Source organism: Lolium perenne, chromosome 1 (genome assembly GCF_019359855.2).
Source record: "Lolium perenne isolate Kyuss_39 chromosome 1, Kyuss_2.0, whole genome shotgun sequence".
Classification (NCBI taxonomy): domain Eukaryota; kingdom Viridiplantae; phylum Streptophyta; class Magnoliopsida; order Poales; family Poaceae; genus Lolium; species Lolium perenne.
The window spans coordinates 239,500,350-239,572,438 of record NC_067244.2 but is presented as its reverse complement, the minus strand read 5'-3'; the positions used below and the strand labels follow the sequence as shown (position 1 = coordinate 239,572,438).

The 72,089-nt window shown below is 45.9% G+C and overlaps 2 protein-coding genes, 1 long non-coding RNA gene and 1 pseudogene across 4 annotated transcripts; 2 read left to right on the top strand and 2 right to left on the bottom strand.

The window, feature by feature from the left end:
• The first annotated feature begins 13,744 nt into the window (after nt 1-13,744).
• Nucleotides 13,745-29,462, top strand: LOC127337165 (berberine bridge enzyme-like Cyn d 4; annotated as a pseudogene).
• A 3,688-nt stretch (nt 29,463-33,150) lies between these two features.
• Nucleotides 33,151-33,750, top strand: LOC127318299 (uncharacterized). Its single transcript, XR_007861785.2, has 3 exons — nt 33,151-33,407; nt 33,488-33,592; nt 33,694-33,750. It is a non-coding gene; the product is annotated as an uncharacterized lncRNA (long non-coding RNA).
• Nucleotides 33,751-54,732: 20,982 nt separating this feature from the next.
• On the bottom strand, nt 54,733-55,644 carry LOC139834948 (uncharacterized). Its single transcript, XM_071824875.1, has 2 exons — nt 55,473-55,644; nt 54,733-55,154 (listed from the first exon to the last, which is right to left on the bottom strand). Exons 1-2 carry the CDS (start codon nt 55,642-55,644, stop codon nt 54,733-54,735), a joined length of 594 nt encoding a protein of 197 aa, XP_071680976.1.
• A 4,888-nt stretch (nt 55,645-60,532) lies between these two features.
• LOC127324560 (protein IQ-DOMAIN 6-like) lies at nt 60,533-63,050 on the bottom strand. 2 transcript variants are annotated; one of them, XM_051352247.2, is made up of 4 exons: nt 62,664-63,050; nt 62,342-62,575; nt 61,330-61,443; nt 60,533-61,249 (listed from the first exon to the last, which is right to left on the bottom strand). In XM_051352247.2, exons 1-4 carry the CDS (start codon nt 62,961-62,963, stop codon nt 60,608-60,610), a joined length of 1,290 nt encoding a protein of 429 aa, XP_051208207.1. In that variant the 5' UTR covers nt 62,964-63,050; the 3' UTR covers nt 60,533-60,607. The 2 variants fall into 2 exon arrangements, with proteins under 2 accessions (XP_051208207.1, XP_051208208.1); XM_051352248.2 differs by having other exon boundaries at nt 62,342-62,557.
• Nucleotides 63,051-72,089: the final 9,039 nt, after the last annotated feature.

Genomic DNA, 72,089 nt, shown 5'->3' with positions numbered 1-72,089 from the left:
AGGGAAGAAAAGATCAAAAATCGCGACAAGTAACAGGAGCAAAAAATCAAGGAAAAACAGCAAGTATAAAAATCGTTACCTTCGACTCTATTAGCATATTCACGGTACCCAATAAATTGGGAACCGATGCGGAGAAGATCCTTGATCATAGGCTGTTCAACGTGAACATAGCAAGAGAAACATCGGCATGAAAAAGAGAAAAGGTGTGAAAAAACAAAATAAGGAAAATATCAATGGTAAGGAAATCGGTAATCGTTAACTGCTCGGTTGGCTTGGGAGTAGCGATTAATCGGAATTCGGACGATTAACTGATTTAATCGGTCGGCTATTAATCGGTGTCACCTACAGAAATTAGCACGTAAAAATAGTTTATATAAGAAAAATAATAGTATATGAGCCTCTATATGTCTGGCCCTACTTCTTTAGAGCCTAAAATCCCAGAAAAACATCTATGCTTCTCCTCCGTGACCTAATATTCAAGGTCACGAGCGAATCAAGATCCACTAGTCGAAGCCGCGTTCCTTCCTTCCACTTCTTATCCTCTCACCTCTGAAGTTTATCTTCACCCACCACCTACCTAGCTAGGGTACGACCCCTCTTACACCTCAACGACCTAACCTATCGAAGGCGCCCTTGAGCTCCTGCATGAGCTACTCAAGGTAGTCGAGCTCATGTATCTAAGCAACTGAGAGTAACTGGTCTGGGAGGGCAAGGAACTAGTTGGCGACAGCGCAATTCGAGCCGTTGGAGGCTGCAATCAAGCGGGAGTTTTGCAAAACCTACTTTATTGCGGAGGGGTAGCGCATGTACTTGCTATATGCATTGAAAAGTTTATAACTTTTTTGACCAAGTGAAGTAGTTAATCGGGAACATACCTAGTAATCGGACTTTCGGTACGATTAATCAGGTTAAAGGATTAACACAAGAGATTAATGGTAATCGACACGGTCAGGGCCCTAGTAGCGATTAATCGGCCTAGTAATCGCTGAATCGGCCTAGTTTTTGAACAGTGGAAAATATAGATGTCGACAAACTTACATCGTCTAGGAGCAGAGTCGACGAACTGCCCAACTGAGGGGCAGTTTCAACAATCTTTTCAACCCTTGTCCTTTTTGGTGAAGGAGCAAGGGGGCTTGATGGTGGAGTAGTGGTGACGACGTTTTGTTGAGGAGGCGACGTTTCTTCCCCTTCAACTAGCGTGTCTGAGGCAAGTACAGTACGTGACGTGCTTGTCCGAGGAGCCACGTCAGTAATTGGTACTTCTTCCTCGTCATCACTGTTGGTCAAAAAATCGGCAGCATAAAAAGCAAGACAGGATAAAAATTTCGAGTACAAAAATAGGGAGAAATAAAGGTGACTTACGAGCTGACGAGGGATTCAACATAAGGATCGTAAGCTGCCTTCGGATGAGAAGGAACAACTTCTTCAGCCTTAGAGGTGCCAGAATCCTCGGCATCAGTCCTTTTCCTTTTGTTCCTTGGAGAAACAGCAGGAGGAAGGGATTGCGTCGACTCACTGGCTTCAGACTCAACTTCTTTTTCATGAGAAGCCGCAGATTTGTGAGAACCCGCGACTTCACTTTCAGGAACAGAAGAACCTTGAGTATCTTCGGCAACGATGGCCTGTTCTTCGACTTCTCCACCCTCCGGAAGAGGAGGAAGGGAAGTCATAGTAGGATGGTTCTGAAAAAATAGTGACCAAAGAAAAATTAAAGAGATGACAATACAATGAGATGCAGAGAAAGTGCGGAATAAGATAAAAATCGAGAAGACAAAATACCTCGGGAAGTGGATTGGCGGAGCTGTATGGTTCCACGCGACAAGAGGAAGGAACTGGGTCCTTGCCCAGGCGAGAGAGTCTTCGAACCAACTTCTCCAGGTCCTTGGTGGAAAGATCACCGGAGATTCTGTTGGCGTCATTTTTACCAGAATACGTCCAAAGGGGATTTTTGCGAGCCTGAAGAGGCTGCACTCTAATCCTAAGGAAGTAGGCAGTGATTTGAACACCGGACAGCTCTTTGCCTCGAGTGTTTTGAAGCTGGCGGATACGAGACATCAGTGCCTCTGTCGCTTTTTTCTCTTCCTCGGAAGCTTCGGCGTCCCAGGAGCGGCGGCGTTGAATTCGGGCACTTCCGTCGAAAGGAACTATGTTGTGCTCAACGGAGTTGGCGCTTTCTTCGTGGATGTAGAGCCACTTTTTGCGCCATCCTTGGACAGAATCAGGAAACTTGACGTCGAAATAGTCGACATCAGTACGAACACAGATAACAACGCCACCTATGTTATAAGTGACGTTGTGGGAGCCATTGCGGCGGAGGCAGAAAATGCGCTTCCACAGAGCCCAATTGGGAGGGATTCCGAGGAAACATTCGCAAAGCGTGATGAAAATAGAAATGTGAAGGATGGAATTGGGGGTCAGCTGGTGCAGTTGAATCCCATAAACGAAAAGAAGGCCGCGGAGGAAATCGTGGATTGGGGTCGAAAGGCCACGGATTAGATGATCGACAAAACTAACCCGGTACTCCATTGGAGGCTTGGGGTAGCTTTCTTCGCTGGGAAAGCGGATGGCATCCTCCTTCTTCATGAGGCCGAGCCTCTTCAGCATGTTGGTGTCTTGGTTGGAGATTTTGGATCTCTCCCACTCAAGATCCTCGGCGGCCATCTTGGATTCCGGAGTGCTGTGGCGAGTCGGGCCGCACGCGCGGTGGCATCAACGGCAATGGGCAAAGCAATGTATGAGTGTGCGGAAGATCAGAGAGAGTTGGGCGCAGGGGAAGTTTTGCGAAGAGGAACAGATGAGCGGCGCAAGCGAGGGGATGAACGGAGGTTGAAGAAAGGTTTATATAAGAATTGGGTGAAGTAGTGTGCCGTTGGATGAAGAAATCGTGTGGTGAGAATAGATCTTCTAGATACAAGGGCAAAAAAGTATTTTTACTGAGATAGGCGTTACCGTACGTGCGCCAGAAAAAGCGGAGGACGTGTGTCCCCCACTTGCACGACGTGTCAACGTGGTGGAAGCAATGGACCCACAGGGCAGGAAAATCACGACTATTCGAGAAGGATGAAGTAAATTTGGAAGCATGTCGACAAGAAAAATAAAAGAAGATTGCCGACAGAAAGAATTATTCAATACTTCGGGAGCCTTTGATCAAAAACAAGTTTTTGCCCAAATGCTCGGGGGCTACTTCGACAAAAAGTAAGATTTCGACTATGGTAATATAGAAATTGCGGGAGCCTACAACCAAGCACAAGTTCTTGGCTGTAGCCTCGGGGACTACTCCCATCGGGAGCGCTGTTCGCGCACCCGAGAGATAAAAAAAAGAGAGAAGAAGAAAGAGATCATATTGGGAAGTAATGGCAATATAGCGACAAGGTGGATTAAAATGTTGAGCCTACAACCAAGCACAAGTTCTTGGTTGTAGCCTCGGGGGCTACTCCCATCGGAAACGCTATTCGCGTGCCCGATGAAATTATCAAATAAAAAATAGAAAAGTAAGAGAGTATATTTCGAGTTATAATTAACTCTACATATACTCCCATCGGGAGAGCAATATAAGTCATGCTTGACTCGATAAAATGTGCCATTCCAACAGCCGGAAAAGCACTCGACAATATATTCTCAGAACGCCGAAGTTGCGATCAATTTCTGAATGCCGCAAATTTGCGAAGGTAAGACCCCAGATCCGTTCTGCTGGGCGTGGCATCGCCAAAGACTGCGCTCTGCTACTTTTATCCGTATCAACAGATACGAAGAAAAATCCTAACGGACGCGTTAGGTACCCGATAAATTTGACTGGGACTCGACAGAATGGTAAGACCTTAAGCGGCACCTGTCGACGTTTACACCAGTATCCCGAGATCATGTCCAGGGACGTGATTTTGAAGTAGGTTTTTGCGGATTGCCACTAGAGCAGTTAACTAGTACCTGATCCGTCAGATGAACTAGCCCCAACTACCAGTATCCCTGTACAATATAGAATTTTATGTGAAGAAATATAAAAAGTTAAAGTTTTCGAGTAAAAATAAACAGTGGAGATTTTCCCTGACTCTACGATCCAAGCAAAATCTCGGGGGCTACTGACATAGGCACCCCAAATGGGCCTGCCGAATATAATACCCGGAGTCTACTGAAGGCCCACTACCCGAAGAATAAGAAGATTCGAGAGCCCAAGATGTATTTAAGGAAAAGATGAGTTGTAATAGGAAGTGTTATTTGTAATCTGGCGGGATGAGTTAGAAACCGTCCCGGACTCTATAAACTTGTATAGCACGAATCCCTCGGCTCCACCTCCTATATAAAGGGGGAGTCGAGGGACGAAGAATCAATCGAATCATTGTCTGCAAACTCTAGTTTTCATAATCGTCGAGTACTTTTCGGCTGAAACCTTCTAGATCTACTTACCCTCTACTTCTAACTAAACCCTAGCCTACAATCCATAGGCATTGACAAGTTGATACCTTGTCAATATTACAACCATCATATCACACAAATGGCACGGCGTGCCGCCGTGCCCATCCATTGCTAGTGAAACATTATACTTGTACCCACTTTTTGATTCTCTACATTTGTTGTCGTACTATCTATGGCTTTAATTGTGGCAATAATTTACATGTCACTTCTCATGAAAAACTATCTATGGCTTTAATTGTGGCAACAATTTACATGTCACTTCTCATGAAAATTCACGACTTTATGTTGATCCGATTTAGGCTTTATATCATTTGAAGCTTCTAGACAATTTTATGGAAATATAACTTACTTACTACATATTTTGATACACATAATCAATAGCCAAATGTTCCATTTCTTGTGACACATTTCATCTTTTTGCCTTTGGCCCAATGTCTTCAGTTATGGAACATTGTCACTAAGGTCTCATTGACGATAGATCAACCAGACATAGATATTTGGCTTTGCTCTGCTAGTGAAGAGTTCTCGATTAGCTTTGCGTACTAGTTGCTCTGGTCATGAGCACCCACTTCTCTTACACCAAACCGATCTTAAAATCCAAGGCTTCTATGAAGTGCGGATTCTTCATGTGGCTCGTTACCCACAAACATCGCCTCACAACAGATAACTTATAGCGTAGAGGGTGGCCTCCCAACACCATATGTCCGCTAGCTCTGCCAGGTCGCAAATGAGGATTTCAAACACCTCTTCATCCAATGCCATTTTGCTCAACAAGTTTGACATCGGTTCTGTTCCTGGACAAGAGTTGCCTTTCTCATTCCTACCGACGCCTTCAAATGCACGAATGACTGGTGGTTAATGGCAAGGAAAATAGCCCCAAAATATCTATGCTCTGCATCCACACAATAATATCAGCACTACAAAATTGCATCTCGGTTCAACAGTTAAAATCTAAAATATGATGCTCACGGCGATCCCAAAGTAGTTCCTCGGATTGTGTGTGGCCTAAACAATCTACAGCAGAAATCCTTTAGGTCTAAAATTTACATTCTATAATAAAGTTAATAGAAAGCCGTATGTGAGGCTGAGGCTCTCCCCTTATCGAGTCCTAACTTCAAATATGCGGGTTGATCAGAATTCAGGATATTCAGGAACTGCAGCACTGCATCCCCTCCCTGCCAAGCACAATTGCAAATAAATCAACGTGCTGAAACTATAATAACTGCACTGATATGTGAATATTAGCAAACAGCGAGTTCATTCATTACTGGTTCTCATAAAAAAGAACAGGCAACCACATTCATCATGCTTGTGAATTATGATACTCCATGGTCTCCGATTTCCCCAAAGGGCCAGCACACGATGCCGATTTGAGTTACAGCGCTATCTAAGCATCCATGAGATACTATGGAATTATCAGGAGAATATGTGGGCCGACCAGGATTCAGGACATTCTGGGAACCGCAACATTGCATCCTCTCCCAGTCTCCCCGAGGCACTAACACAGTAATTTTTTTTGAATGCAAAACACAGTAAAATCAACTTGCTGGAACTAAACTAAGCTGTGAATGGTTAGCCCGTACTCGTGAGGAAACATCAAACCTTAATTAGGTAACCTAGAGGAAACAGCGGCTCGATTTGCTCGAGGTTACTGGTCCGAGACACACCACCGACTCTGGCATCCAACAAGTTCACCTCACAACGTTGAGGATTTGAGGCAGAGACATGGGATCGGGATGCTTACCCGTACGGGGTCGTGCCGGTGCTGGCGGGCGGCGTTGCAGGGGGCGCGCGGGGAGTGGGGGAAGCGAGCGGAGGTAGACGAGAAGAGGGCCGAAGCGGAAGGCGACGACGGGGAGAGGAGGTGGGGAGCGCGCCTGCTGCGGCTGGCCGGAGCCGGGAGGAAGCCAGCGGCGGTAGCGGGCCCGTGGGATGGTACCGAAGGGGAGGCGTGGGAAGCCATGCGGAGGGGAGTTCAGTCCACGCTTTTCCCCCCACCTCAGAGCATGTCTAACAGGCCCCGTATTTTTTCGCCGCGTAAAACGCGAGTAGAGGACCCTGTATCCGGTTTTCACCGGCCGAAAACTCGGACGAGCTAGCAGAACCTGTATCCCCACCCCGTAAAACAGAATATCTGTTTTACGGGGTGGGGATACAGGTTCTGCTAGCTCGTCCGAGTTTCCGGCCCCTCAAAACAGGGTTTTAGACAACAATTTGCACAACAATTTCACATCAAACATAGCACATCCAAAATATGTGATGCATAATTCATAGTTTTAACATCACAACGCGATCATAGGCAATGTTCAAGCCACGGAAGTTCCCAAATGTGATCAACCATCAACGGATCCATCGCCACCGGCGCCACCGCTCGGTTGAGACTCACCTTGAGCACGAGCTTGACGCGCAGCCTTCTTCCTTGCAATGATGTCCGCCTTGGTCTCTCTCCACCACGCCAGCTGATCCTCGTCCATGCCGTCGGTGCGCATCATCATGATTTCCCTCTCCTCGGCCAAGAGCTCCTTCATGGCATTGGCTTCTTTGGCTGCGATCATCTTCATGTCAAGCTCGGCCTTCAACTTGGCATCTTCCCTCCTTGCTTGCACCTTGGCAAGCTTCACCTCACTCTTCTTGTCGGTGATGAGGAGCTTGGTCTCCAACGTCTTCATCGTCAATGCCTCCTTGGACTTCATGAGTTGATCCAACTTCTCCCGGAAGCTAGCTGCTTCAAGTTCTACCTTGACCCTCTCCTTGGCCTTCTTGTTGCCCTCGAGCTTGCCGGTGTTTCTCCCACTCATGTCCTCCGCTTCATCATCCATGGTGAGAAGTGCCTCCTTCTTGCACTTTGGCTCGTTGTCCTGCAACTTCCACTTAGGAAGATGTTGAAGGATGGAAAAGCAATGTTGAAATTGAAATTCCTTATTCTTCGAGCCGGCCATGTCCTTGTACCGTTGTTGAGCATACTTGGGCTGCACAACAATAGTATGAGGAGATGTTTCCACATCATCAACACATAATATGGATAGCTTGTGATGTTTCCACATCATCAACACAAGGAAAACTTACATAGTCCTCCGGCACGCATCCACTAGGGGGGTTGTCGGCCACTTGATCCATGGCAGCACTCCAACGAGAACAAGCCGGCTTGATGATGTTCCATCGGCCTTCAAGGGAGCGGTAGGATCTGTCCGCCATGCTCTTCGTGCGAGGCTTCAGCTGGTGGTACAGATCCTCAATGCGCTCCCAATAGCGCTTGCCGCCTTGGTCCACTCCGGTGCACGCATCCATCCCCACCTTGCTCCAAGCACGGACCAAGATGGCATCTTCGATCTCGCTGTAGTTCGCCGTGCGTGGCTTCGGCGTCGACGTAGAACCGGCGGCAGCCGGATCAACCTCAACAACCTCCTCCTCGTCACCCTCATCCTCCTCCTCCTCATCAATCTCTTCGACGTTGCACTCGGCATCGAATGCATCGATACCGGTGTCCAAATTCACCGCGGAACCGTTGAGCATGTCCAAGTAGGATGTTGTGGACTCAACATCGAACACCTTGTCTACGTCCATGGTGGATGGCGGCGGCGCGGGCGGCGCATCGGACGGAACGGAGGGAGGAGAGGGCGTGGCCTTGGAGGGCAGTGGAGGCGCGAGGCCGATGCGGCTGATTGCCTTTGTCCGCACTTTGGCCGGCGCGGCGCCCCTCGGCCCGACCTCCTTGGTCTTCATCCGGCCCGCCTTCTTGGCAGCCGGCGGGGCTTCGCCCGGTGAAGCGGCGGCCGGCGAAGCTGCCGCCGCCGCAGGAGCTTCGAAGAATTGCTTCAGAATCCTCTTCCTCTTTGATGGGATGGTGGCGGAGATCATGGCCGACAACACGCCGGCGTTCGGCGCAGCTCCGACGGGGACATCGACCACCGCGGCCGGAGGAGATGCATCGCCGGCGGTAGGCGGCTCTTGCGGACGATCCATGGCAGCGGGATCCGGCAGGGAAGGGCGCGGGGGAGGAGATCGGTCGGCGGCGGCGGCGGTTGGCTTCAGCGAAATGCTTCGCGCGCAGTGGAGTGGGCGATACTGGTTTCGCCCACTATCCCCGCTCCCACCCCGCACAAGTAGGGGGTGACGACCCGCCCCGTAATCCAAAACAGCAAAAAACGATGCGGGGGCCGTTTTTACGGGGCGTGCTAGACAGCCGGTAGAGCCGAAACCCTCAAATCGGCAGTTATTATACGGGTTTGCCCCTTTTACGGGGTCTGTTAGACCTGCTCTCAGCCACCCATCGCCATAGGCTGCTTGCAGGTAGCGAGCGAGTGAAGGGAGATGCCACCAGGGCCGTGCACGTGTTATCCTATGGCTGAGGTACATGTTCATGTTACAGGCTTTGAAGTTTTTTTTTTAGTTTTCCCTTGTTAGAAAATAAAAAAGCCCGCGGCAATTTTATTTTTAGCATCAACTCTTCTTGACTACATGCTTCATGATCATAGCATCAAGGTTTGTAGATTGTTGTTATCGTGCTTCCCGCACGATTTTTAGCATCAGCTCGGACAGGGAAAAACACTAATCGCAATGCTCATCGTCGACGGATCGATCGAATACCGAAGCTGCACTCTGGAATGGCACTCTTGGTAGGGATGAATACAGACGCGGAGCTTACTGGTGCATCTAGACGGTGCCATTCAGGTCCCGAGTGAAGGTGCCATTCCTGATGTCTCTCAATCCTAGCAATGCCCTAAATCCCCTCGTAGGTACACCATGGATAACCTATCGGAAGTAGTGGTGATCCTCTTGTATAGTTGCATAACATGGGAGTGATGCTCTGCGGTTGGCTTATATCGTCTTCTCCTGCTAGAGTGGTGCATGAAACTTCAATCTTGTGCCCACTTTTTAATTATGTGCATTTGTTATCGTACTATGTGTGGTTTTAATTGTGATAGTAATTTATGGTTCACTTCCCATGGAAATGCCAGACCTTTATGTTGAGCTAATTTAGGTCTTCTATCATTTTGAAACTTTTGGGCCATTTTAGGTGGAAAATACTTGTTTGTGTATTATGATATACATAATCAATGGCCAAATGTTTTAGTATTTGTTGCGACATGGTTCATTTATCAATGGTCTCCCACAGACTTCAAATGCACCAACAATTTTATTTAAAAAAAACTCATGTATCTAAACACCTTTTAGTGTATATATGTTAGAAATATAAGAAATTTTTATACTGATCTAGGGCTTGCCTTTGGCCGACAACACATGCATTTGCATTGTTGTGTGAGCTGCCTATCAGCTTGGTGGGTTGCTATGATCCTAACCTATTGTAGATTAGATCACCCAAGTGATGTTTATCACCATGGAGCTATTATTTTTTAGTGCCACTTTCTTTTGCTTGTTGTCATCTTTGTTCTTGTAGGACTAGAAAAAGAGAAGAAATGAAGAATAGTAGCTAGGTTTAGTTTAGGATTTTCGTTTTATTTCTTAGTTTAATTCTTGTAATATTTAATCTTTTAATGTGATGAATTTTGTAAAGACAGTGTAGTGTTGTTTCTAATTAATAAACTTTTATTGTTCTCTATTCTTGTATTGTTATTTGTTTTATTTGGTTGACATGCAATTTATAAATTTAGAATTTGGAATCCAAGTTTTCTTTTTTATTTGAAATTCAAATTTGAGTTGAATTCAAATTGTTTCCTTCAAAACACGTGAATAAAGGTCATGTCGAAACACATCACATTCCATTAATGACTAAACCCTAGTCATCAAGACATGAGAACATACTAATCACAATACAGTATGTATGGTCTCATCTTCAACAGATCAGATTCCAAAGCTACACATACAGGACATACACCTTAGGAATGCATATGGGCACGAAGCTTGGTACTGCATCTAAACTGTAGTATTGCAGTTGCTTGCAAATATGTCGTTCCTGCTGCCTCTAAATCCTAGCAATGCCCTAAACATCTCCGTACGAGTATGCATACGAACGAGGGTTGCTCCATCAGCAAGCCTAGGCAGCTGCCCAGGCTGGAGGGGTGCTAGGTTTTCCCATTGATACGAGTAAATGTAGATAGTATCAAATAGAAATAGTAGTGATCCTCTCATGTGGTCGGCATAACATGGGTTCATATTCTTCTGGTGGCTTTATATTGTATTCTCTCGAGAGAGAGGTACATGAAACATTATGCTTGTACCCACTTTTTGATTCTCTACATTTGTTGTCGTACTATATATCTATGGCTTTAATTGTGGCAACAATTTACATGTCACTTCTCATGAAAAATTCACGACTTTATGTTGATCCGATTTAGGCTTTATATCCTTTGAAGCTTCTAGACAATTTTATGCAAATATAACTTACTTACTACATATTTTGATACACATAATCAATAGCCAAATGTTCCATTTCTTGTGACACATTTCATCTTTTTGCCTATTGTGTACTAGTTGCTCTCATCGTGAGCACCCACTTCTCTTACACCAAACCGATCTTGAAGTCCAAGGCTTCCATGAAGTGCAGATTCTTCATGTGGCGCTATCCACAAAATTAGCCTCACAATAGATAACTTATAGCGCGGAGGGTGGCCACACAACACCATATGTCCGCTAGCTCTGCCAGGTCGCAAATGAGGATTTCACACACCTATTCGTCCAATGCCATTTCGCTCAACAAGTTTGACATCGGTCTTGTTCCTGGACAAGAGTTGCCTTTCCCATTCCTACTGACGCCTTCAAATGCACGGATGACTGGTGGTTAATGGCAAGGAAAAGAGCCCCAAAATATCTACGCTCTGCATCCACACAGTAATATCAGCACTACAAAATTGCATCTTGGTTCAACAGTTAAAATCTAAAACATGATGCTCACGGCGATCCCAAAGTAGTTCCTCGGATTGTGCGTGGCCTCAAAAATCTACAGCAGAAATCCTTTAGGTCTAAAACTTACATTCTATAATAAAGTTAATAAAAAGCCGTATGCATCAATTGATGCTGAGGCCGAGGCTTTCCCCTTATCGAGTCCTAACCTCAAATATGCGGGTTGATCATAATTTAGGATATTCAGGGAACTATAACAATTGCCCTCAAATATGCATCCCCTCTCTACCAAGCACAATTGCAAATAAATCAACGTGCTGAAACTATAATAATTGCACTGATATGTGAATATTAGCAAACAACGAGTTTTTTGAGGCTGAATCAGTGGGTTTCCCCACTGAGTTGTATTTATTAATTTTTCAGTAAAAGAGTATGTACAATAAGAAAAAGGAGTTGCTTGAGATTAGCAAACAACCTCTGTCTACAGGCTCCAAGCCTAAAATAAAAGAAAGTAAAAAGGTTGGATGTTACCGAAATCTCTCAACCCAATTTCTGAATCCACCATAGGACTTCTTGGTGGCTTTATGCAAAAGGAGAGACAACTCATCCTTCAGCTTCTTCCTGCATCTGTATAGGCTTGGAGGAATACCCTTGAAAATATAGTCATGCGCGTAGTCCAAATCGACCAGGCAGTGAGTATGATGATCTCCATGAAGAAAGGTTCCTTAATCGAGGTCTTCAGACTCTGGATGAAGCTCTGAATATCATGATACTGAGGTGAAACCCAGGTAGGGCATAGGTACTGCCAACATATATGTGCAAAGGGGCAGAGAAAGAAGAGATGATTCCTTGTTTCCAGATCCCCATCAGCACACAATATGCAAGAATAGTCATCCATGAAGTAATTCTTTCGCTGCAACATTGCTTTGGTGTTTAGTCTATTGTGCAAGAGGAGCCAGAAATACACTTTATGTTTCTGTTGGCAGCAACTTTGCCAAACCCATTGGAAGGCTGGCAGTGTTCCTCCTGAATTCCTTTGCGATTTATACACCGAAGAGACCTTGAGAGTGTCAGTTCTTCCAGAAATAGCCCAAGAATCAACATCTTGAGTTGGGGCTAGACTTGCTAGTAAGGCTTGGAACAAGTGAAACTGAACCACAGCTTCTTCTGACAGTGGCAAATGGAATAGGTCTGCAGCATCTGGTGAGATGAGGGCTTGCTTAAGAGAGATTATTTCACTGATGCAGTAAGAATACAAATGTGGCCAAGTATCCTTCAATGGCTGCTGAAACCAGGCATCTTGCCAAAGAAGAATGGAGTTTCCTTGATGAAAAATACAAGAAGCAAGCTCCTTATATGATGGAAGAGTGGCCAAACAATCTCTCCACCAAAAAAATACCTCTCTTATTCTTGCAGTACAGTAGTGTAGTACATTTTCCAAGCCATTGTGACCCAAGGAATAGCAGCTTTATTATAGAATTTGTGCAAGTGCTTCATGAGTAGGCAATTATTCTGGACTGTAAGATTCAGTACTCCTAGACCTCCTTGATCTTTAGGCCTACATACAAGGTCCCAAGCTGCTAATGGGAGATTATTTTTTTGCAAGTCCTTGTCTCTCCATAGACAGTGTCTTCTATATTTATCCACTTCATGTATTACCCACTGGTACACTTTCAGGGAACAAAGGAAAAACATTGGCAGTGATGAAAGAACTGAATTCACCATTCGTAGCTTACTGCCATAATTAAGGTACATGGTGCAGGATGGCAATCTTCTTTGGACAGTTTGTATTAGTGGAAGAAAAAATTATTTTCTTGGCTTGGTGGTACTCAGCGAGTTCATTCGTTACTAGTTCTCATGAAAGATACCTCCAGTAAGGGAAAATGAACAGGCAACCACATTCATCATGCTTGTGAATTATGATACTCCATGGTCTCCAATTTCCCCAAAGTGCCAGCACACGATGCCGATTTGAGTTACATCGCTATCTAAGCATCCATGAAATACTATGGAATTATCAGGAGAATATTTGGGCCGACCAGGATTCAGGACGTTCTGGGAACCGCAAAACACAGTAAAATCAACTTGCTGGAACTAAACTAAGCTGTGAATGGTTAGCCCGTACTCGTGAGGAAACATCAAACCTTCTAAATTAGGTAACCTAGAGGAAACAGTGGCTCGATTTGCTCGAGGTTACTGGTCCGAGACACACCACCGACTCTGGCATCCAACAAGTTCACCTCACGGCCTACAGTAGGTGTTTATGGAAGTCTTTCCTTCTGAATCTAGCGGCAATTTTCTTTAAATATTAATTTATCAAAATCCACACGGTAGAAATGAACTACTCCCTCCCATCTAAAGTAGAATTATTACTGTACGTAAGTGTTGCCTACAAATATGTCTAGAATCATTAAATTGTAACAAATAATTTAAAACAGAGGGAGTATATATACCTCTGTTCTAAAACAAACTTGTCACAACTTTATCTAGATAGATATACGGTAAAGATAATTTTCTTTGCAACAGAGCCCAAATGGTGATGGATTGTATGGATTCTTCTTCCTCTGTCGATGCGTCATGGACCAAGAAAGTGGAACATGCTAATCACAGTACAGTATGTATGATCTCGTCTTCAACGGGTCACATTTCAGAGCTACACGGAGCGATGGTACGCCGTAGGGATGCATATGGGCACGGAGCCCACCAGTGCATCTAAACTGTAGCATTGCGGTTCCGTGGAAGTGTGTCGTTCCTAATGCCTCAAAATCCCAGCACGCCCTGAATCTCTTGGTACGTACTATAAATCTCTTCGTATGTGCTCTAAATCTCTCCATGCATGTATACGGATACAGATAATCATAAATAGTGTCTACCGATCCGAAATAGTGGTGATCCCCCATATAGTGGACTAAACATGGGATCAATGTTCTTTGGCTGGCTTTATATTGTCTTCTCTTTGAGAGTGGTGCATGAAACATTAATCTTCACTAGTAGAAAACCTCTCATCCATCTAAGCCTTTAGTACCGGTTCCCTTACGAACCGGTACTAAAGGGGGCATTAATACCGGTTCCGTGCGTGGGACATCAATACCGGTTCGTTATGGACCTTTAATACCGGTTCGTAACACGAACCGGTATTAAAGGGTTTGGGCCCGATTTCCAGGCGGTGGTGGGGCCAGGGTTGCACCTTTAGTACCGGTTCGTGTAAGGAACCGGTACTAAAGGGTCTGTGCCCTATATGAGCGCGCGGCAGCGCCCGAGCTCCCTGCATATCTCATTCTCACTTCTCCTCTCACATTTCCAAATATTTTGCACCTCTCACACTCCAATAATCTTTATTTTTCTCCACCATTTTAACAAGATTAACGGCATACATCTATCCAAGGGTTAGCAATATCATCCTTCCTTCCGGCGTTCCTAATTTAGCTCAGTTCTTTGGTAGTTTTAACTCGTACTATTTTTGTAGTGCAAGCAAGGTGTTCGATGAAATGCCTAAGTTAGTGATTTTATTTTTTTATATGCAATTTGAGCTGAAATTATGGTATGTTTTGTAGGTTTTAATTAGTATCATCCCCGTCCTTACATTGTCGATCGCCAGCGTCGTCCCCTAGCCGGCACGGTACCACCTCGGTGAGCCCCTCTTCTTTTATAAAAAACAATTAGTTTTATGTGATGAACTTGAATATTAATTAAGTTGGTCACTCATATATCCATGATGTTGTGTATTTAATGATTTTTGATATACATATAAAATGCAGATGAGTCGACAATGGATGTACGGTGACCGGTGCCATCCCGAGTTCATTACTGGCATGCATTATTTTCTCAACGTGGCTGAGGCAAACAGGCGGTCGAATGGTTTCATGTATTGTCCATGTAGTTCCTGTAAGAATATGAAGGATTACTCTACCTCGAAGACCCTTCACGTCCACCTGCTGGAGAACGGTTTCATGCCCAGCTATAATTGTTGGACCAAGCACGGAGAAAGAGGGGTTATATTGGAAGACAACGAAGAAGAAGAGGATAGTGACAACTATCCCTTATTCACTGAAGACGGTGGTAGTAGAATGGGGGAAGACGAAGCTGAAGAAGAGCCCATTTTCGATGAGCCGATTTTTGATGACCCGGATGACGATTTGGGTCGGGCCATTCTTGATGCGAAGATGAACTGCAGAAATGAAAAGGAGAGGTTGAAGTTGGAGAAAATGTTAGAGGATCACAACAAACTGTTGTACCCAAATTGCGAAAATGGTCAGAAAAAGCTGGGTACCACGCTGGAATTGCTGCAGTGGAAGGCAGAGATTGGTACTTCTGACAAGGGATTTGAAAAGTTGCTGAAAATAATAAAGAAGATGCTTCCAGGGGAGAACGTGTTGCCCTCTAGCACGTACGAAGCAAAGAAGGTTGTCTGCCCTCTAGGATTAGAGGTGCAGAAGATACATGCATGCATCAATGACTGCATCCTCTACCGCGGGGAGTACGAGAATTTGAATGCATGCCCGGTATGTAGTGCATTGAGGTATAAGATCAGGCGAGATGACCCTGGCGATGTTGAGGGTGAGTCCACCCCCAGGAAGAGGGTTCCTGCGAAGGTGATGTGGTATGCTCCTATAATACCACGGTTGAAACGTTTGTTCCAGAACAAAGAGCATGCCAAGTTGTTGCGATGGCACAAAGAGGACCGTAAGAAAGATGTGATGCTGAGACACCCCGCTGACGGGTCGCAGTGGAGAAAAATCGACAGAGAGTTCAAGTCATTTTCAGATGACGCAAGGAACTTAAGATTTGGTCTAAGTACAGATGGCTTTAATCCTTTCAGGGAGCAGAGCTCCAGTCATAGAACCTGGCCAGTGACTCTATGTATCTATAACCTTCCTCCTTGGTTGTGCATGAAGCGGAAGTTCATTATGATGCCAGTGCTCATCCAGGGCTCGAAGCAACCCGGCAACGACATTGATGTGTACCTGAGGCCCTTGGTTGAAGAACTTTTAGAGTTGTGGCGTGACGAAGGTGTACCTGTGTGGGATGAGCACGAACAAAAGGAATTTAACCTACGAGCGTTGTTATTTGTAACCATCAATGATTGGCCTGCTCTTGGTAACATTTCAGGGCAGTCAAACAAGGGATACAATGCATGCACACACTGTTTAGGTGAGACTGACAGTAATTATTTAGGAAACAAGAATGTGTACCTGGGGCATCGTCGATTTCTTCCAAAACAACATCACGTAAGAAAGAGAGGAAAGCATTTCGGAGGTGAGGCAGATAACCGAACGAAGCCTACCCGCCCTACTGGGGAAGTTATATATGATATGGTCAAGGATTTAAAAGTGATCTTTGGAAAGGGTCCCGGCGGACAATCTGTTCCGCATGATGTTGACGGACACGTACCCATGTGGAAGAAGAAGTCAATATTTTGGGAGCTACCCTACTGGAAATTCTTAGAGGTTCACTCTGCAATCGACGTGATGCACGTGACGAAAAATCTTTGCGTGAACCTGCTAAACTTCTTGGGCGTGTATGGGAAGACAAAAGATACACCGGATGCACGGCAGGACCAGCAAAGTATCCACGAAGGAAACAACCTGAATCCAGAGAAGTATCAAGGTCCCACAGCTACGCTCTTACCAAAGAGGAGAAGGAGATCTTTTTTGAAATCCTGAGTAGCATCAAGGTCCCGTCTGGCTTCTCGTCGAATATAAAGGGAATAATAAACATGTCGGAGAAAAAGTTTCAAAACCTAAAGTCTCATGACTGCCACGTGATTATGACACAATTACTTCCGGTTGCATTGAGGGGGCTTCTGCCGGAAAATGTTCGAGTACCCATTGTGAAGCTATGTGCGTTCCTCAATGCAATTTCTCAGAAGGTGATCAATCCACTTACTCTACAAAATTTACAGAAGGATGTGGTCCAACGTCTAGTCAGCTTCGAGTTTGTGTTCCCACCATCCTTCTTCAATATTATGACACATCTCCTAGTTCACCTGGTCGAAGAGATTGGCGTTCTCGGTCCTGTATTTCTACACAACATGTTCCCCTTTGAGAGATTCATGGGAGTCTTAAAGAAGTACGTTCATAACCGTGCTAGGCCGTAAGGAAGCATCTCCAAGGGCTATGGAACAGAGGAGGTCATTGAGTTTTGTGTTGACTTTATTCCTGACCTTAAGCCGATCGGTGTTCTGAATCGCGCTATGAGGGGAGACTGCGTGGAAAAGGCACGCTAGGAAAGAAATCAGCAACGTGTATGGACGGACATTCTTTCACTCAAGCACACTACACAGTTCTACATAATTCCATCTTGGTGGCTCCGTACAAAGAGGAACACAAGGAGATCTTACGCTCTAAATACCCGGAGCAACGTGAAGATTGGATTGATGGAGAACACATGAAGACTTTCGGCGGTTGGTTGCAAACACGTCTCATGAATGTCACCGATGACGAGCAGCTGTACTTGTTGGCCAAGCAACCATCTTCAACTATATCGACTTTTCAAGGGTACGAGATTAATGGGAACACATTTTACACTTTCGCCCAAGACAAAAAGAGCACCAACCAAAATAGTGGTGTCCGCTTTGATGCAGAAGATGGCAATGGGAACAAGGTCACATATTATGGGTACATAGAGGAGATATGGGAACTTGACGATGGACCTAATTTCAAGGTCCCTTTGTTCCGGTGCAAATGGTTCAACCTGAAAGACGGGGTACAGTGTAGACCCGCGATACGGAATGACTACGGTGGATTTCAAGAATCTAGGGTACGACACCGAACCATTCGTCCTAGCCGGTGAAGTGGCTCAGGTTTTTTATGTGAAGGATATGTCTAGCAAACCGAAAAAAAGAAAAAGAAAGGCAAGAGGACACATCATACGATGAGCCAAAGCGGCACATAGTTCTTTCGGGAAAAAGAAACATCGTGGGAGTAGAGGACAAGACAGGACATGTCGAAGATTATAATAAGTTTGACGATATTCCACCCTTCAAGGTAAAAATTGACCCAAGCATCATCTTAAACAATGAAGATTATCCATGGTTGCGTCGCAGTAAGAAGAAAGGGAAACGGGCGAAGAAAACTCAGAAGACTAGCTAGCTACATATAGGGATCATAACTTGTGTATCTCAATATGGAAATCACTTTTGTGTAATGATGTTACTGTATGTAAGATATTAACAATGGAGATGGTTGGCTTGTTTTACTAGTTAATTAGCTTTCACGGGCTTGCAGGGAAATTTTTCCGAGGCGGAACTTCCGAATATGCCATATATAGGGCATGTGCACCAAGGGCATATTCGAGAAGTTCCGCCACGGGAGATTTCCCAACCCTTTCCTCCATCCATGGTGATGAAACTCTCCATCCATGTTGGCTTGTTGAGCTGCTTCCCATGGTGTATCGATGCTCCTTTTATAGGCAGAGCGTCCTTATCCCGCCGACAGCTTTAGTACCGGTTGCACCCACCAACCGGTACTAAAGGTTACCCACACGTCCTTATCCCACCGACAGGGCGTCGTGCGCTACATACTTTATCTCATCAAGCAGGGCGTCCTTATCCTGCCGACAGCTTTAGTACCGGTTGCACCCACCAACCGGTACTAAAGGTTACCCACGCGTCCTTATCCCACCGACAGGGCGTCGTGCGCTACATACTTTATCTCTTCGAGCAGGGCGTCCTTATCCTGCCGACAGCTTTAGTATCGATTGCAGACACCAACCGGTACTAAAGGTTTGCCTCTGTCTTCCCGCCTATTTTCTTCCCGCGCTTTCCACCGGTTCCCGCCTCTGTCTGCCCGCCTATTTTCTTCCCGCGCTTTCCACCGGTTCCCGCCTCCGTCCTCCCGCCATTTTTTCACTATATATATGTTGCCTTGGCCACCATTTACATATCACATCTAGACTCATATCTGCAAACCTCATCACCAGGTCACATGGCTTCCATCGTATCTCTAACCCTCCGGGAGGCGGAGGCGCTTTGCGCGTCGAACTACCCCTGCCCGCCGGGCTACCGCGTCCCTACCGGCTGGTTGCTGAGCATCGGAGGCGTACCGGTCCCTCCTGTCCCTCTAGGTGTGGCGCGCGAGATGGCCATCACGAACCACTACTACTTCGAGCTCACGCCAGAGCAGCGGAGGAATCCCCAGTGGCATCCCGACTACAGCCCGACTTGGGAAATCTTCTTCATCAATCGGCGTGAGAGGGCGCTTGCCAGGCACGAGGAGGGTGGCCCGCCTCCTCCGAACTTCAACGAGGCCGGCCGTCGGCTGTGGTGACGCGGCCGGACTCTCCAGGGCGTCATGGCCTACCGTGGCCCCCGCCTGCGCTACCCTCAGTCCCAGCCCACGCGTGCTCACCCGCCGACGTTCGAGTACCGCGACCCCGATGCCAGCGACGATGATGACGGCGACTACGACGACTACAGTGGCGACTACTACAGGGCTAGGCACGAGTATGACTGAATGACTCCAACAGTAGAATTTGGCCATGTATCTTTAATTTTCAGTTAAGCTATGTACTTTTAATTCAAGTTCACTCGTAATAAAATTTTATTCCCGCCCTTTCTTTCCCGCCTTTTTTCTCCCACGCGCGGCGTAGTGGCGGGAAAGTTTCCCGCGCGACGTCGTACGTGGCGGGAAACTTTCCCGCGCGGACGGTGTCGTGGCGGGAGTTAAGAAAACAAATAGAAAAGAAATATAAAAGAAAAGGAAAGAAAAGAAATAGAAAATAAAAAGAAAAGCAATAGAAAATAATAAAAATAAAAGAAATAGAAAATAAAAGAAAAAGAAACAGAAAAGTAAAAAAGAAACAGAAACAGAAAAGTAAAAAAGAAACAGAAAAGAAAAAAAGAAATAGAAAAAAGGAAAGAAATGAAATGAAATAGAAAAGAAAAAGAAAAAGAAAAAGAAAAAGAAAAGCAATAGAAAACGATAAAAAGAAAAAAAATAGAAAATAAAAGAAAAAGAAACAGAAAAGTAAAAAGAAACAGAAAAGAAAAAAAATAGAAAAGAAAAGGAAAGAAAAGAAATAGAAAAGAAATAGAAAAGCAATAGAAAATAATAAAAAGAAAAGAAATAGAAAATAAAAGAAAAAGAAACAAAAAGTAAAAATGAAACGAGAAAAAGTAAAAAAGAAACAGAAAAGTAAAAAAGAAACAGAAAAGATAAAAAGAAAAAGAAAAACTAAAAAGATTTGGTACGGTTGGTGCCACCAACCGGTACGAAAGGTCTTTCGTACCGGTTGGTGCCACCAACCGGTACCAAAGGCTCTCTCCCCTGTGTTATCACTTAGGCTCGTGGCAAAACTTTGCCAAATTCAACAGCTCCTCCGCGCGCAGACAGGCCCGAGCTCGCCATCGCCCGCGTCGTCGCCCGCAGCTACTGCCGTAGCCGCCGCCGTCGCCATCGCCGAAGCTCCACGCGCCGCCGCCGTCGTCGTTGCCCGCAGCAGAGTGCCACCGTCGCGCGCAGCAACAGGCCGGGTCGCCGTCGTCGCCGCGCGTCGCCCGCCGCTCTCCACCTCTCCCCGCGCCGGCAACCGAGGTGAGCACCCCCTCCTCTCCCTCCTCGCATCGCCTCCCTCGCGTCGCCTCCCTGGCCGCCGCGCTCGCCGGGAGGAGCCCGCGCGCGCGTCGATTGCCGCGCCGCGCGGTCGCCGCTGGCCTCCCCTCACGCACGCCCGCAGCGTGCTCGACGAAAGGCCGCGCCGCCGCCTCTCTTACAGGTCGGTGCGGCCCGGCGCGGCGTTCGCCGTGGTCGACCTCGCCCGCCTTCGCTCCGTGCGGGTCACCCGGGGACCGCCCGCCACCGCGTGGGTGGACTCCGGTGCGACGCTCGGGGAGTGATACTTCTCCGACGTATCGATAATTTCTTATGTTCCATGCCACATTATTGATGTTATCTACATGTTTTATGCACACTTTATGTCATATTCGTGCATTTTCTGGAACTAACCTATTAACAAGATGCCGAAGTGCCGATTCTTTGTTTTCTGCTGTTTTTGGTTTCAGAAATCCTAGTAAGGAAATATTCTCGGAATTGGACGAAATCAAAGCCCAGGGGCCTATTTTCTCACGAAGCTTCCAGAAGTCCGAAGGAGAGACGAAGAGGGGCCACGGAGGGGCCACACTATAGGGCGGCGCGGCCCCCCCCTTGGCCGCGCGGCCCTGTGGTGTGGGGCCCCCGTGCCGCCTCTTGACCTGCCCTTTCGCCTATAAAAAGTCTCCGTGACGAAAACCCCGCATCTGAGAACCACGATACGGAAAACCTTCCCGGAGACGCCGCCGCCGCCGATCCCATCTCGGGGGATCCAGAGATCGCCTCCGGCACCCTGCCGGAGAGGGGAATCATCTCCCGGAGGACTCTACGCCGCCATGGTCGCCTCCGGTGTGATGTGTGAGTAGTCTACCCCTGGACTATGGGTCCATAGCAGTAGCTAGATGGTTGTCTTCTCCCCATTGTGCTATCATTGTCGGATCTTGTGAGCTGCCTAACATGATCAAGATCATCTATCTGTAATTCTATATGTTGCGTTTGTTGGGATCTGATGAATAGAGAATACTTGTTATGTTGATTATCAAAGCTATGCTTATGTGTTGTTTATGATCTTGCATGCTCTCCGTTATTAGTAGATGCTCTGGCCAAGTTGATGCTAGTAACTCCAAGAGGGAGTATTTATGCTCGATAGTGGGTTCATGCCTCTGTGAATGCGGAGGAGTGACAAGAACCACTAAGGTTATGGATGTGCGTTGCCACTAGGGATAAAACATTAGTGCTATGTTCAAGGATGTAGTCACTAGTTACATTACGCGCAATACTTAATGCAATTGTCTGTTGTTAGCAACTTAATACCGGAGGGGGTTCGGATGATAACCTGAAGGTGGACTTTTTAGGCATAGATGCAGTTGGATGACGGTCTATGTACTTTGTCGTAATGCCCAATTAAATCTCACTATACTCATCATGATATGTATGTGCATGGTCATGCTCTCTTTATTTGTCAATTGCCCAACTGTAATTTGTTCACCCAACATGTTGTTCGTCTTATGGGAGAGACACCTCTAGTGAACTGTGGACCCCGGTCCAATTCTCTTTACTTGAAATACAATCTCTTTGCACATCGTTCTCTCTGTTTCTGCAAACAATCTTCTTCCACACAATACGGTTAATCCTTTGTTACAGAAATCCGGTGAGATTGACAACCTCACTATTTCGTTGGGGCAAAGTACTTTGGTTGTGTTGTGCAGGTTCCACGTTGGCGCCGGAATCTCTGGTGTTGCGCCGCACTACATCCCGCCGCCATCAACCTTCAACGTGCTTCTTGGCTCCTCCTGGTTCGATAAACCTTGGTTTCTTTCTCGAGGGAAAACTTGCTGCTGTGCGCATCATACCTTCCTCTTTGGGGTTGCCCAACGAACGTGTGAAATACACGCCATCAAGCATATTTTCTCGGCGCCGTTGCCGGGGAGATCAAGACACGCTGCAAGGGGAGTCTCCACTTCTCAATCTCTTTACTTTGTTTTTGTCTTGCTTAGTTTTATTTACTACTTTGTTTGCTGCACTAAATCAAAATACAAAAAAATTAGTTGCTAGTTTTACTTTACTTGCTATCTTGTTTGCTATATCAAAAACACAAAAAAATTAGTTTACTTGCATTTACTTTATCTAGTTTGCTTTATTTACTGTTGCTAAAATGGCCAACGCTGAAAACACTAAGTTGTGTGACTTCACAACCACAAATAATAATGATTTCTTATGCACACCTATTGCTCCACCTGCTACTACAGCAGAATTCTTTGAAATTAAACCTGCTTTACTGAATCTTGTTATGCGAGAGCAATTTTCTCGTGTTAGTTCGATGATGCTGCTGCCCATCTTAATAATTTTGTTGAATTATGTGAAATGCAAAAGTATAAAGATGTAGATGGTGACATTATAAAATTAAAATTGTTCCCTTTCTCATTAAGAGGAAGAGCTAAAGATTGGTTGCTATCTCTGCCTAAGAATAGTATCGATTCATGGACTAAATGCAAGGATGCTTTTATTGGTAGATATTATCCCCCTGCTAAAATTATATCTTTGAGGAGTAGCATAATGAATTTTAAACAATTAGATACTGAACATGTTGCTCAAGCTTGGGAAAGAATGAAATCTCTGGTTAAAAATTGCCCAACCCATGGACTGACTACTTGGATGATCATCCAAACCTTCTATGCAGGACTAAATTTTTCTTCACGGAATTTATTGGATTCAGCTGCTGGAGGTACCTTTATGTCCATCACTCTTGGTGAAGCAACAAAGCTTCTTGATAATATGATGATCAACTACTCTGAATGGCACACGGAAAGAGCTCCACAAGGTAAGAAGGTAAATTCTGTCGAAGAAACCTCTTCCTTGAGTGATAAGATCGATGCTATTATGTCTATGCTTGTGAATGATAGGACTAATATTGATCCTAATAATGTTCCATTAGCTTCATTGGTTGCACAAGAAGAACATGTTGATGTAAACTTCATTAAAAATAATAATTTCAACAACAATGCTTACCGGAACAATTCTAGTAACAACTATAGGCCATATCATTATAATAATGGCAACGGCTATGGTAATTCTTATGGGAATTCTTACAACAATAATAGGAGTTCACCCCCTGGACTTGAAGCCATGCTTAACGAAATTTATTAGTACACAAACTGCTTTTAACAAATCTGTTGAAGAAAAGCTTGGGAAAATTGATATACTTGCTTCTAAAGTTGATAGTCTTGCTGCTGATGTTGATCTTTTGAAATCGAAAGTTATGACTAATGAGAATCATCATAATAAAATTACTACTACAGCAAATGCCATTCAAGTTAGAATTAATGAGAATATAAGATTAATGGCTGAACTGCGTGCTAGGTGGGATAGAGAAGAAAATGAAAAACTAGCTAAAGAGAAGAATATAGCTAAAGTTTGGACTATTACCACCACTAGTAATGCTAATGCTACACATGTTGCTGCACCTCCTACTCATACTAATAAAAGAATTGGTGTTAGCAATGTTTCCACTTCGAATGCAAAGCGCGAAAAACTGCCTGAAACTGCTAAAACTCATTAAACTGCCTCGTGATAAAGCTGCTGAAATTTTTTCCAACATTGGGGATGATGATCCCATTGCTTTAGATTATAATGGTTTGAATTTTGATGATTGCCACATCTCTGAAGTTATAAAGTTCTTGCAAAAAGTCCTAATGCTAGTACTATAAATTTGGCTTTCACGCATCATATTACAAATGCTCTCATAAAAGCTAGAGAAGAGAAACTAGAGCGTGAAGCCTCTATTCCTAAAAAGTTAGAGGATGGTTGGGAGCCCATCATTAAGATGAAGATTAAAGATTTTGATTGTAATGCTTTATGTGATCTTGGTGCAAGTATCTCTGTTATGCCTAAGAAAATTTATAATATGCTTGACTTGCCACCGCTGAAAAATTGTTATTTGGATGTTAATCTTGCTGATCATTCTACAAAGAAACCTTTGGGTAAAGTTGATAATGTTCGCATTACCATTAACAATAACCTGGTTCCCGTTGATTTTGTTGTCTTGGATATTGAATACAATGCATCTTGCCCCATTATATTGGGAAGACCTTTTCTTCGAACTGTTGGTGCTATCATTGATATGAAGGAAGGTAATATAAAATATTAATTTCCTCTCAAGAAAGGTATGGAACACTTCCCTAGAAAGAGAATGAAGGTACCTTTTGATTCTATTATGAGAACAAATTATGATGTTGACACTTCATCTCTTGATAATACTTGATACACACTTTCTGCGCCTAGCTGAAAGGCGTTAAAGAAAAGCGCTTATGGGAGACAACCCATGTTTTTACCTACAGTACTTTGTTTTTATTTTGTGTCTTGGAAGTTGTTTACTACTGTAGCAACCTCTCCTTATCTTAGTTTTGTGTTTTGTTGTGCCAAGTTAAGCCGTTGATAGAAAAGTAAGTACTAGATTTGGATTACTGCACAGTTCCAGATTTCTTTGCTGCCACGAATCTGGGTGCACCTCCCTGTAGGTAACTCAGAAAATTAAGCCAATTTACGTGCATGATCCTCAGATATGTACGCAACTTTCATTCAATTTGAGCATTTTCATTTGAGCAAGTCTGGTGCCATTTTAAAATTCGTCAATACGAACTGTTCTGTTTTGACAGATTCTGCCTTTTATTTCGCATTGCCTCTTTCGCTATGTTGGATGAATTTATTTGATCCACTAATGTCCAGTAGCATTATGCAATGTTCAGAAGTGTTAAGAATGATTGTGTCACCTCTGAATATGTCAATTTATAATGTGCACTAACCCTCTAATGAGTTGTTTCGAGTTTGGTGTGGAGGAAGTTTTCAAGGATCAAGAGAGGAGTATGATGCAACATGATCAAGGAGAGTGAAAGCTCTAAGCTTGGGGATGCACCCGGTGGTTCACCCCTGCATATATCAAGAAGACTCAAGCGTCTAAGCTTGGGGATGCCCAAGGCATCCCCTTCTTCATCGACAACATTATCGTGTTCCTCCTGAAACTATATTTTTATTCCATCACATCTTATGTGCTTTTTCTTGGAGCGTCGGTTTGTTTTTTGTTTTGTTTGAATAAAATGGATCCTAGCATTCACTTTATGGGAGAGATACACGCTCCGCTGTAGCATATGGACAAGTATGTCCTTGGTTTCTACTCATAGTATTCATGGCGAAGTTTCTCCTTCGTTAAATTGTTATATGGTTGGAATTGGAAAATGATACATGTAGTAATTGCTATAAATGTCTTGGGTAATGTGATACTTGGCAATTGTTGTGCTCATGATTAAGCTCTTGCATCATATGCTTTGCACCCATTAATGAAGAAATACATAGAGCATGCTAAAATTTGGTTTGCATATTTGGTTTCTCTAAGGTCTAGATAATTTCTAGTATCGAGTTTGAACAACAAGGAAGACGGTGTAGAGTCTTATAATGTTTTCAATATATCTTTTATGTGAGTTTTGCTGCACCGGTTCATCCTTGTGTTTGTTTCAAATAAGCCTTGCTAGCCTAAACCTTGTATCGAGAGGGAATACTTCTCATGCATCCAAAATACTTGAGCCAACCACTATGCCATTTGTGTCCACTATACCTACCTACTACATGGTATTTTCCGCCATTCCAAAGTAAATTGCTTGAGTGCTACCTTTAAACAATTCAAAATTTATCACCTCTGATTTGTGTCAATGTTTTATAGCTCATGAGGAAGTATGTGGTGTTTATCTTTCAATCTTGTTGGGCAACTTTCACCAATGGACTAGTGGCTTCATCCGCTTATCCAATAATTTTGCAAAAAGAGCTGGCAATGGGATTCCCAGTCCCAAATTAATTAACAAAAATAGACACTCCTCCATGGTATGTGATTGTTGGACGGCACCCGAAGGATTCGGTTAGCCATGGCTTGTGTAAGCAAAGGTTGGGAGGAGTGTCATCATAATAAAACTAAAATAAAAAGGCACTCCTTCATGGTATGAGATTGTTGGCGGTGCACCCGAGGATTCGGTTAGCCATGGTTTGTGAAAGAAAGGTTGGAAGGAGTGCCACCCAAAATAAAATAAAATGGGAGCCGCTCTTTGAAGGTTTGTCCGGCAAGGGGTTAGAGTACCCGCTACCATTCGTTGACAACAACATACACCTCTCAAAACTTTATTTTTATGCTCTCTTTATGTTTTCAAAATCAAAGCTCTAGCACAAATATAGCAATCGATGCTTTTCCTCTATGGAGGACCATTCTTTTACTTTCAATGTTGAGTCAGTTCACCTATTTCTCTCCACCTCAAGAAGCAAACACTTGTGTGAACTATGCATTGATTCCTACATACTTGCTTATTGCACTTATTATATTACTCTATGTTGACAATATCCATGAGATATACATGTTACAAGTTGAAAGCAACCGCTGAAACTTAATCTTCTTTTGTGTTGCTTCAATACCTTTACTTTGAATTATTGCTTTATGAGTTAACTCTTATGCAAGACTTATTGATGCTTGTCTTGAAGTGCTACTCATGAAAAGTCTTCGCTATATGATTCACTTGTTTACTCATGTCATATACATTGTTTTGATCGCTGCATTCACTACATATGCTTTACAAATAGTATGATCAAGATTATGATGGCATGTCACTCCGTGAAATTATCTCGTGTTATCGTTTTACACCGCTCGGGACGAGCAGAACTAAGCTTGGGGATGCTGATACGTCTCCGACGTATCGATAATTTCTTATGTTCCATGCCACATTATTGATGTTATCTACATGTTTTATGCACACTTTATGTCATATTCGTGCATTTTCTGGAACTAACCTATTAACAAGATGCCGAAGTGCCGATTCTTTGTTTCTGCTGTTTTGGTTTCAGAAATCCTAGTAAGGAAATATTCTCGAATTGGACGAAATCAAAGCCCGGGGGCCTATTTTCTCACGAAGCTTCCGTAAGTCCGAAGGAGAGACGAAGAGGGGCCACGGAGGGGCCACACTATAGGGCGGCGCGGCCCCCCCCTTGGCCGCGCGGCCCTGTGGTGTGGGGCCCCCGTGCCGCCTCTTGACCTGCCCTTTCGCCTATAAAAAGTCTCCGCGACGAAAACCCCAGTACCGAGAACCACGATACGGAAAACCTTCCAGAGACGCCGCCGCTGCCGATCCCATCTCGGGGGATCCAGGAGATCGCCTCCGGCACCCTGCCGGAGAGGGGAATCATCTCCCGGAGGACTCTACGCCGCCATGGTCGCCTCCGGTGTGATGTGTGAGTAGTCTACCCCTGGACTATGGGTCCATAGCAGTAGCTAGATGGTTGTCTTCTCCCCATTGTGCTATCATTGTCGGATCTTGTGAGCTGCCTAACATGATCAAGATCATCTATCTGTAATTCTATATGTTGCGTTTGTTGGGATCCGATGAATAGAGAATACTTGTTATGTTGATTATCAAAGCTATGCTTATGTGTTGTTTATGATCTTGCATGCTCTCCGTTATTAGTAGATGCTCTGGCCAAGTTGATGCTAGTAACTCCAAGAGGGAGTATTTATGCTCGATAGTGGGTTCATGCCTCATGAATCTGGAGGAGTGACAAGAACCACTAAGGTTATGGATGTCTTTGTTGCCACTAGGGATAAAACATTAGTGCTATGTTCAAGGATGTAGTCACTAGTTACATTACGCGCAATACTTAATGCAATTGTCTGTTGTTAGCAACTTAATACTGGAGGGGGTTCGGATGATAACCTGAAGGTGGACTTTTTAGGCATAGATGCAGTTGGATGACGGTCTATGTACTTTGTCGTAATGCCCAATTAAATCTCACTATACTCATCATGATATGTATGTGCATGGTCATGCTCTCTTTATTTGTCAATTGCCCAACTGTAATTTGTTCACCCAACATGCTGTTCGTCTTATGGGAGAGACACCTCTAGTGAACTGTGGACCCCGGTCCAATTCTCTTTACTGAAATACAATCTACTGCAATACTGTTCTACTGTTTTCTGCAAACAATCATCTTCCACACAATACGGTTAATCCTTTGTTACAGCAAGCCGGTGAGATTGACAACCTCACTGTTTCGTTGGGGCAAAGTACTTTGGTTGTGTTGTGCAGGTTCCACGTTGGCGCCGGAATCTCTGGTGTTGCGCCGCACTACATCCCGCCGCCATCAACCTTCAACGTGCTTCTTGGCTCCTCCTGGTTCGATAAACCTTGGTTTCTTTCTGAGGGAAAACTTGCTGCTGTGCGCATCATACCTTCCTCTTGGGGTTGCCCAACGAACGTGTGAAATACACGCCATCAGGGAGCTCTCTACCACGCCGTCGGGAGGGCCAGCGGCCGTCTCGCGTTCCCGGCGGGCCTGTGCCCGACGGTGGGCGTTGGCGGGCACCTCAGCGGAGGCGGCTTCGGCATGCTCCTTCGCAAGCACGGCCTCGCCGCCGACCACGTCGTGGATGCCGTGCTGGTAGATGCCAAGGGGCGGCTCCTGGACAGGACCTCCATGGGGCGCGACGTCTTCTGGGCCCGTGGCGGCGGCGGTGGAGGGAGCTTCGGCATCGTGCTGTCGTGGAAGGTGAAGCTCGTGCCTGTGCCGCCGACGGTTACGGTGTTCACCGTTGCCAAGTCCGTCGAGGAGGGCGCCGTAGACATCCTTGCCAAGTGGACAGGTGGCCAGCTTCCAGTCCTGTGCACAGGCACCTGCGACGTGGGCTGGCTGGGACGATGACGACGGTGTTGGCGGGGCGGCAGAGTTGGTTGCGGAGGCGCTGCATGACTGACGAGAATGAAGCGCACATGCGCGCGCTCGCGTGTTTGTTGCCGGCGTGTTCATTATGATGCAGGCGCTACGAGTGTACGAGTGTCGCGGTAGGCGGTGATGATGGCGTCGCGGCGCGTGATGGCGTCGCGGTAGGCGGTGTTCTCGTTCTTAGTTTGCTACATTTTTAGCAGGAATTTGACGTTATCTTAAGCCCCTTAATTAATTTCAAGTCATTGTTCAAGATTTCTATGGTTTCGGCACTCTATGTTCAAGATTTGCTACATTAATTAGGCGGTGTTCCGGCACTCTATGGTTTCGCTATTAATCGGTATACATAGAGAGAAGAGCGAGAGGAGGAGCGCCGAGTGTTAGGGTTAGGGTCCGTAGCGGTGCCGAGTCCGTGGCGGTGCCGCCGCGACATAGAGAGAAGAGCGAGAGGAGGAGCGCCGAGTGTTAGGGTTAGGGTCTGTAGCGGTGCCGAGTCTGTGGCGGTGCCGCCGCGACATAGAGAGAAGAGCGAGAGGAGGAGTGCCGAGTGTTAGGGTTAGGGTCTGTAGCGGTGCCGAGTCCGTGGCGGTGCCGCCGCGACATAGAGAGAAGAGCGAGAGGAGGAGGGGGAACACCGTGTCCGTGGCCGTGGCGGTCCGTTAGGGTTTTTTTGCTTTCTTCATTTCAATTGTTATCCATCTAGCAATCTGTTATATGATCATGACATGATGAATGAAATACAATTGCTTTCTTCATTTTGCAGTGACATTGAGGTATGGAGGACGGCACCTTCGTCCGAGATGAGGAGGGGGAAGAAGCGGTGCAGAAATTGATCTATGAGAGTGCCCGTGGTCCGGAACCCGACGATGGAGATGACAACGAGTACCAAGACTTTCTGAATGATTTTGGCGAGGGACTTGAGTCTGAACAAGTTAGAAAAGACAATGAAGTGTCCATCACAAACTCCAGCGAGGTGTATATCTATGTATCAATTAGTCTGTGTTCATCCCTAGATGCATTCATTTATTTGTATTGCACTTATTAACGAATAATTTTTTCTTTTAGCCTTCTGGATCATCGAGCAAGTCTGTTAGAACAAAACGAGGCCCGACGCGGGTGCTAAAGGGCGAGGGCAGGTTAGCCCTCATGGCATTCAAGGATAATGGTGAACCAGTGCATCCCAAGGAGTTTTGCCGCAAATTTACAAGTCAATCCGGAGTTATTGTTAGGGACCATGTACCGATCAGCATTCAAGAGTGGCATAAGCCGAAGAACCCGGAGAGTGGTGCTAGTTATGTCAACGACACGATGAAAAATTTTCTTTGGGACACGCTACTGACAAAGTTCAGCCTACCGGAAGACATGACGGAAGGCCAGAAGAATAAAGTCAAGGAATGGACATTGAAGAAGATGGCCATACAATTCCGTAGCTTCAAGAAAAATTTATGGGACAAATATAAGAATGAAGATCCAGTATTCGATGATAATCTAGTGAAGATAAAAGATCACTGGGCCGCATTTAAGGACTATAAGAAATCGTCTACTTTTGTGTCCCGATCGAAGAAAAATACCGAAAATGCTGCAAAGAAGAAACTTCCGCATCATTTGGGGTCAGGTGGCTACAAGAGTGCCATTCCGAAGTGGACAGCGTTTGAGAATAAACTGATGGATCATGGAATCACTCCACAGACATGGGACTGGCCCAAACGGTCCAAGTTATGGTTGTTCGCTCATGGGGCAGGGTTGGACCCAAAGACAGGGGCTGATCGTTGCGAAGGGAAAATGGAAGGAAAAAATTGAGGCAATTGTACCGAAGCTTGTAGATGCAATTGAAAAGGTCGAAAGGGAGAGTACATTCCCGATCGAGAGAATGACAAGCCGACACTCGCTGGGAACCCTGAACATGTTGGACGGGTACGAGCTCGCCCGTGTCTCACCATGAAGGAAGCGTGGCCGGACAGCGCCGACACTTATAGAAGCCGTTCGCGAAAGAAGAAGAAGGACGCCGACATTGTAACGGAATTGTTAACTAGGGTGGAGGCTCTTGAGAGAAATCGAGGGCACCCGATCAGCCGCTGTTTCTACGGGATCCACAAGTCGATGCTGCCCCATCTCAGCGAAGAAGCGGTGTCGGTTCCTCGCATCTTGACGGATGTGGAGGAAGCTACCCCGTGGATTATGTCACGGAGAAGACAGATTGCGAGCTACATATGTTATTCAGGACCGCGTCCGTTAAGGTGGCGATCGGCTATGTGTACCCAAGTGAAGATGGAGCAATGCACCATCATATGCCCATTCCACCTGGCCGTGTTCGTGTCGGGGTGGATGAAGTTGTTCCGGGTTTTGAAACAGTGGAGCTTGATATTCCTAGAGGTGAAGATGAGAGGACACCGGGCCGATGTCAAGCACGGTTTCGCCCTATGGCCGAAGAAGTACGTCGTCCTTTTGCAAAGGCCACCGACTCCTACACATGAGCAGCAAATGCCATCGACTCCTCCTGGTGGCAGTCCTGGTGAGCAGCCAAGTCCACACCTACGAGAGGGACCCCGAGCGTGAGTCCACCATCTCGAGATCCTCCGCGACGTAAGACGGCGTCCGTTAAGCGGAACGGTACGCCGCCTAGGAAGAAAGCTAGAAAGGAGAAACAACCGCCGCCACCGAGAAGTTACCTTGGGAAAAAACTCCAGAGGAAAACGCGGAGGCCGTTCAGGCCGAGTTGAAGAAATGGTTTGCACCGAAAGTGCCAGAGATACCTTTCGAGAAGACACTAGATCCGGTGAAAGTTGTGCGTACCGTTGACAATCTATATGACCATGTACCATCGCCGCCATCTGACTATGCGCGTTCTATTGAAAGGTCGTATGACAAGATGATCGAGGCGACAAAACCCGTTCAATCGGGTATCAGGGAGATAAAAGGGATACACAGTGTCTACCAGCTCGGACAACAACCCGTTCAATCGGTCGCCCCTCTCAAGGTGTTTGACGGGAAGACCGTTCAAAGTTCTCGACAAGACGCAACTGATTACGCCTTCGCTGAACGAGCATATCAGTTTGTTCAAGGGAAAGATTTGGTCGAGAATCTCAGGAAGGTACCAACATGTATGCGTAACTTGCATTCGTGGTACCTTAAGGCCTCAAAGGAAGGGATCGAGACTATCATGGTGCGAGTTAGGGAAGAGCACTACTTCCGGGAGTCTTGTGTGAACGTTGACTTCGCCGAACTCTTTCAGTTATACAATCTCCGGGCCCTCGACAAATCAATCATCAGTTGCTATTGTCTGTAAGTGATTTATTTATTTAATTTGAGAAGTCTTTAGCTCAGCTCGTTCATTGTCTGCAGATTATAATCTTTTGTGCGCTATATTATGCAGATCGAAGATGCTCGAATGCAAAAGGGACGATATCACAGACATTGGGTTCATTGACCCGCACACAATGCATGTTAAAACCATAGAGAATCCCCTCTATAACAAGGATACACCGCAGACTTTGCTAAGGTTTTTGAAGCGACAATGTGACAAAAAGCTAATAATTTGGCCTTACAACTTCGAGTGAGTCTTACTGTCTTATAACACATTATATTTTGCTCACCGTATGTCAAAATTTTAACTAATGACTTATATATATGACACTACATATTGAAACGTGCGTAGGTTTCACTTTATTCTTCTCGTCATCAATTTGGAAATTGGAGAAGTTGAAGTCTTTGACTCACTAAGCAAAAAATCGGAACTATACGTGTCTTGTTTTTTAATGCTCAGAAGGTAATTTTAATTCTTATCGGTTTGTTTCGTTAATTTCCTGCTTTGAACTAATTGATGACTCTTTTATGCATTTTCTTTTGTCGAGCAGCGTATGGCAAACTTTCATCAAGGAAGATACGTCCCGTGAATGGACACCGAAGCTGCGATGGCGTGCGAAAGTAAGTAGTACTACCTAGGTCCACACACCTTTTAATTATCATACTTGACTATTGTTTGATTGAATTATATTCTTGTAAAGAAATGCCCGCAACAACCTCCGGGGACCGATCTCTGTGGATTCTTCGTTTGCGAGTACATCCGCAGAATTGTCAGCGAGAGAACGAATAATGAAAGAAATAAAGAGGTACAAAAACAATCTTCACAAATTTATTTTGTTATCATAAGTTGTGCTGAGTTTCAGTAATAGTTGTTTCATGTATTCATTTGTATCTTATTCTTTTATAGTTGGCAAGAAAGCGGAACAAGCTCTCAATCGATGACCGCTTCATAGCAATAGGCGAGGAATTGGCAGGATTTTTCCTTCGGGACGTCATACCACCACTCGCAGAGTACCACTATGAATGAAGATGTACATGTTACATATATAGTTGACTCGAAGAGTACCACTATGCTACACGTAATAGACATATATAGAGTACGCCTCGGAGAGTACCACTATGCATGAAGATCGATCTTCATGCATAGTGCTACTTAATTTGCGATCTTATGCAATAACATGTGTGTTATATTATATGCACCAACTTGCTATGCATCATCTTGATCTTCATGTACTACCTAAACCCAAACGCGTTTCTGGTGCATCGAAGCGATATGAAACAAACCGATATCCCTAAACCCCTCCAAAAACCCTAAAAAACCAATTCTCTACCGCGGCAGAGATTTGGGCAAATTCCCTGCCGCGGGTGGGAACCTTTGGTACTGGTTCGTATTACCAACCGGTACCAAAGATCCTTGGCCCTGAGCTCTCCTGGTGGCCCACGTGGAGGGCCATTTATACCGGTTCGTAAGCAACCGGTACGAAAGGGGGGGGGGCTTTAGTGCCGGATAATTAATACCGGTTGCTCAACCGGTACTAATGCCCCTCTGGAACCGGTACTGATGAGAGATTTTCTACTAGTGCTTGTACCCACTTTTTGATTCTCCACATTTGTTGACATGCTATGTGAGACTTCCATTTTGGTCAAAATTTACAGTTCACTTCTCGTGAAAAAATCAGGATTTTATATATGTTGAGCCGATTTAGGTTTATATCATTTTGAAGCTTCTAGGCAATTTAGTTGGAAATAAGTTGTTCATTTGTGGAGAAATGGAAACCCAATCCCCCGCATCACCCGTTGCCCGATCTATTGATCATAGAAGTCTGATTCCCGCAATGCTCGCCTTCATCTCACTGGTCACCACCAAACAATGGATCGATAACAAAAAGGACAATTCCCATTCATATAGCTATCTTCTGCTCGATCTGTGGACCAGCACTTCACCGAGCACCACAAGGTGCCCTGTCGACGAGCGCTTCACCTATGCAGCACCGTCGGCCTCGGCTAGCAGCAAATCCACATAGCACTCGCAGCAGCACCGCTTGCCACCTGTAGTAATGCCGCCCAATAGCTGGCTGCACCGCCGCCGAGCGCTCGCAGCAATGCCACCCAATCGCCATCAGAAACTCCGCGTTATTGATGGCAACAACGCCGATTCGTGCTTGCAGCACCGCCATCGGGTGCCCGCAACAATGAACCTCGCGTTTGCAACACTTCCATCGGGCGCCGGCCAATCGCTGGCAACACCATCGTCGAGCACCGGTAGAAACACTGCCTCGCGCTGGCGGCAACGCCACTCGTGCTGGTAGCACCGCCGCTTGGAGCTGGCAGCACCCCTGGCAATGGTTGGTAGCAATTTATCTTGTCGTTGGTAGCACCGCCCCCCGGGGGTCGTAGCATCATATCTTGGATACGGCAACACCACCGTCCATGGATAGAGGCAATTTCTCAGGACGACGGCAGCACCTCTCACCTCTCTTCCCCTTGAAGCCCCATAGCCCGTCCTTGGAAGCAACATCGTACTGATGGGATGTGGTAGCACCATGCCTCAATGCCCGCAGCAACACGTCTCAACTCTGGTAGCATCGACGTCCTCCCGCCACCATTCCCATGAAGCTCCCCAGCCTCTGCCTTGGCAACCTCAGAGCATCATGATTCCAGCTTGCACGACAGGTGACCACCGCACACAGCACGGCCGACCACCTGCGTGCGCTGGTACTTACAGGAATGCATGGCCCCGTGCTCGAAGTGGCCCCGACTACCCCACTACAGAGTCTGTCGTCGCCGCCGATGGTGCCTACGGGGGAGAGGTTGGGGGCAACGAGATGCGAGATGGGACAACGGGACAACAACTTTGCGGTGCCGCTCCGGCAAGAGAGGAACTGCAACGACGCATCGAGCGATCGAGAAACGGGGTTGTGCGTTGGTAGCAAAGAAGCTATGGAGGAGAATTTCCTGGTGTGCATGAACGAGAGAAGAAATCGGAGAGAGGAAGCAAGCCGTGGAGATGCATGGGAATAGAAGAAGAGAAATAAGGTGGGCCCCTTGAGGACGCGCGAAGCTTGACAGAAGCAGAGGATCGCTAAACCTTGATCCCTCAGGTGAAGAGAAGTGTTTTTTATCCAATGATGTTGATGTTGCATCCTGATCTAGACCATTTACATTATATTCAACGTGGCACTAGTAACATAGCTTGCACTTAGACTAGTCACAATGCATAGTATTATATAAAAGTATCATGTGTATGATACTACTACATGTTACTATGTCTACAATGCATGCTATCATGTACTAGTATCATAATCTTCTTATATTAATTGATTTGTAGAATCTCAATGCAGATCTATGTACAAGATGTATTTGACATTAAATTTTCTAGTACTACGTGCTATGATACGGTATCCACCTAGTATGATAGTTCTACAATCCTTTGTGAGAAAGAAACAAGACATTACTACCTCTGGTCTCAATTAATTCACGCATGCGCATGCCTAAGGCTGGTTATACTGCATAATATCATATACTACTATCATGCATATGATACTTGTCTATGATACTATCTCTATAGTGGGTGGTATTATAGAGTAGTATCATAAACTTTGAAATTTATTGTTTTGTAGAATCTCAATGTAAATCTATGTACAAGATTTATTTGGCATTTAATTTCTCGTAACGTGGTTATGATACGGTATCCACCTATGTTACTCTAATCTTATCTCTCCTCTTTAATTGCATGCCACATCATTATTTTTGTAGACCTAGAATGCATGATACTACCTATGATACAAGCACTATGGCCAGCCTTGCATGTGCAAGCTCCCTCCCCGTCTTTAAATTCGACCCGAAGAGAGTACACACGAGTGGATATCGTTTGATGCTTTAATTGCACTGCAAGGGCTTGATTGGTAGTGGAATATTTGTGGGGATTACTAGGAATAATGCTCATGGAGATTGGGTGAAAACACCCAATCCCCACTAATTCTCACAAAACCCTGTTCCATATAATCCTTAATCCCCAGTTTTTAAAAAATGCCATTAGGTTGATAGGGATTGGTGTGCGACGGAAATGGCAACTGAAGCGCAAACAGCAAGTCCTAAACAGCAAAGTACAAATTTGCAGTGCGCAAGTATAAGCCAGCAACTATTTTTTTTCTCAAACATAATGTCTATCTCTCAATTCTCGTTGCCCTCTTGGAGTTGGCTGGTCTGAGAGATGGATGCAGCGAGCGAGATCAAGAACTGCGACACATGGTGAGATGCACACACGATGCAGACTTGCGCCCTTGATCAAGAACTGCGACCACGAGCAGCGCCAGCCCCTATAGGTGTTGGGCAGGACACGGGACTCAAGGGTGGAAAACGCGAGTTGCGCCGGCCGGACGGAGGACTGGCGCTGCGGCTGGCCACAAGGGGCGTCAGTAGGCCCCGGAATCGAGCGGCGGCTACCCGGGGAGCCGAGCGTCGCCTCAATCGGCGGCGGGGCGGAGAGACTCGAGCAGCATCTGTGGCCTCCAGAATCTAGCAGCAGCATGCAGAGCGTCGTTTCTAGCAGCGGCCGGCCGGAGAGAATCGAGTAGCGACGAAGGCGCCACGTCGACCTCCAGTGGCGTCGGGTCAAGGGAATTGGGGATTGATGCTCCTCCGCCCCTCACGCAACTCTCGCCCCTCGCCGCCGCTTCGCTCCACTCTCCGCAGTTCCGTTCGCCGCCGGTCGTGTGGAGCACTGGATAGGATTTGGACGGGGACGGGGATAATAAGCCAGGTTGGGGTCGTGGATTGTGTCTAAGGCAAAATTGGGCCGGGGACGGGGTTTTCCGGGGATGAGCGGGGATAGTTTTGGCCCAAAAATCTAGTATCAAATGGGCTACCGGGGAAAACTGGGGATCCGGCCGGGATAATACACTCGCCAATCGCTGCAAATACTCTCGTGCCAAACGAGGCCTTTGGGTTGAAGCTATTTATTATCGGTTCCAACCTGATGCTACGAGGATTTTGTTTTATTAGTGGACGCAATTTCCTAGTTAGTGCTGCGGGTTGTGTCATAGCCATCACGAGTTCATGGTTCATATGTAGTTGTTGTAAATTTAATGTTTGTTTTATAGCCCTCTCGTGCATTGGCTAACCTTTAGCCCCACGCCCCCTTGTACTTCTTGTACGCCTTCTTTTCTTTGTTATAATAAAACGGAATTGCTAGAAATCAGGCGTCTGAGATTTATTAAATCTCAGTCACCTGATCCTATGTGTGCAATCTTGCTGCGACAGCCATCCTTTTTCTCCATAGGTGTTGCAGGCTGTTTTTTTTCCCGTGGGATTTGCTTTGCGTCTTGCCGTGTCTTTGTAGCATGTGGCGTTCAGTAAATCTTTTTTTTTTTTTTGCTTTTTTTACTTTCTTTTGTGCTTTGTTATTGTTTTTTTGCAAAAAAGAAATTGCAACTGCGAAAAATATCCTAGGCTATTGGATTACGTTTTTATTCGTGCCACTTTAGATATGCATTGGCTGAGATTTTTCTCAGTTATATGTGGGTCGCAATTTTTCTAGTTGCACGTGGGACGAAAGTGAGACTTTTCCAGTTACGTGTGGGGTCGTAACCGAGTTTTTTTTTTCAGTTGCATGTGGGTTGCAACTGAGATTTGTTTTTCCAGTTGCATGTGGGTCGTAACTAAGATTTCTTTTCCAGTTCCATGGGTCACAACTGAGATTTTCCCAGTTGCACGTGAGTCACAATTGAGATTTTTTTTTTCAGTTTCATGTGGGTCGCAACTGAGATTATTTCCCGGTTTCATGTGGGTTGCAACTAAGATTTTCCCACTTGCACGTCGCCACTGAGATTTTTTTCCCGGTTTCATGTGGGTCGCAACTAAAATTTCCCAATTGCATATGGCTTGGAATTGAGATTTTCCAGTTGCATGTGGGTCGCAACTTTAGATTTATTTTTTCACTTGCATGTGTGTCGCAAGTGAGATTTCCCCGGTTGCATCTGGATCGCAACTAAGATTTTTTCAGTTGTACGTGGGTTGCAATTGATTATTTTGCCCATTGCATGTGGATTGGAACTGAGATTTTCCCAGTTGCATGTGAGCTATAACTGATATATTCTTGTTACATAAGTGTGCAACGGGTATTTTTTCAGTTGCACGTAAGTTGCAACTAAGATTTTCCCAATTCGTGTGGATTGCAACTTAGAGTTTTTTCAATTAGTTTTGTGTTGTAAGCATTTTTTTTAGTTATTACGAGTGAGCCTTTTTCCATAGCTTTTCAAATGAAAGATGAGAGTACAAAGGTTTATGTGAGATAGTAATCATGAACCTCGTGTTGCGGTCAGAAACCCACTGGCGAGCAGCGACGGGCAACACAGTAGAGCCGGGAACAACTTAGGGCTGCGGCTGGCCCTGGTCCCTCCGAGCGACGGCCCGCAAAGCCTCTGGTACACACGTCCGATGCTGGTGCAAGGGCGTGCCACCTGACCTATACCTGGTCAGGAAGGTGATGGAGATGCCTCGCTTAGTTTCCTGCATGGCATACACGTAAACATTAAATACGAGCCTCGATCGGCTCTCAGGTTATCCTGTGAATCGGCTCAAGGAGCCGATCCACCCATGATTCGTACGAGGTGCACGAATATATGGTGGTCCTGCTTGATCAAGATAAAGCTAAAACGATCTACGACAATTTGGGGTTTTCACCGCATAATCGGATCATCCTACTCACGATTGGGTCTCGCGGCCACGTACGGTGATCGTAAGCCGATCCTAGATAGGGCCTAAAAACCAACACGAGGTTGATCCTCGGAACATCCTGTCTAGGACTAGCAAACGCCACCCTACGCGCCGCTGGATCCTCCAACCCTTTGTAAGGCCTAACTATTGCAGATATTAAACTAATCCTTGAAGAACAAGGAGCAACCGTAACGGATCGGATCTACTAAATAATGATCAAGCGGGGTGCCGCCCCTACACCTAAGATAGATGTAAGGGCGGCCAGATGCGTAAGGGTTGCACTACATTAGCATATGATACGAAGAACAATGCTAACCCTAACACATCTAAGATAACTACGTTGCTCGCCATCAAAAAGGCTTCAGTACGAGCAACGCATGAACAACAAGAAGCTTATGTTGCCTAGATCGCAAGATGCGATCTAGGCAGCATGATGCTTACCGGTAGAAACCCTCGAGACGAAGGAGTTGGCGATGCGCCGAGATTGATTTGTGGTTGAACGTTGGTTGTTGTTTATTTCATAAACCCTAGATACATATTTATAGTCCAGGGGACTTTCTAATTCAGGCGTGCACCTAACCGTGCACGGGTCAAACTCTATTTTCTAATCTAAGATGCGATCTACTATATTACAGATACAAGGGCAAACTAGCCCAAAACTTTACATATAAGGCCGATTCACGTATTTCTTCCGTATATAATCTTCAAGTCCATCTTGATCACGGCCCACCTCTGACTCGGTCAAATTCTGGTGATAACACATGCCCCCCTGGTTTTGGAATTGATAATTCCAAAATCACTCTGTTTTTCCTTCGTCGGGTCATGTCGTAGCAGAGCAGAACCGTCGCAGTATTCTTCATCATGATGATCTGCCTTCTCAACCTCTCTGCACGATTTGACAACTTTGGCTCCACCTCCTCGAAAACTGCTCGAGCAATAAATTTCCATCCCCCTTTATTTACAGCATCGAACAGTTCACCTCTTCATCCCTCTGCTCCAGACTAGCCGTCAGCCAAAAAAACCCTCTCCTTCCATAGCCATGTCGTCCTCTTCCTCCTCTTCCGTTTCTCTCCAATCCTCTTCCTCAAGCGAATCGATCCCAGAGCACGACCAGATGGAGGCGTACAACCGGCGTGCTCCCAGGCATTGGGACAAGCGGGAGTGGGACTTCGATTTCGTGCCAGAGGGCGAGGACCTCGTCTGGTCAGATGGGGCCATGCCCCTAACTGACGGGGAAGATGACCTCCGGTTCCTGGTTGACGGAGCACTGGAGGCGGAGAGCGACGACGACGACCCTCCCTTCCGGGGTAAATTCACCTCCGTCACCAAAGAAGAAGAAGAAGAGGATGACGAAGACGAAGACATCTCCTCCGACATGAAGAAGGAACAGGAGGATGACACCTCCTCCGACGAACCGCCGCCAAAACGCATCCGGGGTTGGGCTTGGTCAGACGAGGACGATGATGATGACGAGGAAGAAGCCTCTGCTGAAGGTCACAGTAGCAGCAACGAGGAACTCGTCGACAGCAGCAATGACGGCAGCTACCCTAGCGACGGCGAAAACAGCAACAGCCCTTAGAGTAGGGATCTACTAGCATAGGGTTAGCAGTAGTAATCTGTTCCCTTTTGTCGAACAATCGGCTTCTCTTTGTAAGAAATCTTATTATTAATGAAAACCTCCTTTGATTTTGCCGATGTCCTTTGAGCCAATTTAGCCGATTTCCCCTCATACTGATCTTGCCGATTTGTCCCCTTAGCCAATGCTTCATGAGCCGATAGCAACGCATCGGTCCTTTAAAATCCATCCTTCGATTCTTCAACTGATGATTTTAAGATCTGGTGGATAATGTGGAATCTTCAAGAGAGCCCTTAAATTTCTCCCACCAGTTTCAGCGATCCTCTTCTGCCTGCACTCATCATTTTGTGAAGAAGGTTGTGACGAAGGATCAGCCGATGGTACCCCAATCGGCTCCTAAACAAAGCATCTACCAGGCCTGCTGCCCCCCGAGCCTTACTCAAGGCGAGAATGTCGGTGAGGATGCACCAAAGCCGATCACCTTTCTTCCCTCGAAAGCCGATATATCTCTTCTGACAGCACTGCTGAACTAGCACCAAGGGCTGAAAATCCTCGACAAGAAGGTTTAGGCACCAGAATCGGCTCAAGGCAGCTGAGGAAGCTCTCATTGTTTTACTCCCTCGAGGAAGCAGAAGGCCCCACAGCTGAAGATCCGTGCTTTGAACACGTAGCCAGTAGATCCTGCTTAGTTATACTAGAGTCGATGGCTGTGCGTCGGCTTTGTCTCTTAGTTCTAAAGTCGATGTCCGCATCGGCTGTATGTCATGAAATTTTTTTTTTACTGGCCGATTTTTCTAATCGGCCCCCCAATGCTTCACTGCACACATGTTCATCTGATTATGTGCCCCCCGAGCCGGAGCTGACAGGTAACTGCAGATATCGGCTCTGTAGTCTAGCCAAGGCATTGTATTTGAACATCGGCTCTGGTAGGACCAATGTTGATTCTTCTTAACTCATCAGCCGACGTAAAACCGCTGCCAAGTAGATTGATGCTGAGCACAAGCAGAACATGTGGTGAGGATAATTTTGGCCGATTGCTGGAATCGGCCTCCATATTGATTGAGGCGCTCAATGAAGGTTCTGTAATGTTCCTTCATATACCTTTGGGGGCCGATCCCAAGGATCGGCCTCGCCACATTTGCTCATCGGTTTGCTCTTGCTACTCGGTCAGGCCAGTGGATAAGACCAGCCTAACCTCATCCTTTGTCATGTCGATGCGCTCGTCGTCGTCCACCTTGAGTGCATCGTTTAATCCTGGAGCACTAAACTCCGTGGGAAAGATGAGCACTACGTTTGTGCCAGCCGATGTTTCATCATCGGCTTTCCTTTGCTTGGGGCGCCACTCCATTTTCCATGGTCGACCCTCTTCATCCAGGGTTCGCTGAATTTTCGCGGCCAGATCAGGCCGCGCCTTTCTTAGCGTGTGCAGGTATAACCTTTCGGCTTCCTCCAAGCCACGCAGTCGCTGAACCCTACGCTTTTGGGAACGGCTGAGTCCATCAGGGCACCACCTTGGCCGGTGGTACCTGTCTTCTTCTTCTTGTTCCTCGTCCTCCAAATCCTCAAGATCTTCCATCCGAGGGGACTCAGCGCGTTTGCTTCGAGGCGGGAGAGGCCCTAAGCGTTGGAACACGGACACGTTGGCTGCCTCCTTCTTCTTCTGGTTACATTCTGGGCAATTACCGATTGTAGGCAATCGGCTCATTCCTGAATCCCAGCAGTGTCTGAAGAAGGGACAGTCCCAGTGCCTATCCTCGTCGTCTCGCTCCCTTGACTTTTCCTTGGCACGGCGCTCGTACTCCTCCTCATCGCGATCATGCCGACGATGTCTTCTGGCTTCTCTGGCCAGACGATCTCTTTCATCATCATCGCTGGGTCGTCGGCGTTGGTCATACTGACTCACATACTTGTTGAGGAGGTGATCAGAGAGAGGTCGTTGATATCTTATGTTCTTCACTTCTCCCTCTGTGACGTAGCGCTTGCCATCGTGACGGAGCCGATCGCGTGGAGCGGCCTCTTCTGTGTCCTTGCTACGAGAGCAGCTGCCCTCGTCTCCATCCTTGCCAGCGTGGTGTCCAAGTCCTACCATGTTGATGCTGAACGAGGATCCTGGCTGGCAACCTTCAGGGTAAGTGCACTCCACCATGTTAACGGCGGGGAAGGGGTGGGTGTCGACCTTCATGGCGTACTGGTTAAAAATCAGACGTCCTTGTTCTATCGCCATTTGGATCTGCTGACGCCACACCCTGCAGTCGTTGGTGGCATGGGAGACCGAGTTATGCCATTTGCAGTATGGCTTTCCATTCAGCTCCTGTACCGTGGGGATTTTGAGGCCTTCGGGTATCTTCAACTGCTTCTCCTTGAGTAGGAGGTCGAAGATTTGCTCAGTTTTGGTCACGTCAAAATCAAACCCTCTGGGCGGGCCTGGTGGCTTAACCCACTTGCAGGACACGGGGGTTGCCCCCCGAGTCCATTCAGCCACTGCTACTTCTTGATCTCCCGCCGAGCCTTCGTCTTCATCGGCTTCAACCAGGACTACCGCACGCTTGAATTTGTCCTGGTACAAGTCCGGATGGCGTTGTTCATATGCTGACAGTTTCTGAACCATGTGCGCCAGTGAAGGGTAGTCTGCTTGAGAGGCCATGTCCTTGAGTGGCGATGCAAGGCCCACTACTGCCAACTCGACTGCTTCCTTTTCAGTTACACGAGCCGAATAACATCGGTTCCTTAGATTTCTGAAGCGCTGGATGTATTCTGCCACGGTTTCTCCACGCTTCTGACGTATCTGTGCCAGATCGGCAATGCCAGCCTCGGAAGCTTCTGAGTGAAACTGCATGTGGAACTGTTCTTCCAACTGCTTCCAAGTCCGGATCGAGTCCGGTGGCAACGAAGTGTACCACCCGAAAGCCGATCCCGTGAGGGACTGTGCGAAGAACCTCACGCGTAGTGGATCCGACGCTGAGGCCGTTCCTAGCTGTGCCAAATATCGGCTCACATGCTCGATGGAGCTGGAACCATCTGATCCACTGAATTTAGAGAAGTCAGGGAGCCGATACTTGGGTGGTAGCGGGATCAACTCGTATTCATCGGGGTACGGCTTGGAATAGCCGATTGTCCTCCTTTACGGCACCATGCCGAACTGGTCCCTCAGGATCGTGCTGATCTGATCCACGGTGCTGGCTGTAGGAGTCGAACCCTGAAGATTCGCCGGGGTGGCGTACTTAGCCAGCCATGCTTGCTTTTCCACCTCTGAGCCAACTGCAGGAGCTGAGCTCTGGAGGTTCGTCGGAGTGGCATACTTAGCTAGCCACGTCTGCTTCTCGAGGTGCAGCCGGCGACGTTCCTCCCGCTTTCCCGAAGTCCCCGATGTTGCGGCCTGGTTTGTGAGCGCCCGATTACGCGATCGGCACGTATGTGCACATGTACCCGTGAGGGATCTCCTTAGGCGCCTCATGCAAGAACTGGCAGTCACTAGGGTCACCACCGATCTTGTAGACGACGAATGCCGGTGAATTCGGCACTTCTGGTGCTGCCAACGCAAATGGCAGCGGTGGACGGGACTGGAGTGGCATCTCTCCTTGGTGTGTCCCGAGAGCTGGTCCTGACGGAGAGTACTGGTGCCTCATGATCTCCTGGATCACCCGGAGAGCGACACGCTCCGAAGTGTTCACCAGGTTCTCAGAGTGGCGGTGCAGCGAGTGAGCCACCATGTAGTTGATCTCCTGACGTAGGGACCTGGTGCGTTCTTCTGACGGGGCAGAGAGGTCTATCCCATCGAGTGCACCATCAGGCGAGAACCCCTTCCACCTGATGCCATGTGAACGGGTTCTGTGAAAAGAGCCGATGAGGTCGGCTTCGAGGATCGCTTTGACCTCGTCATACTTCTTCTTGAGCTCGTCGGTCAGATCCTCGTACGTGACTGGAGTGCCGTCCGCCATCTCAGATGTAGATGGCGAGGTGGTTGATGTCGAAGCTTGTCCCACCGGGCGTGCCAGAATGTGTTGCGGTCAGAAACCCACTGGCGAGCAGCGACGGGCAACACAGTAGAGCCGGGAACAACTTAGGGCTGCGGCTGGCCCTGGTCCCTCCGAGCGACGGCCCGCAAAGCCTCTGGTACACACGTCCGATGCTGGTGCAAGGGCGTGCCACCTGACCTATACCTGGTCAGGAAGGTGATGGAGATGCCTCGCTTAGTTTCCTGCATGGCATACACGTAAACATTAAATACGAGCCTCGATCGGCTCTCAGGTTATCCTGTGAATCGGCTCAAGGAGCCGATCCACCCATGATTCGTACGAGGTGCACGAATATATGGTGGTCCTGCTTGATCAAGATAAAGCTAAAACGATCTACGACGATTTGGGGTTTTCACCGCATAATCGGATCATCCTACTCACGATTGGGCCTCGCGGCCACGTACGGTGATCGTAAGCCGATCCTAGATAGGGCCTAAAAACCAACACGAGGTTGATCCTCGGAACATCCTGTCTAGGACTAGCAAACGCCACCCTACGCGCCGCTGGATCCTCCAACCCTTTGTAAGGCCTAACTATTGCAGATATTAAACTAATCCTTGAAGAACAAGGAGCAACCGTAACGGATCGGATCTACTAAATAATGATCAAGCGGGGTGCCGCCCCTACACCTAAGATAGATGTAAGGGCGGCCAGATGCGTAAGGGTTGCACTACATTAGCATATGATACGAAGAACAATGCTAACCCTAACACATCTAAGATAACTACGTTGCTCGCCATCAAAAAGGCTTCAGTACGAGCAACGCATGAACAACAAGAAGCTTATGCTGCCTAGATCGCAAGATGCGATCTAGGCAGCATGATGCTTACCGGTAGAAACCCTCGAGACGAAGGAGTTGGCGATGCGCCGAGATTGATTTGTGGTTGAACGTTGGTTGTTGTTTATTTCATAAACCCTAGATACATATTTATAGTCCAGGGGACTTTCTAATTCAGGCGTGCACCTAACCGTGCACGGGTCAAACTCTATTTTCTAATCTAAGATGTGATCTACTATATTACAGATACAAGGGCAAACTAGCCCAAAACTTTACATATAAGGCCGATTCACGTATTTCTTCCGTATATAATCTTCAAGTCCATCTTGATCACGGCCCACCTCTGACTCGGTCAAATTCTGGTGATAACACCTCGCGCATTAAAAAATATGACTGCTTCCGTGGCTTTCTAGTGCTTAGTCTTTAGGATTGTTCTATGTCAAGAAGTCCTGACAGTTGGACTTCAAAATAACAAACAAAGGCAGCCTGACGTTAGGTGACTAAATCTCAGTCGCCTGATTGCTAGGTGTGCCCATAATAAAAAATCATTCACCACCCATTCTTTTCTCATGTGGCAAAGTGGACGCAGCAATGGGTTAGGGAGGCGAGGAGGGCGCCTGGCAGGGCGGGGAGGAAGGCAGCAGCGGCGATGGGCACGTGGGAAGGGATCGTTGGGGAGGCAGGTAGCGAGCAAGGGAGATGCCACGAGGGCCGTGAACGTGCTATATGTGTCCTATATGTCCTATGGTTGAGGTAGGTGTTCATGTTACGGGCTTGTTACAATTTGCCATCATGATTCTAGCGTCATCCTTATTTTTCGAAACATCAAAATCCACGAACTAGCTGTAATACTCGGACAAACCATGGCGGATGGCACGAATTATTCGTCCTCCATCCATGTAGCAGGTGTTTCAGCTGCATAGTGTACGGGCATGGAGTGTTGATCTGCAACCTGCAGCAGTATATCGAAGGGCAGCATACGGGAGCGGAGTTTACTCGAGTATCTCAACCGTATGATTGAAGCTCCGAGGGAAGGTGACATTCCTGATACCTCTAAATCCTAGCCTGCTCTAAATACCTTCTTATGTGCATATGTACATAGGTAAACACACAAAGTATCGATCGGAAATAGTGGGGAGCCTCTCCTATGGTGGTCATAATAACATGCGACTAACATTCTTCGGCTGGCTTTATATTCTCTTCTCTCGCCGAGAGTGGTGTGTGAAAGTTTAATCTTGTAACCACTTTTCGATTCTCTGCAATCTTTTGTCGTACTATGTGCAGTAATTGTTGCAATGTTCTTTTCTCGTGAAAATTCAGGTCTTGGCAAGGAATACATTTTTTCAACCAAGAAATGTATTCCATTATCTAAAGAGTATATCTTTATCGCATGACTTTATGTCGACCAGATTTACCATTTATATCATTTTGAACCTCCTAGAAACTGTTTGGTGGGAATTGACTTGTTTATGTGTTCTGAAATACATGATCAATGCTCAAATTATTTTTTCTTGCGGCACATTTCACAGTTTCAATGGTTTGCAACATCTTTTAAATATACCCATAAATTAAAAATAGAAGAAATTATATTATAATTATTTTTTGTGAAACACAGTACAAAGCTAGCTCTCATAAATACGCACAAACACTCATCCCTACAAACGCACGCACATACATTCTACCCATATGAGCACCCTAGAGAGACCTAGTTCAAGAAACTCATGTCCAACGGGTTTTGAGATTGATGAAATCACCACATGCGTCTTGTTATTGACAGGAACATCGCATCTCACTGAAAAATATTTCACCTCTATGAGATGTCAAAGTGTCAAACCTGAATGTTTAAACTCTGGTGGGCCAGGTTTTTCCATTGCCCTCCTAACCATCCACAAGAGGTTGGTTAAACTTATCTTGGATGTTCAGTTTTGTATATCAACTTGTAATTTTTTAGCATCTCCATCAAGTTGCAGAAGAGATTTATCATTTGTATTTTTTTGGAGACGCTAGTGGCATAATTTGCTTACGGAAGAGTAGTTTTGTGGTACATCGAATATGTTGGACCGTTTATTTCCAGTGATCTAACGGATCAGCACTACCGGAAAAAAAGGCATTACCGTGCGGCGCGTCGTTGCCGTGCGCATGCGCACGGCGAAGAAGTCTTTACCGTGTGATGGCACAAAACCGCACGGCAAAGAATGGCGGCATGGCAAAGAATGAAGAAAAATGCACCAAAGACCTCTGAACGGCAAAGACCCCTCGGGGCGCACGGTAAAGAAAATATTGACGGTAAAGCCGTATCAAGGTGCACGGCAAAGCCGCCGAATACGGCAAAGCACAAAACGCATCACTGTGCACGCCTTTGCCTAGTGTAAGTGCACGACAAAGATGTAAAAACTGGATTTCTTCTCAGCTCAAAAGGCGTGGCATGATATGGTTATCAACAAATGAACACTTAGCCGAGTGGCAAGGTTGCACGCTTTCTCTACTCTTTGTCCTAGGTTCGAATCCCAGACTGATCAGTTTGGGGCCTTTTTTTAGATAAAACATGTTTGACACACGTCAAAGAAATGAGCTTTGCCGTGCCGCGTCGCACGAGTCGCACGGCAAAGAAGTCTTTGCCGTCAGTGGCATTGTCGTGCGGCGTCGCACGACAAAGCCTTTTGTGGTGATCCTGCATATCACTGCATGTTGTAGTATACTAGTATGCCAGTCGTTGATATAACATTCACGAAGTACCAGTCCGCAAATATTACATCCCTCAGAGTAGTACAACAGAACATAGCTGGTCCATAACTCATTCATTTATTATTACAAACCATATGTATACATCATCTCGGAGTTCCTCCTGGGTCTGGAGAGGAATACTCCTGGGTTCCAGGCGAACCCAACTTAGCTTACAATATAAAAGTCTCAGCAGGTTATACATTTGTTCTCAACAAGCAGTTAAGTACTAGGTGTTTGTACTGCTCGGTTACTACTACTACTCTACGGTTCTAGTCTTGTGCTTCTTCGGAACCGTCTCCGGCTCCGTAGACTATGAGGTAGTCAACTCCTTCTATACCTCCGGAGAGGTCTGGTTCTTCATAGCAGATGTCCTCTGCTCCTTCTGGGTTGTCGTTGTCCTCCTCAAGACGATTCAGACAATCTAAGCAGGGGATTTTAAGAGTGGTATGAGTACGAGTGTACTCAACAAGTTCATATTAGGAAAGAGGTGTTTAATGCACTATCTACGATACCAGACCAGAAAGTCTGATACCCATGCAGGTTTTGATAACCATTTCTTCAAAAGGTTGCTTTTATTAATAAGAACTATGTCCGTCAGCCTTCACCGGTTTACTAGAACTTCATGGAGTTCCTTTCCGGCAGCGTTCGCAGTTCCAAAACCCGGAACAAGGAGTGATTGGTCACGATTTATTACACTCTGCAGAGGTGTGTTGCTTTACCCATAAGAGATCTTAACCTTGGTGCCAACCGGGCAGCTTTCCCGTCCACACTTCCAATGGTGTGAGGCCCAGTATAAGGTCATAGCCAATTATATTCCTCCGCTACCTCGCACACCCACCCTTTGTTGCATACCCCGACCCCGGGTCCTCGCCGGTGCTCTTATACCAATTAAGGACGGCCCCCGACCACGACGACAGTCTGGGATCGAACCAAACTCCTTCGCCGGTAGATGCAACCCATCATAGACCGCAATACCGTGGGGACTTTATTGGGACCCCCACCCTACAACTTGCTCCTCGGGCTACAAGTGTACTACGGACAATGCCGTGGGGACTTAAGGCTTCCCCAGCCTACCGCTTGTCCCCTTGGAATACAAGTGTCTACGGTAAAGCGCATTCGTTGATGTACAAGAGGTGAAAATACAATTGACTATTCCGTCCCACTCCAGATCTTATGGTTAACACGGGTATTATGGCACAAGAATCACTGGACGACATTTGTTGTTTAATCCTAGATGGATATAAATCCTTGCAATGGAACCTCCACCATATCAACACAATCCATGGTTCCATTGCCCACCACATAGTCATATTCATAGTTATGAAAATAGTGGTTTTGCTTTTTATGCAATAGTGATAAACATAGTACTTTGCAAGTAATTTGGTAAAAATACTCAAATGACATGAGCAAGTGATGAACTTGCCTGGCAACTGCGATGTAATGCAGTTAGATGTTTTGGATTGACCCTGATCCTCTGTTTCTGAAAGAAGCATCATTGTCCGATAAGGGCAATGGTTAAAGAAGCAATTATGCATGCTTTTGGATTTTAGGGTTTGGTTCCCCCTTCCCGATGCTTTATTATTTCATGTTGGAAGTAATTACTAAGAATAATTTAGGGATACTCTATTTAGGGTAAAATACTACCTTGAAATGTTGTCAAGGTGTTTTTTTAAAGTCCAAAAGTATTTATGGACTTGTTTTTATCATTAAAAATACAAGGTTTTATTTTTAATGATTAATTCCTTGCGTTTGAATATGCCTTATTTAAATTGTCTAAAAAATTCCATTTCATATTTTATTATGATGGAGAATTTTATGCTGAGTGATTTTCATATTTTTATTTATTTTTTAGAGCTATATTTATTTTATGAAAATTCAGTGAAGTTTCACTTAATTTGGTATTTTTGAAAAGTCAAAAATACCCCTCGGGCCCACCTGTCAGGCGGCCGAACTGGTTAGGTTGGACCAGCCCGTTGGGCTCGGTCCAACCGACCCAGTCGCGTCGTCTTCCTCGTCTCGTCCTAACCCTAACCCCTCTCTGGCTCTCGCGACACTGAAATCACCTCCGCCGTCGCCGATTAAATCCGGCCGTCGCCGGCGATGAGATGAGGCGCATCTGAACCGCCTCTCGACGATGGACACGGTGGTCCGTGTCGATCTGACGTTCGCTGCCTCGTCTGCACGCCCCCGACCCTCCTGTGCGCCTAGGGTTTCGGTGCTCGCCGCCGCCGCGCGATGGAGATGTCGTGGATCTCCCTCCTGGTGCTCCTTTGGGTGCGTGGTGCTACGCTGGGGTGCTGTGGTGTTCGCCGTGGCTTGGCTTGGCCAGGCCTGGTGCCGCCGTGTGCCCTGGTGTGCGCCGCCGTGGCCGCCATGGCCGTGTCGACCATCTCCTCCTTGGTAAGTGCTCCTCCCTCTTCTCTGTTGCCTGTTCTACCTCCTCCTCCTGTCTGAGCTGCGGCTGCTTCTCCTCATGGAGATGCTGTGCCGTGCTGCTATTGCTATATGCTGCTGCTGCGCTTTACTGGCCATGGCCATTGTTTCTGTGGCCATGCCTGTGCTTATGCTGCTACGGTGCTTGTGCTGATGCTCTTCTCTTTCTAGCTTATGCGCGTGTGCTCACCCTATGCTCATGTATATGCACTTCCTTCTGCTGTGGTGCTTCTATACTTGCTCATGAGCATGCTGTGATGCTCATTTCCTAGCCCCTGGCTTGATTATTATGCATAATTCTTGCATTCTGCAAGTGCCAGTGCTCCTGGTGTGCTATCCCTTGTGCTATAATTTATAGAAATGCTCTGTGGAGCATGGCTATTGCTGGATAGCTCCATCCCTGGATGGTTTGCTTCTGAATATGCTTGATTTGATTATCTGTGATACAATTGTTGCTTAACTGTGGCTGTTTTCTATAATTGATCCATTTATTGATGCTAGGCTTGAGTCTAGCATGCCTCAGCATGCTCTGTCAAGCCCTGGTGATCATATGATCTCCGGCCAGCTGCTTGATGATTGGCTTCTAATCTATCATTTATGCCTCACTGGGACTTCTCCTTGTGCCTGTGTGGTGCTCAATTCTGTGCTAGTGTTGGTTTGTATTTGCTCAAGCATCTGCTTGTTCTTGCAGTGATCCCTTGGATCAAATGCAAGGTTCTGGTGCCTTGATTACTTGTGTAATTCATTTATCTGTATTACTTTGCTTTATTAAATAGATAAATGATGTGAACTGCTTTGCAGTAATGATCATTTCAATGGATTTGGTAGAGCTAGATGGATGCCAACACTTGGTTGGATACCCTAGCCCTTCTTTGAACCCTTCTGGTTGATGATAGCTGTGCATGGCTTAATTGTTTGGACTAGTTGTGTGGTTGAGGTGGCCTCAACAGAAATTCCTTGCTGTTAAGGTAGCTCCCACCTCAGTTGGCTTGCTGTTGGTGAACAACTGCTTACTGGTTTTCCAGTAGGTTTTGATGCTGAAAATTTATATAGACAAGGTTTGTCTATTTGTCTGATGGTATAACTGGCTGTATGTGCTAGGTGATAATGGTTGACTAGATAGGATCAACCCTTGCTGGATTTCCTTGGTGGTGTCAGTGTGATGATCCAACCAATGTTCCCTTGGTTGATTTACCTATTGGCTTCTCCCATATTTGCTTGCACCAATCGGTTTGATAACCAGATGATGACACAAACAGGGTTTCTACCCTTTTGTGCTCCTGTGATGCATGGCATGCTTATTTATGAGCAAAACATGATTTTGCTCAAGATGATCTTTGTATACCTCACTCCAGCTCCTAGATTTATATGTTGCTGTAGAGGTTTTGCTTCAGGATTGTGGTGTGAGCTTGCCCTGCTCCTCCTGGCTAGCACGTGCTTGATTTCCTGCTTGTGCCTTGTTCTACAACAGTTCCAGTGGAGCTATTTTGGATGGTTTGGCTGGTTGGGAAAGCTTGGTGTTCTTCCTGTTCTATCTGTTCTTGGTGTTCTTACCCTGTGGAGTCCTGTCGATGGAATGACTAGGGTTTGCTGGTGTAAAGTCTTTATACTGGCCCTCTCCATGCCTCTCTGGTCGACAGCCATGCTGTGCTGGTGCTTCTCCCCTGGATGTGTGTGTGTGTGGAGTGCATGCAGCAACCCTGGTGTGCTGTTTAGCATGCACACATGCAGTGTGAGCTTCCTGTGTGTGTGTGCTTGGAACTTGAGCTTGTGAATGGATCAGCTCGGCTGATCCCTGGTCATATCCTCACCATTTCCATTGTTTGCTAACCTGCCAAGTGGTTTTACCACTTGGCATAATCTGTGTTTCCCTTTTGTTGTTTTTGTTTTGCAGAGATAAAGAAGCTGATGAAGATGATCAAGAATTGAAGAAACTAGTTCATAGTTTAGCCATGTGATTATCTTTGTACTATTTTTTTCATTTTCCTTTTAATTTTCTTTTTAATTTCTGTAAAGTGTTGTATTATTTATAATTCTATTTGGATATTGTAATTGACAATGTATCTTGTGTGTGAATCAATAAAGCTCAAGTTTTCCTTAATGAGCTTTATATTTGTGTTATGTTATTTTATATACTTACTTATCTATTTATTTAATAATTGATCTCAATTTGAATTATGACATGATCAATTGGTGTTTGAATTTTAAAATTCAAACATACTTAGTTGAATTCAATCATGCAACTTAAATTGAGATGCACTATTCCCCTCTCTTCTCGAAAACCCTAATTTTAGTGAAGTTAGGTCCAAGTCTATCACACTCTCGAAACCCTAACCCTGTAAGGTGTCGAGAGAGAAACTTGTCCCCCTTCGATGTAGTTTTCTTTTAAAAGCGCGAAATTTCCCCAGATTTTACGATGCAATGCACATCCCTTTCTAAAATCTACCCCTCGATCGTCTCTAAACCTGGGATATTATAGCCTTTCCCCCTTAAAGAAAACTTCGTCTCGAAGTTGTGGTTGTAATACCTGAACAGTTCTGGATATGACTTTCTCAGGTCTTCTTCCTTCTCCCAGGTGGCTTCTCTCTCCGGATGATGCTTCCACTGAATCTTGCAGTACTTAATTGCTCTATTCCTGAGTTGTTTCCAATTTTCCTCGAGAATCTTAGCTGGCTTTTCTATATAAGTCAAATCTGGCTGTAGATCTAACTCATCATGAGATACCGGCTCATCTGGAGTCTTTAGACATCTTCTGAGTTTTGATACATGGAATACATTGTGTACTTGAGCTAATCTTCCGGGTAGATCCAATTCAAAGGCTAACCCTCGATTCTGACTCAGTATTTTGAAAGGTCCGATGTATCTAGGGCTAAGCTTCCCCTTCACTCCGAATCTCTGGAGACCTTTCATCGGACTTACTTTAAGGTATACCATGTCTCCAACTTTTGGCTCCCACGTCCTTCTCTTTTGATCTGCATAACTCTTCTGTCGGCTTTGAGCTATCTTCAATCTGTCCCTTATTACATCAATGATTTGTTGTTTCTCTTTCACATAATCTGGATCAAACTCCTTACTTGAACCTGCCTCGTACCAACAGATCGGTGACCTACACTTCCTTCCATACAAAGCTTCAAATGGTGCCATCTTGATACTGCTTTGATAACTGTTGTTGTAGGAAAACTCCGCTAAAGGTAAGTGTTCCTCCCATGATCCTCCGAAATCTAGGGCACAAGCCCTAAGCATATCCTCTAGTATCTGATTTGTCCTTTCTGTTTGTCCTCCCGTCTGAGGATGATAAGCGGTGTTGTAGTCTAAGTTGGATCCTAAAGCTTCATGAAGTTGTTTCCAGAATGCTGATGTGAATACAGATCCTCGGTCTGACACTATCTTTTTGGGTACTCCGTGTTTACTCACAATCTCTTTGATATAAAGATCGATGAGTTTCTCTCCTTTGTCCTGCTGATTTACTGCTAAGAAGTGTGCACTCTTTGTCAACCGGTCCACGATTACCCATATCATGTCCTTCTTTTTATTGGTCATGGGTAGTCCGGTGATGAAATCTATTCCTATCTCTTCCCACTTCCATTCTGGGATTGGTAAAGGTTGCAACTGACCTGCCGTACTCTGATGTTCGGCCTTCACCCTTTGACAGGTATGGCACTCCGCCACATATTGTGCAATTTCTCTTTTCATGTTATTCCACTAGAATAACTCTTTTAGGTCCATGTACATCTTTGTACTTCCTGGGTGAATTGAGTACGGTGTTTGATGTGCTTCCCTGAGTATAACTTCCTTGATCTCATCATTATCTGGAACACAAATCCTTTTCTGAAACCATAACGATCCAGACTCGCCCAGGTGAAATTCTAATGGTCTTCCTTCATCAATCCTTTTTATTTCCTCCATGATGAATTTATCATCCAATTGGCCCATGATGATCTCATCCTTGAAGTTCACATTTAGTTCATCTGTGACTTGTAGTGCCGATATTCCCTCATGTGCTTCCTTCTCCCAGAGCTGTATCTGTGCTTGGCTAATCTCCTTCTTCAACTCCGGTGGTAGTTCTTGTTCAACTCCTCCGGTACTCTTGCGACTTAAGGCATCGGCTACAACATTAGCCTTCCCTGGTGTATAGTTGATGGTCAAGTCATAATCCTTGATTAATTCAAGCCATCATTTCTGCCTCATATTCAATTCCTTCTGAGTGAAGAAGTACTTGAGACTTTTGTGGTCGGTGTATAACTCACACTTTGCTCCATATAGAAAATGTCTCCATCCCTTTAATGCAAACACAACTGCTGCTAGCTCGAGATCATGTGTCGGATAATTGACTTCATGTGGTCTGAGCTGTCTTGATCCATATGATATGACTTTCCGATCTTGCATGAGTACACATCCTAGTCCATGCTTAGATGCGTCACAATATACGGTGTAATCCTTACCAACTTCTGGTACTGCTAACACCGGTGTTGTTGTTAACTTCTCTTTTAGAGTCTGAAAACTCTGCTCACATTCATCTAACCAAACAAACGGTGTGTTCTTTCTCAACAACTTGGTCATTGGTCCTGCGATCTTGGAGAATCCTTCAATGAACCTCCTGTAGTATCCTACCATTCCTAGGAATCCTCGGGTTTCCTTGACGTTCTTTGGTGCTTCCCATTCTAGAACTGCTGCCACTTTGCTTGGGTTTACTGCAATTCCATCTTTGCTAATCACATGTCCAAGAAATTCTACTTGGTCTAGCCAAAAATCACACTTACTGAATTTGGCATAGAGTTGATGTTCTCTCAGTGTTTGCAACACTATCCTGAGATGTTCTGCATGCTCAGCCTTATCCTTTGAATAAATCAGGATATCATCGATGAACACGATGACAAATTTGTCTAAATAAGGCATGAATATCTTGTTCATGAGATTCATGAATATTGATGGGGCATTAGTTAACCCGAAAGGTACGACTAAGTACTCATGATGTCCGTACCTTGATACAAAGGCAGTTTTCGGAACATCTTCCTTCTTGATCTTTATCTGGTGATAACCCGATCTTAAATCAATCTTGGAAAAGACTCCTGCTCCCCTAACTTGATCAAACAGATCTTGTATTCTGGGAAGTGGATACTTCTTTTTGATAGTAACATTGTTCAGGTTCCTGTAATCTCCACACATCCTTCTACTTCCATCTCTTTTGTCCACAAATATGACTGGTGATCCCCAAGGTGAAATACTCTCCTGAATGAATCATTTATGTTCCAAGTCATCCAATTGTTCCTTGAGTTCCTTCAACTCCTTTGGTCCCATCTTGTATGGTGCTTTAGCAATTGGGGCTGTTCCTGGAATTAAGTCAATAGTGAACTCTATCTATCGGTCTGCTGGCATTCCAGGTAATTCTTTTGGAAATACATCTTGGAATTCATTGACTATTGGTATGTCCTCGAGTTTCACCTCCTTCATACTATTCAACTGCAATTCAACCTCAATCCGAGTGTGCTTGTCTCCTTGATAAATTATTCTTACTCCATCTAATCTTTTCAAAGACACTGTCTTGTTTGCACAATCTATCAAGGCTCCATTCTCCTCTAACCAGTTCATACCCAGAATGATATCCATGTCCTTCATAGGTAGAACGAATAGGTCTGCGTCAAACGCACATCTATTGATCTTAATGATCTGCGCTTTCTTAACGTGGGTAACTAAGATCGTCCCCCCCGTAGATAATATGGTAATAGGTGTTTCTAGTTTAGTGCAGTTAATCCCATGTTTGATGATGAATTGCTGAGAAATGAATGAAGTAGTTGCTCCATTATCAAAAAGTACTTTGCCAGGATGGGTGAGTATCTGAAGCGTACCTATGACCGCTTGATCGGAGTTCACCACCTCCTCCAGACTAGTGCAGTTCAGCTTTCCGAAGGGTTTCTTGTTTTTCCAGTTCCCTCCAGAATTTCCGCTTCGGTTTCCTCCTCCTCCTGACTGTCCTCCTCCATTCTTTCTCTTGGGGCAATCCTTGAACATGTGCCCTTCTTGACGACACCCAAAGCATATGATTTTGGGTCTACGACAATCCTTTGAGAGATGTCCTTTGGTTCCACAAATGCGGCAAACAATCTGGTTTGCAGACGGAAATCCTTGATTCCTCCTCCTGTTGTTGTTGTTGTTATATCTTGGCTTGAAACTCAAGCTGGTATTGGGCTTGTTGCTGATAAACCTCTTAGGCTCAAATTTGGCCTTCTTTCTCTTCTCCTCTTGCAGCTGTTTGAAGTTATCTTCAAGAGTGATGGCTGCATCCACCAACTCCTGAAACTCGGTAGCTCTCAACATCCTGAGCTGTACCTTGAACTGAGGATTCAATCCTCTCATAAACCTCTTCTTTCTCAATGCAAATTTGTTGAGAACTGAGTTCCAGCTCAGTGGCAAGGCAAGGCAAGGCAAGGCGAGTGCGCCCACCCGGGTTCGAATCCCCATCACGCGGTAATTTCGCAGGAGGGACAAACTTTAATCGGGTTATCATCCTAGCGTCCATCCGCGGGGAGAGTCTCATTTCTACCTAACAACGTATAGCCAAGGGAGGGATCATTCCCCCGTTGGTCAACATTTTTTCTCAATGCAAATTTGTGTACATGATGTGTTTGCCATTAATTTTTCTAGTTTTACGTGTTATGATACAATATCATACTACCTCCGATTCAAGGAATAAGGCACCCTCGTTTTACGTGTTTTTTGTTCGATCAAGAATTACTTCAAATCTATAAACATTGTTTGTATGAAATTAGCATCATTAGAAAGTGTGTTTCAATACGAATCCAACGATACTAATTACATATAATATAATCAAGATGTTGCTCAATTTTTGTTGTCAAAGTTCGTCTTGAAATACGCGTACGCCTTATTCCTTGGGATGGAGGTAGTATTATGATACCACTCTCATCCCTCATCTCATTAATTGGTGCGTCACATCATATTTTTGCTAAATGCATGATACTACTTATGATACTCCTATTGTGGCTAGTCTTACATATCAACTTATTTTCAGAGCTTTGTGACATCTAGAACAACGTTTCTTTTTCAGCCGGGAGTATGTGGTGTTGGGAGCCGATTTGAATATAACAATACCATATAATCGTTTCTTCTTTATCACATTTTTAACGAAATATTTTTGGGGTAATCTAACATAAATATAGGGTCGGTGAATGTTATTGTTCTGTGAAGATAGAAAAAAGAAATCTCTTTGGAAATATGTACTTGCGAACAGAAGACTTTGATAAACACATCTTCTGTATTATATCTCCCACATTTGGTGACAATTTCGTACTAGTCTCGCCAATACCCTGAGTGGACTTAATGGCACAAGCACTGATTCACCATTGACAACTAATGTTACTCCCTCGTACCGGTTCACAGGGCAACTGCACATTCCGAGAAAAAAAAATTGACTGTAAATTTGGCCAACAAAAAATAAATTATATACCACAAAAATTATAGCATTGTATTCATACTCGGCGTTTGTTACAAGCACTGATAAACATTGACAATTAATGTATAAATTCCTGCAAGTTGTTCTACTTCGTTTGGGCTTGGAGGATAGAATGCAATGCTGCAATTCTGATTGGCACATATTCCCTAATAATTTCGTTGTAGTCTAGCTCATACTCCGAGTGCGCTTAATCCAGATTTCCAGATAGGCATTGTATACTGGTCCTTCGGCAAAATTGGAGACCTGGAAGTATCGCAATTCACAAGCATGATGAATATGATTACCTCCATTCTCTTCTTGCAATCATTTTTTTTATGAGAGGTAGGAATGAATGAACTTTTTACGAGTGAGTGAAGTATAAATTTAATGCTACAGCTAGAGTTGTACTTAGAAGAACAACAAATTCAATCAATCAAAAGGTGGGTACAAAACTGAAGTCTCACGCATCAGCATCATCAGGACAAGGGAATCATAATATAAGCCAACCAAGGAGCATCTATCTAGTGTTATTTCCCATTATATGAGAAGACTTATTTGATCCACGCCATTTTGTGGTTACTCGTGTCCATATAGACATAACAAGGAAAGTAAGAGCATCTCCACTCGCGTCCCCCAAACCGTCCCCCAAAGGGATTTGGGGCGCGCCGGACAAAAAAACGTTCCCAGCCGCGCGCCCCAAAGCCCTTTTTTGTCCGGCGCGCCCCGATACGGTGTCCGGCGTCCCGAGCCCGTCCCCGTCCCACAGGGGACGCACCGGGCACGCCGGACACAACGAAATGAGAGGCGAGGAGGCGCGGGGCCGACCCGTCAGCGGCTCGGACGCTCAACCGCCACATACGTAGCGACGGTGCAGTTGACAGGAAGCGGAACCGTCGCATTGGCAACCGCGTCGACGACGCGCCAACCCCGCCGGAATGGAGCGCCGACTCCTCGGAAGAGCAACCGCTGCTCTCTTCGACTTCTGCGCCGCCGTTCATCCGCGCTCAATAAGACCCGTACGTACGCCGTCATTCATCCAAGCCTCCATCCGACACCTCTAGCGACGATGAGCTACATCTCCCAGCTCCCGTCCGACACCTCCAGCGAGGGAAAGCCTGCTGGCTGGCGCCATTGGTGGGACAAAGCCAGGACGCCGAGCAGCGGCGACGATTCCCCGCCGCCAGTTGACAGCGAGGAGGAATGGCTGGGCTGGGAGGAGGAGGAAGAAGAGAGCGAGGCCGCGGCGGCGGCGGTGGCCCGTGCGAAGGCGAAGGCGGCCAAGGCCAAGGCTGCCAAGGCCAAGGCCGCCAAGGCCAAGGCCAAGGCCAAGGCCAAGGCGCAGCCGACGAGCACCGGCGACGACGACGCGTCGAGCGCCGACACCGCCTCTTCGGAAGAGGTGACGAGCAGGAAGCGCCACCGCGATGACGACGACGAGGCGGGGCCATCAGCGAAGAAGAAGAAGTAGATAGTTTATATGTATTTAATTATATTTTTTCGAAGTTTTATATATAATTTGTTTATGTTCAACCGATTTGAATATTATTAAATAGTTTCTTTCTAGCAAAAAAAAATACTTTTAATGTTTGGAGGCGGCGTTTGGGTGACGCGGCTGGGGAGCGACGTCCCCCAAACGCGGCACGAACAAAACACGTCCCCCAAACGCTCGATCCGGCGCGGTTTGGGGAACGGTTTGGGGGACGCGACTGGAGATGCTCTAAGGCAAATTAAGATTAGGAGGCATCAAGAATGACACCTTCACTCTGGTCCGGTATCATGGTCTGGGCGCTCTAGTTTCCTCTACTTTTTTATCGCATCCACCTAATGCAACCACAAGTCCTTCTGGTGTTTCAGACCATGGCAAACACAGCGTCCCTCTAGCCTGGCTTGCGAACGGCTTCGAAACGTTCATGGGTCAGCCACTGATTGGGTCCACATGCTGCTGTGACAATTTCCAAATTGGATATTTTAATTATCTGGCCAAATATCACCTATAAAATGTAATGTTGCCAATACTAGCAACGAGGAGTTGAGCTTAGATTGGAGGTGTGCTACTAATACGAAAGCAGGAAGAAGCTTGACTGAAATATATAAGGTGCCTATTAGTTTGTACACAGCAGATAAACAATGTCAGAACCAGTTCTCGTTCTCCTTGTCCAAGCTCCTTGTCATGCTCCGGCCTTTCAGTGACATGTTGTTCAGACTCCTTGAGGCTGCCGATATATCTGAGCCGGTGTTGCTTTCCAAGTCCAGTGAAGAGAGTGCCACTCTTCTGTAATAAGGCATGCCCCCAGAACGCTGTCTCTGTATCTGAAATTTCCCTGTACGACTGCCGCTGCAACCATCAAGCCTTGCCTTGGCAGACTTGGTCAAGCTCATGTAACTCGGCTCTCCAACGCCATGACCACTGTCCGATCTTTCTTCTGATGCTAAGGTGTTGGTAGCAGACTCTGGAGTTAATGAAGATGTAGACTGAAAGCACTCATCACATCCATAGTCTGAAGATGAAGGTGAGGGCACCGGAGGAGGCTTTGCTTCCACTCTGGTTGTGTCATCATTTCTTCTGATCTTAATGGAACTAGCATCAGAAAATTTTGAACCTTCTGATTTCATCTCGTCATAGTTCCGTAGACGATGCGATTCGCCAAGGTTTGCATCCATATGCCTGCTCTCCCAAGGTTTTGTTGCCATCCACCCTTCTACATAAGACTCATGGTTCCTGAGAGAGCTAGCAGGGGAGCTTGGCCTTCCACTGTATTTTGCACTCCGGCGCTGCAAGAATTGCAATCAAAAAATTAGAAAAAGAGTAGAAGAAAAGAAATAGACAGGAGCAGCATGCGTTCAGCATATACCTGTTGAGAATGAGCATAAGCAATTGCTCTTTGTCTCTTCACTGCGCCCTCATGCTTCATCTGCATTCTTGATTTTACATCGTTAATAGAACCTTGTCTATCACACCATTGTTCCTGCAGTTGCTAACAATGTCAGCCAATCTTTCACAAACCAATATGACGCCACCTTCTTAATCAGTGTTACGTAGTCTATCCAATAAAAAAACAATATACCATAGTATAGTTTTCATCCTAATAAATTAACAGAAATGACAAACTGTCATATCAACTCCCTTGGTATAAGCTTGTGGTCTGAAATTTAAACATGGTTGACTATCACTAATTGCTTTTCTCACCTAACAACGTGACTAAAAGGATCGATTCAAACACACATGGTACATGTCACATACGAAAGCAGAAATAATAATCTTAGAGGATCCAATAATCACTCAAAACGAAGGAAGTTTGACCGTCCATATCAGTCTTAATCTACTGGTGAAAGTCATTTTCATGTAAAGCCACAAATATGTTTTTCTGCAAGGAACTAGTATAGACCTTTCAGATTATATGGGTTGTTCTATACATAATGTAAAAAAAAAATTGCTTTTAAAGTTCTTCCGCTAAATCCAAATGGCAATTTTCAGACTCGGGACTATCTCCGAATGCTCAAATCAAATTTAATTTGCACAAGTAGCTGTTTACCCACTGGATTGAAAATGTGAGCATGCCAATAGTATTTTTTACTTGATGAATTGAAGTATATCCATGTTGTAGTTTGCCAACATGTAAAACACTGTTGTTTTGTACAGAAATGCAAGAGAGTGAACTCAACAACGTAGCGCATGCAAAGGTTAAACTAAGAATCTGGAGGCCCATATTACAGGGTCGCACGATTCAACCTCATTTTCCAACTCTACATCAATTTTGTTCGGGGATCATCAATCTCCATGAAATTAACCCAAAGGAAATGACATGTCCATTCTCAACATTACCAAGTGCAGAGGAAATAATTCAGGGATGATCTTTGATGTACCTCCGCTTCCCTGGCATGGTCGGCCCGGCCGCTGCGGTCGCTGTGCGCGCCGTGTGATCGCGAGTCCCCGGCGTCCGCCGAGCACCGCGCCCGGCGCTCCATGGCGCGCTCCTGCACCCTTAGCAGCGCCTGCATGCGGGTGAGCGTGACGGCGAGCTGCCTGCGCACCAGCCGGCCGCGCACCAGCGCCTGCAGCCGCACGATGCCCCGCAGCGCCTTGAGCGCCCGCCTCGCCTGATTGGTCATCAGCACCAGATCAACAAAAACATCAAAGTAGCTAGCAGTATGATACTGTTGAGAAATTTGTGCGTCGGTTGGTTACCAGGAACCCGCGGAAGGCGGCCTGCACGCGGACGGCGGCCCACTCCTGCCGGATCACGCGGAAGTCCGCCGGCGGCGCGCGCGCCACGGCGGCCACGACCGAGCTGAGCGCGCTGGCGGACGACGCCGACGACGTGTCGCACGGCGACGCGCCGCCGCTCGATCTGGATGCGGACGACGAGTTGCTCCGGAACAGCCGGGTCCACTTCCGCCCCTTCCCCGCCGCCTCCGCCGATGACGAGGACGGCGCCGGCGCTTTGATGCCCACCAGCGACTTGATCCACTTCCCCGACCCGCCCATCGTCTCCGCGACACCCTCTCTCGCTTTGGGCACGTCGGAGCTCCGCTCGACTGGCTGCGACGAGATGAGAACAAACAGAGGAGGTTGCGGAGACGAGACAAAGTAGTGGTGGAAGCACAAGTAGTGGAGAGCCGTTGTCTTTTTCGCCCACGACGCGCAGCCGTGGTGGGGATTCAAATTTCGAATGGCGACAAGCGTCGAGTCGTCACGCGGGCCCCGAGGCGAGCGGACTGAGTCGCTGACTGCGGGCCCGATACGTGACGTGGCACTGGTTCAGTTGGGAGGAGCGGGACCGGAAATGCATCGGTTTTCGGGAAAGAAAGAAGGAAACTTTGGACGTGGCTTTCTCGTGGCACGGCACGGAGACGCTGACTATTTGGGTCCACGAGGAGGAACGTAGGCGCACGTGTCAGACGGCACGGGACCTGGAGCGACCTCGCCTTGGCCGGGCTGCCCCTTGCCGACGACGGCGCCGGCACGGCACGGTGCTGATCGGAATGCTGGATGGCGTTGGGAACCGTCCATTGGCAGAACCGGCACGGCGAATGTCAAAGTGAGCATAGGGGATCGTCTATAATCACGTTGTACATTTTTGAAAGAAAAAAATACATTGTATTTGGCCCTCAAGAAAAATAGCAAAAATCTCACGAAATGATAAAATCGAGATGCACAATATATCAGTGTATTGTTCATTAGTGTTGACTAACTACGATATATTACGTTTCTGAAAATTTATACACTGGTAGACGACAATGTTCATCTAAAAAAACATTACTGTTGTCTACATCCTTGTATTTTTTTTCCGGTTTTTTCAAATATGTGTGTTCAAATATTTAGAGGTTTAAAAAACGGCCTCCGTGGAGCCTGTTAAGATGTGTTGAGTCCTTGAGCTGTACGGTTTGTGTACCAGCCGGAATCTCTCCTTGTAATCTGTATGTGCATATAAATAGAAGATCCTCAGGCGTGGCAGCACCACGCCAAAACCCTAACTTTAACTTGGTATCAGAGCCGCGCGAGACTCACCTCCCGCCGCCGCCGCTCTCCCGATCTCCCTCTGGCGATCGCTTTTCCGTTGTTCCTCGACGCGAGTCTCTCCGCGTCGCCATGGGTTCCTCCGGCGCCCTTCAGCTGTCGACGTCCGTCGGCGATGTGCCCATCGCTCCGCCTGCGTCTCCCACCGCGCCGGCTGTACGCCTGGACGCGACGAACTTCACCTTGTGGAAGGGGCTCACGCTCCCCAACCTCTCCGGTGTAGGCCTTCATGGCCACCTCGACGGCACAAACGCGACCCCTGCCAAGACACTCAAGCAAGGCGCCGGTGATGCCGTCGTCGATGTTCCCAACCCTGCGTACCACCAATGGTGGACGATAGATCAGAGGGTTCTGGGACTCCTCCTCGGCTCCATGGAGCCAGATATCGCGTGTCAGCTCATTAGCTGCACGACTGCCGCCGCCGTGTGGACCGCCGTCCACACCATGTACGGAGCGCAGAGCCGCGCCAACATCCGGCACTTGTGCCGTCAGCTCCAGACGATGCGCAAGGAGGAGCTCACCGCCGGCCAGTACATGCACAAGATGAAGGCCATTGCTGATATGATGGCAACCGCCGGTGCTCCCGTCTCCAATGATGAGCTGGTCGACTACATCATCACCGGCCTCGGCAAGTCCTTCAACGCAATCGCCGGCAACCTCACTATGGGGAATCGCTCGGTGCCCTACTCCGAGTTCTACTCCGGCATCCTCTCGTTCGAGTCCATGCAAGCTCAGCAAACTCAGGACGAAGAGTGGACATCTCAGGCGAATGCCGCGTCTCGGTCTGGCTCCTACTCCAACAACAGCCGACTGCGTGCCCCTGACTTCGCCCCTGTGCAATATGGCGGAGGGCGTCCCGCTGGGAACTCCTACCAGCAGGGTCCAGGGCGATCTGATCACCAGCAATCTGGTGGCTATGCCAACAATGGGGGTCACCAGTCTAACGGCCAGAACTCCGGCGGCCGCGGTGGCAAGAAGCAGCGCCCCCAATGCCAATTGTGCAACTACTGGGGGCACGACGCCTTTGACTGCCGAAATCGCTTCAACCAGGACTTCACATGCAACAACAAAAACAATCGGCGTTCAGGCAACGCCGCGTCCATGACCTCCAGCAACAACCTCCCTCCGTGGCTAATGGATTCTGGAGCTACTGACCACATCACCAACGATCTCGAGCGTCTTCACATGCATGAGCGCTACGCTGGCAAGGACAATGTTCAAGTGGCTAATGGTAAAGGTTTGTCTATTTCGCATATTGGTTATTCTACTTTAGCCGGTTCAAATCTCCACTTGAAAAACATTCTCCATGTTCCTGACATTAGAGAGCATCTCATTTCTGTCTATCGTCTCGTTTGTGACAATTATGTGTTTGTCGAATTTCACCGTGACTTTTTCTGTGTTAAGGACAAAGCAACGAGGAGAATTCTTCTTCACGGTAGGAGTCAGAATGGTCTCTACCCAATTCCCATCGGTCGAGCATCATCGCCATCCCATCGTGCTAGCTCCAGTGTCAAGGTCTCTGCGTCTCAGTGGCATCAGCGTTTTGGTCATCCTTCAAATAACGTAGTGCAAAAAACTTGTTAAGCACCATAGTTTGCCTTGTTTACCTTTAGAACAATCTGTTTCTATTTGTGATGCGTGTCAGCGTGGCAAAAGCCACCAATTATCATATACCGCCTCTGAGCGTATTTCTACTATGCCACTTGAGTTGATTCATTTCTATGTGTGGGGACCTGCCATTGCTTCTTCTGGTGGTTATAAGTACTATGTTAGTTTCATCGATGACTATTCTCGTTTCTGCTGGATATATCTTCTTAAACATAAGTCTGATGTCGAGCAAGTGTTCTATGCTTTCCAGGCTCATGTCGAACGCCTCCTAGATGGCAATATTAAAGCTGTCCAGTCCGATTGGGGTGGCGAGTATCATCGTCTTCATCGCTATTTTCAGCGCACGGGTATCTCCCATCGAGTATCCTGCCCTCATACCTCACAGCAAAACGGTGTTGCTGAGCGTAAGCACCGCCATCTCGTTGAAACAGGCCTAGCTCTTCTTGCTCAATCCTCATTACCTTTGCGTTTTTGGGATGAAGCGTTCTTGACTGCTTGCTACCTCATTAATCGCATGCCTACCCCAGTCCTCCAGAAAGAGACCCCTCTTTTTCGTCTTCTTCGCATCCAGCCCAATTATGAGTTCCTTCGCATCTTTGGATGTGCTTGCTGGCCTAGCCTCCGCAAATACAATGCACATAAGCTTGAGTTTCGTTCCAAATTATGTGTGTTCCTAGGCTATAGTGCTATGCATAAGGGGTACAAATGCTTGGATCGATCTACTGGTCGTATCTACATCTCCCGCGATATCGTCTTTGATGAGTCAGTTTTTCCCTATGGTACTCCCGGTGTTAAGATAGACATTCCCACACTTCATGAGGCTATCACTTTTCCTTCATCTGAACCGGCTACGAGTGAACATATGCGCAAATACGACTTATCTTACCTTGCTACTAATATTTCTGGTGCAGCTGATGTTGTTCCTGTGCAGATTGCTGCGCCCGCGACCGACGTCCAGGCCACGCCCGCGGTCGACGTGCATGCTGTGCATGGCACGGGCACGGCGTCCGATGCGCCCGAGCGCGCGGCTGATGTTCAAGTCGCGGCTGCGATCGACGTGCCCGGCGATGTTGTGTCCCCTTGCGCGCCCGACGTACCTGTCGTGCATGGCATGGGCACATCGCCCAATGTGCCCGACGTCCCTCCATCCACGTCCACTACGGCCTCCTCCGCCGGTGCTTCTGCCGGGTCGTTGATACGTCCAATTTGCATCACTATTTTATATCATAATTTGCTGTTATTCATTGATATATTTCATATTGGGACACAATACTTATGTTATTTCATCTATTTTGCATATTTCATGATTATTGGAGGATCGAGCACCGGAGCCAGGATTCTGCTAGAAAAAGCACCGTCAGAACGCAATATTTCGGAAGATCAACTGCGGAAGGAAATTATACCAAAAATCCTATTTTTCCAGATGACGAAGGAAGCCAGAAGGGGGAGCCAGCTGGACCCAAGGTGGGCCCAGACCATAGGGCGGCGCGGCCCATGGCCTGGCCGCGCCACCTTGTGGTGTGGGGGCCCTACAGCCCCTTTCGCCTCCTTTTCTTCGCGAAACCCTTCGTCCCGAAAACCTAAGCCACAGAGGGTTCCTCACGAATAGTTACAGCCGCCTCTGCGGGGCGGAGAACACCAGAGAGAAAAGAGCTCTCCGGCGGGCAGGAATCCGCCGGGGAAATTCCCTCCCGGAGGGGGAAATCGACGCCATCGTCACCGCCATCGAGCTGGACATCATCTCCATCGCCATCACCATCATCTTCATCATCATCATCGCCATCTCCACCGCAGCACCTCGTCACCGCTGTAGCAATTTGGGTTTGATCTTGATTGTTTGATAGGGGAAACTCTCCCGGTGTTGATTTCTACTTGTTATTGATGCTATTGAGTGAAACCGTTGAACCAAGATTTATGTTCAGATTGTTATTCATTATCATATCACCTCTGATCATGTTCCATATGATGTCTCGTGAGTAGTTCGTTTAGTTCTTGAGAACATGGGTGAAGTCTAAATGTTAGTAGTGAATTATGGTTGAGTAATATTCAATATTATGATATTTAAGTTGTGGTGTCATTCTTCTAGTGGTGTCGTGTGAACGTCGACTACACGATACTTCACCATTTATGGGCCTAGGGGAATACATCTTGTACTCGTTTGCCAATTGCGGGGTTGCCGGAGTGACAGAAACCTGAGCCCCCGTTGGTATATCGATGCAGGAGGGATCGCAGGATCTCAGAGTTTAAGGCTGTGGTTAGATTTATCTTAATTACTTTCTTGTAGTTGCGGATGCTTGCAAGGGGTATAATCACAAGTATGTATTAGTCCTAGGAAGGGCGGTACATTAGCATAGGTTCACCCACACAACACTTATCAAAACAATGAAGATTAATCAGCTGTATGTAGCGAAAGCACTAGACTAAAATCCCGTGTGTCCTCGAGAACGTTTGGTCATTATAAGTAAACAAACCGGCTTGTCCTTTGTGCTAAAAAGGATTGGGCCACTCGCTGCAATTATTTCTCTCGCATTTTACTTACTTGTACTTTATTCATCTGTTACATCAAAACCCCCTGAATACTTGTCTGTGAGCATTTACAGTGAATCCTTCATCGAAACTGCTTGTCAACACCTTCTGCTCCTCGTTGGGATCGACATTCTTACTTATCGAAGATACTACGATACACCCCCTATACTTGTGGGTCATCAAGACTATTTTCTGGCGCCGTTGCCGGGGAGATAAGCGCTATTGGTAAGTGGAATTAGTAAGGAAAACCTCTACTGTTGTGCTGATTTTATTTCTGCCTGCTGCTATAAGTCATTATGGAGAGATCTTCTCTTCAATTTCTATTTGGGAAATCTACTACTACTGCAACGGTAGTGGATGAGGCGCCAGGTGAGGAAGTGATACCATATAAAATACCTATGAAAATTATTGAACGTGTTATGGATAACCGCTATGAAGGGAATGGAACTGTCCATCCTGGTGATCATTTACTGTTTTTGCATGAATTATGCGGGTTATTCAAATGTGCAGGTATTGCTATGAATGAAGTTAGAAAGAAACTATTCTCTATATCGCTGTCTGGTAAAGCGGCGCATTGGTATAAATTGCTGAAGAATGGTGATTCTCTTGATTGGGAGGACATTGTGCCTTTATTTTATTCCAAATTCTATCCTCCAAGTGAAATTCACAAAGATCGTAACCGCATATATAATTTCTGGCCTCATGATGGAGAAAGTATTGCCCAAGCTTGGGGGAGATTGAAGTCTTTAATGCTCAAATGCCCCATTCATGAGCTTCCTGGTAATGTTATTATTGATAATTTCTATGCAAGACTTTCTTTTCAAGACAAGACCTTGCTGGATACTTCTTGTTCTGGATCATTTACACGCAACAAAGAAGAGTGTAAAAGGGACCTTCTTGATCAGATCCAAGAAAATACTGAAGGTTGGGAGAACGACAAGGATAGAGAATCAGGTATAATTTATGATTATAAATGCATTGAAGCTTTTTTGGATACTGATAAATTTCGTAATATGAGTGCTACATATGGTCTTGATTCTCAAGTTGCTGCAAATCTTTATAAAGCTTTTGCCTCTCATTATGAATTGTCTAAGAAGAATTTTGATAAGTATCATGAACCGTATAAAGATAAAATTGATTCATCTATTAATAAATGCGTTGTAGTTGAAACTGCTGATCATGTTATTCCTGAAGCGTATATTGAAAAAACTCCTTTCCCTGCTAAAATGAAGGAGTACTCTGTTATAAATAGTGCGGTTCATAAAAGTGAAAAGAAACCTGTAGAACCTGAAGAACAAATAAAAGTTGAACCTGCTGTTGCAATAGTTAAAGATCTTGTGACTGAAAATGTGGAGGATGGTCATATTATTTTCTGTGAAGATGCTTCTAATATTTTTTCACATCCTAATAAACCCAAACAAGTTAGTGTTCCTATGCTATCTGTTAGAATTGGTGATCATTGCTATTATGGTTTATGTGATATTGGTGCAAGTGTTAGTGCTATTCCTTATGAGCTTTACACGGAGATTATGCACGAAATTGATTCTTGTGAACTTGAAGATATTGATGTGGTTATTCAGCTGGCTAATAGAGAAACTATTTCTCCAATTGGTATTGTTCGAGATGTGGAAGTTCTATGTGGTAAGATTAAATATCCTGCTGACTTTTTGGTACTTGGTTCTGCTGCTAGTGATTATTGTCCTATCATTTTTGGTAGACCTTTTCTAAATACTTGTGGAGCTATTATAGATTGCAAGAAAGAGAAAATTTTGACTAAATTTGCTGGTGAATCTTATGAGTTTAACTTCTCTAAATTTACCAAAACTCCTTATAAAGCTGATTTGCCTAGTGATGATTTTAAAATGGAGCAGTGTGCATCTATTGTTCTTGTTCCTAATAATCCTTTGCAGCAACATTTGGAGAATAGCGAGAGTGAAGTTTTTAGGAAAGAAAGAGATGAGCTTGAGGAAATTTTTCTTCGCCAACCTATTCTCAAGCATGATTTACCGGTGGAAGATTTGGGTACAACACCGCCACCAAAGGAAGATCCTATTTTTGATTTAAAGCCTTTGCCTGATAATCTTAAATATGCTCATATTGATGATAAGAAAATATATCTTGTTATTATTAGTTCTAAGCTTTCAGAGATTGAGGAAGAAAGGTTATTGGAAATATTGAAGAAACACCGAGGAGCTATTGGCTACACTCTTGATGATTTGAAGGGGATTTCTCCTTCTATTTGCCAACATGCTATTAATATGGAAGATGATGCAAAGCCTGTTGTTGAACATCAGCGTCGTCTAATTCCGAAGATGAAGGAGGTGGTAAGGAATGAGTTTTGCAGAGATGTGAAGAAACTAACCTTGTTCTTAATTGGGAGAAATGCCACTTTATGGTTAATGAAGGAATTGTATTGGGACATAAAATTTCTGAGAGAGGTATTGAAGTTGATAGAGCTAAAGTTGAAGCAATTGAGAAGATGCCCTATCCGAGGGATGTAAAAGGTATTCGTAGTGTTCTTGGTCATCCTGGGTTTTATAGGAGATTTATTAAAGATTTCTCCAAGATTTCAAAGCCTCTTACTAATCTTCTTCAAAAAGACGTACCTTTTGTTTTTGATGAAGATTGTAAGGAAGCTTTTGAAACTCTAAAGAAAGCCTTAACAACTGCTCCTGTAGTTGAACCTCCTGATTGGAATTTGCCTTTTGAAATTATGTGTGATGCTAGTGATTTTGCTATAGGCGCTGTTCTTGGACAGCGGGTAGATAAAAAACTGAATGTTATTCATTATGCTAGTAAAACTCTTGATGCTGCTCAAAGAAATTATGCTACAACTGAAAAAGAATTATTAGCTGTAGTCTTTGCTTGTGATAAATTTAGATCTTATATTGTTGATTCAAAAGTTACGATTCATACTGATCATGCTGCAATTAGATACCTTATGACTAAGAAAGATGCTAAGCCGAGGCTTATTAGATGGGTACTTCTTTTGCAAGAATTTGATTTACATATTGTAGATAGGAAAGGTGCTGATAATCTTGTTGCTGATAATTTGTCTAGATTGGAAAATATTGCTTATGATCCTGTTCCTCTTAATGATAGTTTTCCAAATGAACAATTGGCTGTAATAAAGGTGAGCTCGCGAGACAGTCCTTGGTATGCTGATTATGCTAACTTTATTGTTTCCAAGTACTTGCCTCCAACCTTTTCAGCTCAGCAAAGGAGGAAATTCTTTTATGACTTGAGGCATTATTTCTGGGATGACCCACACTTATATAAAGAAGGAGTGGATGGTATTCTGCGAAGGTGTGTTCCCGAATATGAACAACAAGAGATATTGAGTAAATGTCATGGTAGTGCTTATGGAGGACATCACGCCGGAGAAAGAACCGTGCAAAAGGTTCTACAATCAGGTTTTTATTGGCCAACTCTCTTCAAGGATGCGAGAAAGTTTATTTTATCTTGTGATGAATGCCAAAGGGTTGGTAATATCTCCAGACGTAATGAAATGCCTATGAATTATACTCTTGTTATTGAACCATTTGATTGTGTTATCACCAGATTTTGGCCAAATCAGGAGGTGGGCCGTAAGGGAGATGGGCTTGGAAGGTTACATGTGGAAGATCTCTGAAGCGGCCTTGCACGAAGACTTTGGGCTAGATTGCCCGTGTATCTTTAATTATAGTAGATTGCATCTTAGACTAAAAGTTAGAGTTGGCCCCGTGCACGGTTAGGTGCACGCCTGAATTAGAAAGTCCCCTGGACTATAAATATGTATCTAGGGTTTATGGAATAAACAACAACCAACGTTCAACCAATCAATCAATCTCGGCGCATCGCCAACTCCTTCGTCTCGAGGGTTTCTACCGGTAAGCAACATGCTGCCTAGATCGCATCTTGCGATCTAGGCAGCACAAGCTCCACGTTGTTCATGCGTTGCTCGTACTGAAGCCTTTTTGA

Bases quoted from the DNA above. Each gene is read 5' to 3' on its own strand.
- LOC139834948 (XM_071824875.1), bottom strand. From the start codon at position 55,644: ATGGTAGGATACTACAGGAGGTTCATTGAAGGATTCTCCAAGATCGCA. The intron at 55,155-55,472 runs GTAAGGATTACA...ACTATACACCAG, and splicing joins GTTAGCAGTACCAGAAGTTG to GGAAGGCTAATGTTGTAGCC.
- LOC127324560 (XM_051352247.2), bottom strand. From the start codon at position 62,963: ATGGGCGGGTCGGGGAAGTGGATCAAGTCGCTGGTGGGCATCAAAGCG. The intron at 61,444-62,341 runs GTACATCAAAGA...TAGCAACTGCAG, and splicing joins ACCATGCCAGGGAAGCGGAG to GAACAATGGTGTGATAGACA. The intron at 61,250-61,329 runs GTATATGCTGAA...CAATTCTTGCAG, and splicing joins CTTATGCTCATTCTCAACAG to CGCCGGAGTGCAAAATACAG.